The sequence below is a fragment of the Lytechinus variegatus genome, chromosome 1 (genome assembly GCF_018143015.1).
Source record: "Lytechinus variegatus isolate NC3 chromosome 1, Lvar_3.0, whole genome shotgun sequence".
NCBI classification, from domain to species: domain Eukaryota; kingdom Metazoa; phylum Echinodermata; class Echinoidea; order Temnopleuroida; family Toxopneustidae; genus Lytechinus; species Lytechinus variegatus.
The window spans coordinates 95767942-95840030 of NC_054740.1; the positions used below are offsets into that span (position 1 = coordinate 95767942).

A 72089-nucleotide genomic window follows, 5' to 3' on the forward strand; every position below is an offset into this window, starting at 1 on the left:
TATATGTCACCCCTTTTCCTGTCATTTTTCTTTCTTTTTTCTCCCTTTGTTTCTTGGTCATTAAAATTTGTTTGGGGTCCATGGCCCCAAGCGCCCATCCCGATATTTTTGTTAGCCTTTGTTTTCCAGTGTTTCTATAATCCGGAATAGAATATGGCACAAAATACAATTTTGTGGGCCAAATTTTGGGTTACGTTCGTGTTTCCGAAGATTCGTTATTCCGAAAGTTCGAATATTCCGAAGGTTCGTTCTTCCGAAGGTTCGTAGTTCCAATGGTTCGTAATTTCGATGGTTCGCTAATCTGAAAACAAAATAATGTACGTTATTAAGAAGGTTCGTTAATCCGGAAGTGAAATAAGGTTCGTTAATCAGAAAAATGAAATAATCTGTGACGAAGCCGAGAAAACATGAAGGAATAGCGTGATGGAGTAGAAAATACCATTGCTGTTCAACTGTTATGAGAATGGGAAGTGAAATAAGGTTCGTTAATCAGAAAAATGAAATAATCTGTGACGAAGCCGAGAAAACATGAAGGAATAGCGTGGTGGAGTAGAAAATATCGTTGCTGTTCAACTGTTATGAGAATGGGAAGGCAGTGGCGGCGGAACATATTTTTGTTTGGAGGCAAGGCCAAAAAGGGCACTTACATGTACATGTCAAAATAAACATTTTGGTGCAAACGGATATTTGCGTCATGAGATTGTCATATCTGTGTGAAGTAATTAAGTTGAGTGAAGCTGGTGGCTGTTTTGCCTAGGCCCCCAGCCAAAAAAAGGGGGGATCGATGTCCCTGTTTGAGGTCTTAATCGCTCCTATTGAGGTCCAAACAATTTAGGTTTGTAAGTGGTACACATTTAATCAAGAATGGATCTATTAGTAGATTTTAACTTGCAAAAAACAATTTCAAAATACATCAATACTCCCCTATAGCGAAATTGAAAGGTCTGGTAATGAGAGATAAACATTATGAACTATAGCATCATAAAACTTAGGATCACCCCTCTGAGAGAATTCTATGTACGTAAACGCTCCTGGTAACGATAGATCAGCCCCTTCCCACAGGGGCGGTGGAACCGGGGACAGGGGGCTCATGCCCCTCCTCAAGAATTCCCTGTAGTAAAAATGCCCTTTTCCCAAAATGGAAAATGCCCTTTTTTCAAAATTGAATTGGCCATTTTTCGAAATGACATACCTTTTTTGAAGTACAACATCATACATTTCAAGTGAAAAAAATTGGCTCGCGCTTCGCGCTCGCATCAGTTAGGCCTATTAAAAGCTACTCACCATATTTCTGGTTATAAACATGCTTAGAATGTCCAGTTTTTAGATTGGAATATAACACATTTTCAGTTTGCGCTTCGCGCTCGCATTATTCGATTGGTGAAACGTATATCCTATTCATGAGTCACTTAATGCAGTCCTTAACAGGTTCCTTTTATTGTAAGTATATAAAAAAAATCAGCTCGCGCTACAGCCCTTCAAAGATTAAAAAAGAACGACAAGTTTTCCCATTTATTCAAGAATATTCTCCTCAAGCATTTTCGCCTAAACATAAAACACCCATTTTGTCGGCTTATAAGGTATTCACCTCACGTTTCTCTATTCATCCTCTCCTCTCCACGAGTGCTCTTGTGCGTAGGTTTGCTTATAAGAACTAAACCTTTGTCGCTCTTCCGTCTTCTGCACTTCCAGAAATAGTTTGACCTTTCATTATTGAAATTTCTACCATGCAAACCAATTCAATATCGAAAGCAAGAATATATTTATTGTCCCTTCCTGTCAATGAAGGGAGAACAATTTGAAGTGTTTCGATTATTTAGTGATTATGATGAGTGATTTCCTTGGCTCTTATTGTAATGTGAAATAGCCGCGTCATGATGACGTATGCGGCCCCTCCTCCACTTCCCGGTCCAATACCCCGCCCTGTGAAATGATATCTTCAAATCAATCTTTTTAGGTAAAGTCAATGCGTTTTTCATGATTAACATCTACTTTTATTCATATAAATATTTCTAAATTCTGCGCAAATCTTTCTTCACGAACTTTTCAAAAGTCAGTGGTGTTCACTCAAGCGGGAAGATTTTTCGACAGTTATATCGCCATTTGATTAAAGAGTTCTGTACTGATGTTTACATCTGGAAAAAGCTTCAGGATATTACAGATATATAATTTTACGGGATTATTTCTAAGTGTATATTTTTTATACGCACTATATAGTCATGTAAGTAGGGTTTGTCATTACCTCCATAATAAACAAATGTTTATGATTTGCAATACAATAAACATTCTGATAAAGGTGTACATCCTTCGCGGGATGCAGAGTGCGCATGCTTTAGATTTCTTTCAGTGATCACTGCATAAAGGGGGAAAATCAATGAATGCATGAATATGTATGAAACTGACAAAGTACAATTATCCCTGGCGACAGTTCCTTAGCGCGGACTTCATTTTACGATCTTTTTGAAGATCTAATAGACGCAATAAATCAGACTGATTATTATTGCTTTCAGTTCTGACGATATATCAATACGACACATTGTTTCTATGGAAACCAATGCACAACTTCGTGTTCTTTCACTTCCAAAACTGAAGAACATAAAAGAAATATTCTTTTATCATTATCTATAACCTAGTTCATTAAAGGAAAGTGATCTTTGAATTCATTTATGTGGGTTAGCGTATTGAGAAGAGGTGAAATAACGTCACAAAAAGGCTTTACGAAATAAAGGGAAGAGGAAAGGGTTTCTCCTTTTCCTAAATTTCTACATCATTTTCCCTGAATTGAGTTCATGTGGAATGATTTATGTTTCTCATTTTATCTTCTTTAATTGTCATATATATGCATTCGCCACATTTCTACCCCACCTCCCCGTCTCTCCATCCCCCTTTATCTGTCTGTCTGTTTGTCTGTCTGTCTCTCTTTCTCTCTCTCTCTTCTCCCTTTTTAAGCTCTTCCCGTCTTTGTATGTCTCTTGAATATTCCTTATCTCCCATCTCTTTCACCCCTTTCCCCACTTTTTACCATTACAAAAATTGTAAAAAATCTAAATCATCATTACCTCTCTAATTTCCAATAATCTAACTATTTTTCCACCAGCAGTTGAATATCAAACTTATATAAAAAATAATACTTCACTTACCCTCATAGGCGGCGGAAGCGGGGGGACGTGTCCCTCCTAAATTTGAGGTGGGGGGACGGTCCCCCCAAAATGTTATAGTTTTAATATCTTACATCTTCAATACCACTTCTAAGTTCGTTCTTTAGTCACCCAAGAGATAAGGGCTATTGGTGTAAAATTTCATTCCTGCTGGCAATAATATGAGCGGCAACCGACAAATTTTTCCCGGGAGGTTGTTGGGGGTGACTTCGAAAGACTTCCGATGGATAAAATGGTCACGCATCCGTGTACGACGAAAATGGACCGTGTTGGATGTCAAATTTTGAGACACGAAACCAGTTGCTGGGAGATACAGGTGCGTGCATGCCAATGATCTCATGATTCTTGCAGGTCAAGGAAAAATACATTCTATGAATTGAATATAAAGCACTTTGAAATTTCAGAATGGCAATTAAGTAGCCACCATGTATTACGATTCTCCTTCTCTCTCTCTCTCTCTCTCTGAATTCCTTTAATTCACATACCATGTCAGGTCTTTCTTAACTGCTATTTGCTTTAAAGAGTCTTCTTAAGTTCTGAGTGGAAAATGTTATATTAAAGACCTTTGAAGGGCATGTCTACGGCTGAAAAAAGATGCACAGTTTTCAATCTTATCCCTAAAAGCCTTATAGAGTTGAGGGGCATGATTGTCAAAAAAGGAATTTAAAAAATATGAAAGTGGTCGTTCTCACATCTTATTTTAACTTTTTTATCTTCAGTAGATATGAACTCTCTTACCATTAAAAATCGGATTAGACATCGTGATACGAAAAAAATGTCACATTAGATAATGAGAGGCATTCAAGAGTGTGCCTTACATCATGTACATGGGGCATTTTTTCATAAGGCGACCACTCCTCATGATGATAATAAGAGATAAGAAAGCATGACACAGAGCTGAAATGAGTGCGTTGGGTAATGTAACTAATTAATAAACAATCATACGTTGTACCTTCATATTTTGCTTCGGTAACGTTTCTACTATTAGAAAAGCCTGGCACCAACCCTGGAGGCAGTATACTGAGCCAGAAAATTGAGACAGACATGGTATATGACGATGTTTTTAATAAAAACAGCTTCTAGCGAGCGAAGCAAGCAAGAAAAAAGTAATTTGATCTTCAATATAAAACTATTATTTTTTGATAGATTTTGACTTTGACAAAGTATTTAATGAAATAATATCACCTTTAATTCATTGCATTTCCTTTGCTTCCCTTTTCTCCTTTTATCTCTGTCGTGAAATTTTTTTGATCCATAGCCCCAGAAAGTGGAGGTTTATTATAACGGTACAATTATTGATACATGATTGAGAGCTAGAGGTCAAAACTTCTCTTGTTTTTTAATTGCGGTAATGCGGTTCCTTAAATCAATAACAAATCAAATAATGATTTGCAAGACTTGACAGTCATATTATTCACTTAAGTGCATCGATGAATGGCGATGAATATAGCTTTCGTCGAATCGTTTTTCGTTTTTCATTGTCCCAATCAGACACTGACATGAAAGATGTCGTAGATGGCGACAGACATTGACTCGGATTCCCTAGGGGATGTTGGCTCTCAAACAGAAAGCAATGGTAACATCCTAATTAAGGAGAATGATTGACAGTATAAAGATTGAAGATAAACAAATCATATTCTGCCGTGGGATGAAGGAAATTACACCAAGTCTGTGATCCGATGCAGGATGAAAAGAAAACGGAATCATAAACTTTGAAATATTTTTCAATGTAATCGTTTATTTCTCATCAAATGAAAAAATATGAATTCATTTCCGATTTAAAATCAAGGGTGATGCACTTTTACATTTAGATGCGCATGCAAGGATTTTGACCTTCCATACATGCAGGAGGAATTTGACAAAACATGAAAAGAAAAAAAAGGTATTTGCAAAACCATTTCCCAGAGAAAACACGCCAGCCGATTCTTTTGCAATTAAAAATTAAAACTTAGAAGCATTAGACCGGTAGGAAGTAATTCCTTAACAAGCTGTGTGCACTCTAAACGCTTAGCTTGGTCGGGTAATATAGGAGCACCTTGAGCACCTGACAATGTGGATATGTGCGCAATATAAATACCCTATGTTATTGTTAATATTAATTAATTAGTTAATCTATTTATTTATTTATTCATTTATTTATTTATTCATTTATTTATTTATTCATGCATGTTCACAATGTACAATGCAAAAGAATACACAGATAATATATAAATTTATACATGAAACACAAGTAACTAATGAACATACAAAGGTGTTGCAACATATGCTAAAAGCTTGATTGGTTGAAGCACCTTTAAACTGGTTTTGCATCCAAGAAAACAAAATAAAAATGCACGAATAAGAAAGAGAAGAATACAAAAGTGATTGACTGCCAAGATATAACAATTAAGGTTCAAGTTGTTATTAATATATGGTAATTATATTTCTTAATCTTCAGTTACGAAGAAAAGTAAGAAAGAAAACAATTACTTGTCATGTATACGTTACTAGCACTTGACAAATTCTGTAATTTTGAAAGGAAATTGTGCTTTACAGCCAATTTAAAAGAATGTGAGGTTTTCAAATTTCGAATATTAGACGATGCATATTAATGGAATGAAGCGGACACTGAGCTAAATTGGAATGTAAAAACATTATTAGCAGACTGCAAAAATGACAATTGTTTCAAAAATTGCATATTGAAATTATACATTAGTTGAGAAATAATATAGATTTCAAACATGAAAAAAGAATATGGTTCCATTAATTATGATAGAAATGTAAGATTACAGATTAGACTGAAGAAGCTTAAGCCTTCACTTTAAAAATCGAGGTAAAATCATAATCAGTTTCTCATAAAACATCAAAAGTGGATATATTTATATTCCATAAGGGATAATAATATATAATATAACATGGACATGCTAAACATATACTAAGAGAAAGAAAACAATTACGACCCCAAAAGATAAAATGAAATAAATAAATAAATGAATGAATAAATAAATAAATAAATAAATTAGTTAATTAATTAATAGATAAATAAATAAATGAATATAAAGCACAGGAAGTACCAAACCCCTCTTACGACTATTTTTGTCCAAGTTCACAACTATCAAGAATGACAATCTACATCAGCTCGCTTATAGACAAGAGTGTGAATACGAGAAAAACGAAACAATACAGAGAATACAAATACAATTTTGTTACAAATCCGGCATTATTCCAAAAATCTTTCTCATTCTCGAAACTATATAGATCATCTTGTTACAAGAATAAAATATAAGGTTTAATATCACCTGTCCTGGATGAAGATAGCTCGGGTGAAGGATTAAAGTCAAGAATTTGGATGAGCAGGTGATAGCGGTCGGTAGAAGGTATGATAACTTAGAAGACGATTACAAGCTTATACCTATATACTCTCCATTTGATTTTTAGTAGGAAGATATGATAATTTGAGAAATATAAAATCCGAAATTACATCTGTATATACATGATCTGTTTATTAGAATATCTGGAAATCTCAATCGATACGTGAAGAAATAAATCTAAAGTTTATACCTGCTGACAAAGTAATATGATCATTATTGTTATGTATATATTAAATATGAAATCTGAAAATTTTCTAAAGCTGATATAGAAGCAAAATGAATCTTATGACTATCATCATCATGAGACTGTGTATGATATTATGATAAGCATGGTAAGATCAAACGTTTTAAATTATACTATCGGCAAACCAAGAACAAAGATATGCTTTCCGTTGAAGTCATAACGAATACAGTCATGGGGAAAATATAGACTCATGCATAAAAGGGATTTTTGTACCTTTAAAGAGGAGGCAGCCAAGCCAGCCAACAGGTGCCTGTAAATGATCACCTATGAGATATACAAAAATATACCACGCTCTCCCTGCTATACTTATTGAACTTCTTTCTAATGCCCCATTTCTGTGCACGAATAAAACTGATTTCTAGTTTACTATCCCACCCGTTGTAAACCAACTTGTATTATAAAGAAGATCACTGGTTAATGAATCTTTTCAGCGCCACCATGAACATCTTACCTCTATTGTGGGATTGGCTCGACATGTATAATGTAAATTTTCTGGAAGCAATCAGGATGGCTGATTGAGGCTTATCGTTGCATAGCCAAAATAAATAAATACATAAAAATAAAGTAATCAATTCAGTGAGAAATAATGTTTATTATAAAGAAATGGGGCTTTGCATGCCACTCCTATGGCCCGAAAAATCACATTGGAGAGGCGATGTGACATTTACTGATTTTCAATGCTGTATAAGGGCATATTCAGTAAGAGTGTTACAATACTATTTCTTTCGGGGGAGGGGGCGGGGTCATTAATTCATCTATAATTATGTTCATTATTTTCTCTTAATTCATTTATACCTATTTTAAACATCTTAAGGTATTATTACTATAGTCAGGCTCAAAATCGATCTTTATGTATTTATTTTCTGCGGGGAGGGGGGGGGGCATATTACCCCCGAATGCCCCGAAAAGCTTTAAAAGTACACTTAACCTGCAATTGAACATGTTAAATGTAACATAATCTGCAGTTCTCTTTTCCAATCAAGTCCATTACAAAATGAGAAAAGATAGCGAATGGACAGAGTTTGCGATACGAGCAGCAGTGTGTGTGATTTTTATAAAGAAAGAACCTATCTGTCTCCGTACCTGTTCTTCAGCGAGCCGTGTCATTTCTCAAAAGCCCACGAATAGAAAAGGAAAAGATAGAGGAAATTAAACCATGAACAGTTTCCGATGTTCCGATCGAAAGTGTTTCTACACGAAATCAATCGGATAGATGTGAGCAGAAATAACTAATCGAAATCAATGATAGTGTGAGTTGCCAACTGAAAAGGATGGAGAGAATATGATTAACCTCTACGGGAGAACTAATCCCTTTTGTTAGCGGCAGAAATTTTATTTCCCATTTTGAAATTTTTCATATTATTTTTGGACAGAATATGTATTCATTTCCTATCTCCTTCCGTCTATTCATCCCTGATGTGTTTCTCCCCCTTCCAATTTCCTCTCCATCGAAGCGTGTTTTGCATGAATATTTCAAATCACATTGCACTTGCTTGGTCAAAATGAGAATTACACGATAATGCATCTGTAATTTCTCACTGTCTCTTCACTACATATTTCCTGTTAATTATAACACTATACCACTCATGATTGTGATTAAAAAAAACACGCAACACAATATCGTTACACTACAGAGTCTATGATATCATGGATATTGGTTTTATAGCTTCTCGCTCGCAATGTTACCTGTTGAGAGAGATGATAAGGCTAAGTTGTACATCAGTATTTAGTTAGGATTGTCCCCTCAAATCAGCTTTTATCGGCCAACCCATGAAAAGGCGGACCATGATTTTGGAGAAATATGGATAACAATATTGACAGACTCTTCAAGGTGTAATTTTGGTTTAAGAGAACGTGTCAAATGTAAAATTAGGCAAAATCAATCTCCTAGATAGTTGACCTGACCGAGTTAGGGCAATGAAACCCCCAATACAATTTAAGAAACTCCACCTCAATCGAATCAACAAAAATCCAAAGGAACAACTAAAAAGTTTGCAGTCATGATGAACTGGATGTCATGAAAAACCGGATGATCAGTTTGATGATGTAATATGTTAATTGAATACAACGGTTGATAGGGGAAATAGAAAGCAAAATAACAAATGAGGAACAATCGCTGAAATGCAGTGTTTCAACAACATGTCGATTAAAAAGTGAATTATAATGCAAACACTCACACGAATAAAGGAAATAAACCTCATCGCTGGCCGAAAAGATATTCAGTCAATTAATGCCTGGATTTACCCTATTGGAGACATTATAAAATCAGCAAGACGGTTGTTCGCTTCTAAATTCAGTGTACTTTTGAAGATGGGTCAAAAAGGTGGATAAAGAAAGAAAGAAAGACAGAAAGAAAGAATGAGAAAGAAAGAAAGAATGAAAGAAAGAATGAAAGAAAGGAAGGAAGGAAGGAAGGAAGAAAGAAAGAAAGAAAGAAAGAAAGAAAGAAAGAAGAAAGAAAGAGGGAGAAAGGGAGGTAGAATGTAAGATAGAAAAAGAGATAGAAAGATATAGATGGGGTTGGGACCGTTTGAACTGAAAATGTCATCCTATATCGATCGCCAGCGCTAAATGCTGGTATGCAAACAACTAGTTTGAGAAATTAATTAAGTTATTCGAAACTGAGAGAATACCTTATCATCTTATTATTTCTATCGAAGACTAAAAAGGAGTGTAGTGCCAAATTAAACTCCAATTATCTCAAGACTATGTTTGCATGACTTATTAGTTCTCATTTGTACTATTCCAAACCGCAACCGAATGGTGCATTATGTTAAAACTGGAAAGAATTCGATGTAAGTATGGGATCGAGTTTTCAATTTGCATAATTCAGTTGGCGGTTGAAGTCACAAATTGATGCTAAGGTCCGAGGGTCGAACCCCGAGCCCCAAGTCATTTATTTCGAATGATGACGTTCCTCGATCAGACCAATAAGTAATGTAAAAACCAAACCACTTATACACACACGGCTTAACCCTAAAAGGACTGGGCTATTTGAGATGTGTTGAGGACGGAGGGGGGGGGGGGGAAGATGGTCCCCTTCTGATCTCTCCAGTCGTTCGCGCGATCGCGCCGAAATTCGGCACGCACATTCTTTACCACATTAACTACAAGCCAGTATATTAAAAAACTGAAAATGATTATTTCTTATCTATTATGAATAAAATATGCCATTTTATTCGTGAAAAACACAATATGCCTTTATAACACCCAATTTCACTTCAATTTTTTTTTTTTCAGGTGTAACTTTTGTTATCTTATTTAAAGGTTTCCACAAAGAAAAATTTCAAAAGCCAATTTTTTTTTTATTTTTACAATGGACAAGATACAATCAACAATTAAACAACTTGTTTAAAACTTTAAACAACAGATGTTAGAGTGACGAGTTTAAACAACTTGCTTCAAATTTAAACAAAGTTTTTAGAGTATACCTTAAGTAAAGACGGTGGAAATTCTAAAATTGTCATGGCATGGCATTCAACATGACGTTTCGAATTAAACTTCAGTCATCACGGAAAATCGAAGGAGTGTCTTGATCTATTTGCATATAGATAAAAAGAGCTTCATCCTTTATCTAAACAACCGTTTCCGGAAAAAAAAATACCCGGAGGACATTTGCAAGTTGTAACCCTATATACGCTCTCGAATATTCTAAAGGCAAAAATTTGGTATTATTATGCATGAAATCAGTTAATTGTCAAATGTTGATAGGCTTGATCATTATAGTATAACTATGTCTAATTTATGTCTTGTTTTATTATCACCATCATAATCATGACCATCATATTCCTTCTTTTACAACATATTCCATTCTTCTTATTCGTTTCTTTATACTGCATGTATATAGTATTTCCAAAATTCAGATATAGAGTTTTCGACAGTTTAATGATTAATTAAATGTTTCAATAGGCCTATCTTTCAAACACAGACTTTTCTCATCATATTGCCCAAGGTTTCTCATTATTGCATGCAGCAACTAGCATCAATGAATTTGTATAGCAGCGAATATATAGTTTTACTGAAAAATGTACATCGTTGTATTTAGAATAAATTCAAAATGATTTAGTATGATTATCTTAGATCACAAATTTGAACTAAAAATATCCTTATCACTATTCTAGTTCAATGAAATACCCAAATCACATCTGATGAGCTCATTTCTTCTACGAGAAACAGAAAATAATCACCGATCAACAGCAGTTCAGAGATCATAGCGGACTAGATTATTATTAGTGGGGATCTATCTCATGAGTATTAACACCGCTAAAATATAAATGAAATAGACTTATGATTACACGATTATATTTGAATTAGTGGTGAATAATAGAAGAATGCTGAAATATTGTCATGGACAATATTATAATCATGATCGTCAGTATAGAAGGTATTCGGTTGGATTCTCACCATGCATCTGTGATTGATTCACTGTGATGGATATTGGCGATGAAAATTTAATTGATCTTTGTTGTTAATTTGAGTATTTTTGGTTTTCTTGAATCAGGGTCTCCTCGATTAACTTCCAAAAAGTTCTTAGAAAAAAATCTTTTATCTCGATTGTTAAAACCTGACACAATGGTGTAATGACCCCCCCCCAAACAAAAAATGAAGGGGGCTAGATATGGCGTATCGGGCAAAGTAAATCATTTTTTTTTATTTAATATCAAATTTTATAACTCATTTGGACATAATGTTAACCCCCAAAAAATCATACTTCCTCTTTCCTCTTCTTTCTTTTTCTCTTTTTTTTTCTTGGTCGTGAATATATATATTTTTTGTAGGTCGGGGGGGGGGGGGTGTTGGGGTAAGCGCTCCAAGGCCACCATCTACGCCACTGCCTGACAGTATAGGGGTAGACAATCTTACATAAAACAGACGGGTAGTGTAGGCCCCAACAGATATTCAAACACATGAACTCCTAAGACCATTCTGATGATACTGCGTACCTGTGACAGCATCCCATGCATATCAGGTTAATTAATATGCTTAATTATTGTACAAAATATCATCTTCATTTCGGAGGAGCGAAAACTCTTTTTTTTTGGAGGGGGGGGGGTGGTCATTTAAGAGTGTAAACCTTTTTCCCCCCAAACCAGCATGTCCCCGAACACGGATGGTAGAGCTGATGATCATTGGTGCACACGCAAACTATCTGTATGATCTCGAATCTATTTCCTCGGCCATGATATTCGAAACCACAATTCAGAATTACTACCTTTTCTCCCGTGTTACAAAGAATGATTTTTTTTTCTATTTTACCCTACTGGCCTAATGATCACGCCTTATCCATTACATTTTCACAAGCAAGCATTAATGACACGAAACAAAGAAATACATGCTTCATAACCTTGACTATTTTCCTCCTTCGTTTCACTTCCTTTTACAGATGTCTTTTGGCCCATACCCTATACAATTTTAGGATCTTATTTGGTTTATTTCCAATTCGTCCAATTGCCAACTCGTCTACTATCATTTGGTCTACCATCAGTTCGTCCACTCATCACATGGTCTACTTTCATTAAGTCTAATGCCATTCCGTCTAATAACCAGTCGGTCAGATTGTCATTTTGTCCATTCACCAGTTGGTCTAATTGGACTATGTGTTAAATTGCGCAAAATGAATGAAAATGAAATGGACATTAGATCAATTGGTTATTAGACGAAATGGTCATGGACGAAATGATGATTAGACGTAGTGATAATTGGACCAAATGGTTGATATACGAAATATTGATAGACGGAATGGCATTAGACTAAATGAAAGTAGACCACACGGTGTGTGGACGAGTTGGCAATAGACTAATTTGCAATTTACCTCTTATTCAAAGACGGTAATATTCCATGGACAAAGTCGCTTCCCCGAAGATGCAATGGTGTTTTTTATTTTAAAGCAATCATAGTCATTTCAAAATTGGACATGCGGCAGTTTTCTTGAATACCTTTTTATGGTAAGGGACTTTTTGTTGCAATCTGGAAACGAAACGTAACAAAATATATTATTTTCCAATCTCGATCGTCACTAATGGAGCATCAAGAAAAATAGGAGGAGTAGATGACATGTGCATTGGAATGTTTTAAAAATGTAGCATGTATTTCAGACGGTCATTGGACATTATTGGTTTCGTTCCACATGAGATACGATGCGATCGACTTACATAATTAAACCCCATGAATTAATCTTGGAGAAAGAAGAGAAAATGAATCACATCTGGTTGAATAGTTTCGTACATTATGTTTCTCCCGATTTCTATGAGAATTGTGACGTGGACTCGCTATGGTATTTGGAGAATAGGTATAGGTACTATTGGCTGGAAAGTGATTAGGTTAACGAAATAGCTATGACCGGATAAATGTAACGTGATATTGTTAAAAAAAAATCAGGATGAAAATAGGCATATCTGCATAATTTTGACAAGACGATTTATTATTGATAAACAACACTTCATTTTAGTGTCGCGTCGATTATCGCCCTTTTTCGATGAAGTAAACACATCTAAACCTTGAATATTTATTTCAAGATATTCAGGATTTTAAAAATGTATTTTACTTCCAAACCAAATTTGAAAGCAAAGAGATATATCCAATTTCCAGGTTTTAGAGATATGCTCTATACCATCTCAAACATTCATCTTTTGAATTCTAAATATCAAATCTTTCCAATAGCAATTCTGTCCACCTTTCCTTGTTTAAAATAAAATATGAAAATTTTAAGTTATTACAATTAATCACTTTGCTCATCATCTGGTCGAATCCCATTTTTTTGGACAGTGCATGTGCACCACTATGTTAATGACATTCACACTGGGTTGTAAGAATGCCCAGTGAACTCGCTTATGACGACAGGCGCGATGAGAGATAGGGGGGGCCATGTGAACACTCCTCACTACGGCGTCTGATTCTTCTTCCATGGTATGTATATAAACCGCCAAAGTTGTCCGGTGTTCGGTCATTCAAACATCACGAACAAGAAGCAACGCCTCGACACAGCGACTTAGAACCAACAGACCAACACAGAGTCAACACAACACATTGGAAAAAGGCCAGACGTTTTTATTTCTACAACTTCTTGATTTAACCCATCCTTTTTTTAAGTGAGTACATCAAAATTATATTTTCTCCAAATTTTTAACTATCAGGAAAATTGAATTTGAACAATGATTTTGAATTTGGCAATTTCTTGCATTACGACTTCACTCTGTTTCAATAGTTGATAAAACTTTATTTTATTGTTGGCTATTCGGGATTGATGATCTCTTTCATATTAAATGACACCAGATACACTTCAACTACCTAACTATAATTACAAAAGGAAGACGAATTAGTTGGAAAGCTGCTTTGAATAGATTGGATGAAAATGATTTGTGATGATTGAAGTAGGTTTCTTAGTGTTGTCAAGTGGCGACGTGTCGTATAATGTTGGTGGATATGATATTTATTTGTGGTGCCGAGTGGTAATGGGGTGTATTGTGTTGGTGATGATGATGTTAAAGAAGGTTTATTGGTGGTGCCGAGTGGTAGTGGGTTGTACATTGTTGGTGGTGGCGATGAGTGGAGATGGGGGTGTTGGTGGTGCTGAAAAAGAAGGTTTATAGCCCGGGTTTATAGGTGGTGTCAGGCGGTTATGTGTTGTACTGTGTTGGTGGTTGTGATGTCGAATTACGTTTATTGGTGGCGTCGAGTGGTAATGGGTGTACCGTGGTGTTGGTGATGATCTTAAAGAAAGTTTATTGGTGGTGTCGAGTGGAGATTATGGTGTGCCGCTTTTGTGGTGATGATGGAGTGGATGAAGGGATGATAGTGTTGATGTATTGCATACTGTTCTAAGGTGCTTACTATTTCAGTCTCTATATAATAATAGTAATATATGTGATGAAGGTGTTGATAGTGCTGGTGACATAAGTGCTGATGATTTTTATGTTCAATGGCAGTTATAAATAATATAGCTAGTTTTGTGATAGTGATGATATTCGTTATGGTTTTGTTGTGTTTAGTAGTCTAAACTGGTATACAATTTCACATGTTTTATAAATACACGCAATTAGTAGCAGTAATTCATGGTAACATAAATAGTTGTTACAAAATTACTCGATGATTAATATAGTAATCATGAATTTGAAAGAGGGAAATATGAAAACATATTCTTATCGCACACTTTACTGGATAATTATCAAGGTGAATGAGCACATGTTTCTTCTTGCACATATTTTCAAGAAGAATATTCTTTCTTTCCATTTTAAATGTGTTTATTTTCGATCCTCTCTGAATGATTTGACTTGTCCGGGGTGAATAGCATGTTTGAGAGAGTGCAGTCATTTCTTTCACTTGATGGATTTACTGCCTGGTTGATCAATATTTCACAATAATTATGGACCCTCCCTTTTCACTGAGAACGTAAATCGTGCTCTAAAGCATCGATTAAGATTGTAACGCTGAATGCGTATCCGACAAGAAAAGGGATTGGTAAAACAATCTGTTGGTAAATAATGGTGGAAATTGAACAAATTTCTGGTAAATTCCAAACAATAATTTGATTGTATAGGACTATTTTTCTTTGAACGACAAAATTCAGCAGCACACTTGTTATTTTGTAAGACCATTGTTGAGTTGAGTTGAGTCATCATGACAATCACAGCGATATGCCACGGTGGACGGATGTATCCGGTAACACTGAGGTAGTTACATTAACTAAACCGACTCCGAACCAGAGATGTCGTTCGAAATAACGTAATCATTTTGATTGTTCTGGGGCAGGTTTTGACTGTGGTATTATCTTTGTCCCTTTCGAAGAGTTTTTTTAATAGATGATTGATTCAGACAATCTGATTGCACGAAAATACTACTCATGGGGAAATGATCGGCCGTATGTGAATTCCCAGAATGTATTATTGTCATTATAAAATATAATTGGCATTACTTAATTCCATAATTATAATCCTCCTCTGAGACATGCGTGGTCTAGATTGCCAATTTTGTATTTGAAACAAGAGAGTATGATGAGGGTCAAATAAGAATGTTTGGGGATGTAAGAGAGAGAGAGAAAAAGAGTGAAAGAGACTGATATCGTTTTCTGAACATTATGTTTAAATTTATCTATCTCAAAATTAGATCTTTTTATTACGAAGGTCAAATTTTGTTCCATATTCCATGTCTTGACCAGCTAATTTTATTTGCTCATTACGCTACTGAGAGAGAGGGGGGAGGGGGGTGTTTGTTCAGTACTTTGACACAATTTTAAGTATTATAGAAAAATAGAAAAATGCTTATAACAATTTGCTATTTGAATTTTGTACGTACCTCATAGTATTCTGTTAATCATCTATGTACGTTTCATCAATGTTCACGATTTGAGAATAAAGGCGCTGCTTGTTGAGATTCTACTCTTAAAAGTACTTTATTTAAATATTAAAATGTAATAATTGCACCCTAGAGATATGATAAACAAAATGGTAGTGTCTTTTTCGCTTTCCTTTATTGAAATCAAGGACGCATTTATCTTTTACTAACGACAGCACCATTGGCGCCACCGGTACCCCGTGGCTCAACGGTTATAGTAGTTTAGTCCATGAAAAAAGTAATGTTACGCGCAAATATGGTTTTTCGAAAGTATCACTTTGAAATATCACTTAACCTTTCATGTGTGCTTAGTTCTATATAAAATCAACTGGACAAGTCTATAAACTTGGCCATAAAAACATTTTGTATATACATACAACATTTTCTTCTGAAGGTTAATAGAAATTAGACGGTCATTTACATAATATTCTCACTCTCGTTAAGAAAAGAATGCCTTTGATTTAATACTTGAGACAAACAACTATTATGAAATTAATTGGCAATTTTATGACTATTAAGCGATTTTTTTCTGTCGTTAAGATTGAAGGGGAAAGTTTATATGTGTGTTTGGATGGGGTGCGAGATGGAATAATGATATTGTCTATACGGATTAGGGCATATGTGTGTGCGTGAGGGCAATTAGGGTAATTAAGATTTTTGGTAAATAATGACATGATGGTGGGATTGATTTATAAAATACACCGATAAAATTCAAATTGAAATAAAACATTGAATGAAAAATATTTCTGATAATACAATGATTGGTGTGAAGCAAGTAGGTTTAAGTGTAGACTTTACAAAAAGTTTGGCCCATAAATATCGTGTTTATATGAAATACGTACGTTTCGTGATAGAAAGGATATGAAATAGATTTACAAAAAAAAAATCAGTGATGAAAATATTCTTAAGTAGTTTATTCCAGTTTTTGAAGCATTCCTTATTCAATATTAATGAGAGAGAAAATTTATAATGGAACTCGTTTAAAAGAATATTATTCTTACATCGCCCTTCTCTCATGATTTATTGCTAAAATTTTGTGGCATAATTTACAAAAACAAAAGTGAACTAACTTTAATTAAAAATAGGTTTACTTTGATATTGATATGAGGATGCCAATAACTTGGTAACAGTAAAGTAAAAATGAAAATTGGAATGAAATTTTTGCATAAGATCATCAAAATCTCTTTCTCTATTTCATCGTTATTTGTTCCTCACATTTTTCGATAAATCAAAATACACTTCAATGCCATATTATGAAATCTCGCTTTCCTTAAGCAACAAGTTTTCCATGATTTCTTTTTTATGTCATTGCAATTTTGCTACTGATTGTGGATGACAAATCATCTTTGATCCCTTTTTTCTTTTACCCTTATACGCGAAACAAATTAATTGAAGAATCTGGATAAATGAAATGTACTTGTGTATATATTTTGTGATAGAAATGGATGAAGAGAACAATGGTAGGCGTAGCTTAAATCAAGGATCCTCAGAGCTATCTGCCCTTTGAAAAAATAGGTGATGCCGAAAATATGTCTCTGCCGGGAATCGAACCCGGGCCTCCAACTTTGAACGCCGGTGCCTTAACCACTAGACCATAGAGACGGGGCTAGGGCGACCCCGATCCGATTGACCGTCAGATAAACAGATTTTCGACACTATACCAATTATAATTTCCTTTGTCGGGTGAAGGTGGGTTTTGAACATTGACAAGCCGCCATGCCTCAGCTGGATCAAAGCTATTGCTTTGATACAGTACACGTATAGGAGAAAGTATACAAATGTGTGAAGTTACACATGTACAACAGCTTTGGCAACTCTTTTATTTAAATATTTTGTGAAAGAAATGGATGAAGAGAACAATGGTAGGCATAGCTTAAATCAAGGTTCCCCAGAGCTATCTACCCTTTGGAAAAATTGGTGATGCCGGGAATCGAACCCGGGCCCCCAGCTTTGAACGCCGGTGCCTTAACCACTAGACCACAGAGACGGGTTAGTGGCTAGGGCGACCCCAATCCGATTGACCGTCAGATAGACAGATAGATAGATGCATATATATATATAAATATTCTGCTTCGGCATATGAGAGCTATGCTCCTTTTAAAATCTATGATTTTATTTCTACGGCATTTACTATACCATTTATGATATATATATATATATATATATGTGTGTGTGTGTGTGTGTGTTGTGTGTGTGTGAGGTGTATCTGTGTGTGTTATACATTATACATGAGCAACAGCTTTGTCAACCCTTTAATCAAATGTTCTGAAAGAAATGGGGCAAGGGAAAATGGAAGATTAAATTAAAGTTCCCCAGAAATATATTCCCTTTGGAAAAATATGTGAGACCCAAATAATGTCTATGCCGTAAATGGAACCCGGGGCCCCAGCTAAGAACGCCGCGGTGTTCCATTTACGGCGCCGGTGCCTTAACGACTAGACCACAGAGGCGGGTAAGTGGCTAGGGCGAGTCCGATCCGATTGATCGATAGATAAACAGATTTTCGACACCACCAATAGTATTTCCTTTGTTGGGTGTAGATGAGTTTTGACCAATAACAAGCCGCCATGCCTCAGCTGGATCAAAGTTGTTGCTTAGATACAGTACATGTATTGGACAAAATTATACAAGTGTGATAAATTATGTATGTACAACAGCTTTGACATCTCTGCTATTTAAATGTGCAAGAAATGGGTAATGGAATAATATATATACATCTATTTCGGAAATTGCCAAAGTCAAAGAACTTTTTCTTCCGTTTCCAAATGCAATATGAGAGCTGTAAAGAATCCAATTTTTTCCTTGAGCGTTTCGAATAGCCAATCGTACGTGCTCACATGACAGGCCGGGTTTAATGTTAGAAATTGGATCTTCTTAAAATTGGCGGTGATCTGTGCTAACGTCGAACATACCTTAGACAAAATTTAACGAAAATGAATGGTGTCAATGTCCTTTTGATAGAAAGAGCTTTGAAAGAGGTAATATTTTCCTGTTAAGCTTCATCTCTATATAATCGATGTACTATATAGCATTACTTTTCAATAATCGTTCAAGCGCAAGTCTTTTTACCTAAAAAAGGTGAATGAAAAGATATAAATAAATAAGCCTACATCAGACTGCAATCATATTCATAATTATGTCTGTTATTTTTAAGTTGAGATCAAAATATTAATCCTTGCAAAATGGATTACATTGAATTATAATTTAAATTCTTCCTTTATCCGTATGTATCAACTGAAATTGTGATTTCAATTCTAAGTTTGGTCATACACAAACTTCCTTTCTAATGGGTGGGTTGATGATGCTTTATTTTTTCTTCCGTCATTCACAAAATAACAAAACGATTAAAGTAATATTGAAAATATGAATATATACATAAATGTATTTTTATATTCAGGATGAAAAATGTAGAACAATTTGTTACAGCAAGAAACTTCGTAAATTACCTTCCCCCAGTCAACAAAAAGTTTGAAATGAATTTGATTCATGTTTGCTGCAATTTGGAAGTATTTTGGTACCTATCTGTACTTTCTTATTTCTTATTCTTGGAAATCTTATTTCCTTTGACGAGAGCCATGTTTTGTTTCCTAATATGCGTTCTAACTATAGTGATTAATGCATACTTTATTACATTGACTTCACTTTGGGGCATTTTAATGATATTTCCTTTTCTTTCTTCCCAATATGTTCAATGAAATCCCCCAAATCAATATTGTTTGCTTTTTTCCTTTTAGACAAAATGACCAATGAATAGAGAAAAAAGAGAAAAACTTGGAACCAGAAAAGTAGATGCAAAGGGCAAACAAAAAATGAGGGGAAAATTGACAAACACAAAGTCTTAGAAATGCCCGAAGGAAATGCAACTTCCATGTTGGCCCTCTTACATCGTTAAGTTCACAGAAAAGGTGACTATTATTCAATATTTACGCCCGGTGTGAAAGAGGTACACCACTGAATTGTACTAGTTTGGGCCTCCAGAAAGGAATCGAACGTAGATCTTGGCGAAATATGTCACGTGATCTCTTAAATCAAGATGATTGATCCGACCGTTTTGTTTCAAGTATGGTAGCTTGGTTGAAGAACCCGAACGGGAACAGACGATTTTCGCCTCGGGAAAACCTGCGCAGCGTGGGACAATATCCTTTTGATTTTTAGCAGATTTTTTTTTCTTCTTCGTGTGTGAGAGCAGTAGATAAATCAATATGAGAGGAAATTTTGCTTGGAACATATTTGTCCATTAAGCCTCTGGCAGGCTCATTTCGTGTCATTTGCTCTTCAAATAGCATCCGAGTTTACATAATTGATCGAACGATATGGGATAGGAAAAAGAAGGATCCCCGAAGTGAAACGGTCAAAATAGGATCAGGGCGAAAGATTTGTGATTTTTTCCTCTTTGTTTGCCTTGAGGGGATCTCTAGTGAGTATTGATCCAATCTGAAAGGAAGCTAGATTATGGTAATAATGATGACCGTTAGTTGGGGGAACTATATAGGGGTAACATTGAGTAGGAGATTCAATAAGAAAGTTCCTATATCCTACATACAAATCTGACAGATAATCCATAGAGTATACCTTATCCAACCACTTATAAACACAATTCTAAGGACAAAGTTATAAAAAGCTTATCATTGGCAAAGAAATACCCAAATCACTTACTATAGAAGCATTGATATAAAGAATCCCTGTCCCGAAATAGATTATCCAACTTCAATCAGAATGAAATGTTTTTATATTTCCAATTTACGAATCTATAAACATGTTTTTTATTTTACATGTTTAAAAATAAACTTCCTGGGGATCAGACAAAACCATTAACCATGTTCACAGGAAAATAAGGAGGTTAAACGGAAAAATAAGTTTCCATCTTGAATGAGAGAGGATTGCGAGCTTTAGTCATTTCAGTTAGAATATCGAACACCAGGTTGAAGAAAATGAATTTTACATAAAGGAAAAACTAATCCAACAAAGTGAGTTAAGTGTAAACCCATGTTCATACTGTATTTTTTTTACCCAAAAGAGTTATAATACGAATCTGCTTATTTTATATATATATATATATATATATATATATATATATATATACAGTGCGTCCCAGAAAAAACGAAACCGAGATTTAGCGATGATTTATCATAACTTAATCATAAATAAAATAGACAAATGACCTATCAATGTAAAGCTTAGAATCTCCCCTTTCATCTGGTGCTACTTAGATTATTCCTCATTCACGCATGAGTGAGTAAAAACAATTCGAAGAGAGGACGCTAAAACTCACTTGGCGGGGGTATCTGAATTTCAAAAAGAAAATCACATGACTAAAAAGTTCAATATCTGCTCTTTTCTTTGATACCTTAATCACAGAAAATGGTCGAGAATTAAAAAAGTTATGATCCCTCGAAACAATGCTTGTATTTCCCTAATTTCATTAAATAAACTTGTTTTCACCGGTTTCCCACAGAAGCTATCGCACGGCAACAAAAGACTTATGCATGGCTGATCGTCAACAAAAAGGAGTGTCGAGTGAGTTTGAACCCTAGCCTCTAAAAACTCTTCATTTTCTGAAATTATTGAAATTCAAGCCTTATTTCAAATAACCAGAACTTTGTTATTTCTTTACCATTTTCTGTAATTGAGGTATCAAATTAAAGAGCAGATATTGAACTTTTTAAAAATGTGGTTTTCTTTTCAAAACACAGATACGGCCCGCCAAGTGACTTTTTGGTATCCCCTTTTCAAATTATTTTTGCTCACTCATGCGTGAATGAGAAATAATCTAAGTAATACCAGATGAAAGAAGAGATTCTAAGCTTTACATTGATAGGTCATTTGTCTATTTTATTTATGATTAAGTCATGATAAATCATCGCTAAATCTCGGTTTCGTTTTTTCTGGGACGCACTGTATAATCATATTCAATAAGTTCTGTATTCTTCCCATTTATGTATTGTATCATTTTGCTATAATATTCTTCCTTTACATTTTTAGAATCTTTACTTTCTCGTATATGTGAAAAATAATGGAAAAAGTACAAAAACTAACGTTGATGGAAGTTTGTACGTAATTTCACGAGCCCATGCTTAAAGACAGATGACGGATATAAGTCAATTTGGGGACTTTATACTGACTTAATTCAGGCATGAAGTAAGATCATGAATGGAATATGAAGTATTGCTATCATACAGAGGGCGCCTTTATTGAAACCCAAAGAGAAGATAAAGGATGTTGGAGGCATCTCTGCCGGCGGATGGTGATAGGGTAATAATGCATAGAGCATGTAGAGGAAAAGAAGGCTTGAAAGATCGTGGCCTGGTATAATCATTCCATGTTCGGACATGATGGAGACATAGAGACTATGTTAGTGAGAGATAAAATGAATCTTCTAGGAGGGAGAAAGCCACTGGGAATGCTCATAGCTGAATGCATGGGGTTCTGCCTTTGCATTCTTCACTATCGAAGTTGCACGAGCGTAAACTTTTCCCATGTGTGTTAAAATCCCACTTTTAAAATATCATAATAAGGTTCAAATAAGAGGGACTATTGTTGACTACCAGTTGATAGGAAATATACATGTATCTGACAAAAAAGAGAAAGTCGACCGGCTCATTTAGGAAAAAAGAAATCGACATTTATGAAAACATCTCAGAATGAGATCTCATACATCCCCTTCCTCCAATGAAATAATTTCAAAAGCTAAGTGATATTTCTTACCTTTTTGGACAAAGGGAGTTCAGTGATTGGCCTTCGATCAGTGTTGGATGGCGAATCATAGGCAATACAGTTTTGTCACTCAGCTATATCATTTTAAAAAGCAGAGAGAGATAGAAAGATGAAATATCATGGTTTGTGTGTTTGACGTGATTGACGGTATTCGCCTAAAATTGCAAGGAATGAAAGACATTGGAAAAAAGTAAAAACGAAAAAAAACCATGATGAATGAAAGAGGTAAAAAGGGACAAGATATAAGATATCATGAGGTGATTAACAATTCACTTAATTTTTTGAAGGAGAGTTGTATCATCAAGATTTTTGTTTTATTTTATTTTATCTAGACCCTTTAAAAGCAAACTTGGCTTAACCTGAGTATAAAGTGCAATGTAAAATTGTTCAATGTGTCTCACCCTCTGCCTCTATCTCTTTCTTGCCTTTTTTTCCATTTCCTCTGTCCCTTCTTCTTCTTCTTTTCTCTCTTTCTCTCTATCCACCATGTTTTATCGTTATCCCTTTATGGAGACAAATCAATATTAAGCTTGATAGTAGACAGGTGAGCAAACTCATCAAGGGTTATTAAATGAGGGATTATTATAGTCACCGCTAAGTTACTATTGCTTTCAATTGCTGCCTGATTCAATAACTCCACGTGGTGAAATACCCACTGAAATAATTATCAACAGAATGTAATTAACGATTTTCGCTTATTGTTGATAAATTATGTCGGCAAAATAAGGTACAATATGAGATTTTTTAAGATTTAATTTGAGCAATTTTGAGGGGCCATGAAAATTTAATTGCTATGTTTTATTGCAAAGTATATTTGAAAAAATATTCCTCGATTGAACATAATTTTAATGGTAAAATTACTTCAATCTGATTCGATCTATGTGATTATAAAGGACATTATTATAGCATATAAAAGAGAGAGACCATTAATTTCTGACGTTCTGAGATCTATATTTGCTGGCAAATTAGTATTTTCACCTACCTGGAAAAGGTGAGTGACCAGTTCAAAGTGATATTGTTCGTCAGCCTGTTGAAGATTTATGTCGTTATCCAAGCAAACATCATTATTTCAGATTTTCTTTCCTTTTATCATGGACCTATTAAGGAATAGGTCCATGCTTTTATAAAGGGTGAATGCGCTGTCAGAGGAGGTAATATGGATTATAGATTATCATGAGAATATGAATGAGAAGCAATAGTTACTTGATAGGAATTCTGATGAATCGAGGAAACATGTAAACATAAGAAAAGGATGACCTTCAGATTCAATTTCAGTTCATTGTTAAACAAGAGTAATCTCGAAATTAACTGACGGTTCACTTTTCGCCTTTATAATGAGCGAACTATTCCCACTTTATTTATTTTTTCTTTAATCAATATATCCATTTCGAAATTGCAAGGCAGATTTAATCTCTAATAAAACTTGCTTATAATAGATGTCCGGAGTTTCTAACCGTTGATCAGTTGCACTAAATTTTGCAGAGAAAGTAGCAAAATGATGATATCGTAAGGCACTCCGATTTCATGTGGTTGAGGCACCAGCAGTATGACGGGCCGTTCATGCCATAAACCGTCATTCATTTACTCACTCGAGTGAGTGTGTGAGTGAGTGAAATGTACGTATTTTACAATCACTCACTCGGGAGAGTGAGTGATTGAACATTTTTATCCAATCATAGAGCTAGAATCGTTATCGATTCCCCTCACTGAAGTGGTTGTATATCCACACGAATGGATGTACAACCACTTCAGTAAGGCGTCTCGATAATAGTTACGTAACATTTCAATTTAAAATTTCAAATCATATATAATACTTTACACTTCATATTTTCACTTTTTTTCCACTAACTTAACAAAATCATGAGTCATATATATCTTAAAAAAAAAACAACAATGAAATCAGTTATTATAAAAATGCTTAAAAACCAAACTTCCCCCTCCCCCCCCACCACAAACACACCCAAACACACACACACACATAAATAAATCATGTTTAAAAGTACAAAACAATTCGATGAACAATTTTGAATATAACAAGCTCACGGGAGAAGCATTACATATATTGAAAGTAAATAAAGACTTACAACTTAACCTTGTCACAATTTTACTGTTTCCCATTTTTGCAAGTGCTGCCCTAATTTCCCCATTTTAACAGCTATTTTCTTTTCTTGATCCTTATATTCTAAAATAAGTTTATGTATATCGTCAATGGTTGGTAAAACCCCCTCCTTTCTAAATATAAATAATATATATTTTACCATAAAGATAATAGTATTACAACTTTTTATTCTATTTGTATTGCCTGACAAACCAACCAATATATAACGCCAATTCAAGTCCTTTATTTCATCTAATTCAAATCGCTGTATCAAAGTTTCCCATATCAGTTTGACCTTTAAGCAAGACAAAAATATATGTGAATATGTTTCCGTTTCCAGTTTACAGTACGAACAGAGATTATCTTCAACAAATCCAAATCTAAACAAATTAACTTTAGTGTAAATTGCCCCATGCAGAAGCTTAAATTGAAATTCCCTCTGTCTTCCAATTAATAATGTTATTCTTGGTCTAAAAAAACATTCACTAATTTCTTTCTCTGTATAATTATAATTATTTTGTCCATCACTTATCTGTAAATCATATGACTTTTGCAATTCTTTAATAAAATATTCATATATTTTTCTTGATAATACCTCCTTAAAGCTAATTTCCCTCCCCAACAGAAGCAAGTTTATATTATAATTAATTAAGTCTATCTCACAAAATTGTATCGAACCTAAATCATTTCTCCAATCACTTGGAATTGCATGATATATTTCACCTATTATAAACAAAAGATCAAAGATCATTTTAACTTCCCTAACATATTTGCCAAATACATATACAGGGTCATTTGTTTTTCCATTTTCCTTACCCATGTACATAAAATGTGTCTTGTCCATATTTACCTTTAAGCCACTGACTTTTTCAAATTCTTCAAAAATATAATGCATCCTTTTTATTGAATCCATGTCTTTCAAAAAAATTGTCATATCATCGGCATACAAGACCTGTCTTATTTCATGCTCCCCCAAACTTATCCCTTTAATAATTTCATGTGCCAGTAATTCTATTGTAATAAAAAACAAATAGGGCGAAAGTGGGTCACCTTGTCTGACCCCCCTTTCTACGTTAAAGTAACCGGTGGAATACCCACCATTCATAACACAACTACTTATATCCTTATATAGTATTTTCACCCAAGAACAGAATGACTCCCCAAAGCCAAAAAAATTGAGTGCTTTCAATAAGTATTGATGAGAAACAGAGTCAAACGCTTTTTCAAAATCTGCCGCAATCAAAAATCCTTGTCCTTGTTCCAAGTAATGTCTAGAGTAAAATAATATATCTTCCATTAGTCGAACTGCTTCCCCAATATTTCTATCTTTTATGTATCCCACCTGATCATAATGAATTATTTCGTTTAAAACCTGTTTGATCCTTGCTGCCAAAACCTTGGATAATATTTTGTAGTCTACATTTAATAACGTAATGGGTCTGTAATTTTTAATATATAAAGCATCTTTTCCTTCTTTCTCTATCAATGTGATAGTCCCTTGTTTTTGAGAAATTGTTGATTCCCCTCTTATATATATTTCGTTTAATACTTCTACCAACAAATCCCCTAACACTGGCCAAAGTGTATCATAAAATTCTACGGTAAAACCGTCATTTCCAGGTGACTTATTCCATTTCATTTCTTTTAACACCTTAAAACATTCTTCTTTTGTTATTTTACCTTCACATAATTCTCTGTTCTGTTCACTTAACTTTAAGACTTCGTTAAAAAATAAACTGTTATCATAATAACTTTCATTTTTCAAAGAATATAATTTTTCATAGAAAATCTTTATTTCTTTTAAAATATTATTTTTGTCCCTAATAATTTCTCCATTTTCAATGACTAATTCTTTAATAACACTTTTCCTCTTATTTATTTTTAACAGTTGTTCGAAGTACTTCAAATTATTTTCCCCCTCCTCAAACCAATCTGCTCTAGAGCGAACTTTAATTCCTTGCCGAGAAAAATTATATAATTCATTTAACTTATCTTTTTTTCAATTTAATTGTATCAATCACAGATCTCGATGACCCTTCGAGTATCTGCTTTTCTAAAGTCTTGATTTCAGCCTCTACTGTTTCTATTTCGCGTTTTCGTAATTTTACTTTTTCCCGAGAGTATTTCATAGCGGAATCCTCACACACACACACATACGCACATCATTCGCACGTATGTCAAAGTCACTCACACATTCACCCAACGCACCTAAGAAAATGCTACATGCACATAGAAAATGATTCAGCAGATACTACTCATTGTTCTTGTCTTTAAAAACGGGGGCGAGGGCAGGGTACCAAATTTGTACTCCTAAGAAGCGAGACACATTAGAAGAGCTTCCCCAATGGTGTTAACAGGGAAAACTATCAATTTTATATAATTGGCGTCATTGGCGGCGATCCCCGGGGGACCGGACTCCCAGAACTTTTTATTTTGTACAACAACAACTCCGAAAATTTCAAGAAGTCGCCGCAAATGAGAGCTGAAAATATCAAAATCAACCAATCCCGTATTAATTCGTAATGGACAACGGTGAAGTTGTACACACCACTGCATTTAGATGTACTCTATCTTACCTTCTTCGTGAAACCTCTGTGTTTTATAATGCACATCCTCGCCAGGGTCTGATTAAATAATGTTTTTATTAACGTCAAAAATACTTTGAAGAAGTGTTAGCAAACCTGCACTATTAAATGGCGTGATATGAAATAATCAAGTTTGCACGTAAAGCTAGTCCAAAGTGTTATATGCACTAAATGACGTCGACGTTGGCAGCTGCAAACGATCTTTTCGACGTCTTTTCGGGTGACCGACTGTGGCAGATATTTCAGTAGAGTGGAGAGCCACCAAAAGGTTTCCCTTTTGTCTGATTTCAGATAATATTATAGGGCACCCAGCCTCGCGTTTTTTTTTCATTATCCCCTGATGTCCACGATTAACCTCTAACAACAAAAATGAAAATAAAACATAACGACGCAATGGCGGCGCTATGTTGACTTCAAAAGATAAATTAGCCGAGAGTCGGTTGCAAATCTCACTACATTTATCAATTTATTTTATTTTCATAGGCAAGTCCTGTAAGAAATCATTTCCCTTCTGTATTCCCCAACGCTTTCACTTTATGTCTTTCTCTTAGGAATAAATCGCTTTTAATTGCCAAAGACCGGATGGTGTTAACCGAACATTTTATTCAACAATGACTGCTAATACCAATAAATCAATACACGCATTGGGGACGCTCGCACTTGCCGTCACGGGTTTGTATTCGAAACGCCACACACTTCATGCTCGCCCGTGACTGAGTAGGGGTATATGCCAATTTCCACCAATCCTCCCAATGGAACCTGGTCCCCCAGCCGTGAACTAGGATACTCAAGTACACTGTATGCATTGTCGCTAGTCGTCTTGGGATGGTTCTCATGGCGTCTTAGGGTATCGGTTTACATCACGCTCTTCCACTCACTCTAAGAAGCCATAATGAGGTGGCGAACATCGTAAAGAATCAACAACATTTGCTGAAGAATATAAGTACCCGTTCCAGCGGGATACTGACATGAATGATGAAAAAATATGATTTTCGGTGGTGAAATTAACAAAAAGATAAGTCCAATTGGGTCTCCAATTGTTTATATACAAGACCCTTTCTCCCACAAGGGATTGGACCATTGATCTTCTAATCAGACGTTAATTGCTGCCGTTTGCCTAAATATATGCCCCCGTTTAATTTAATTTCATTTTAAAAGTTATTTGTTTTATAGTATATATAGAGCCCATTTGAAAAAAAATCAAATTCAAATTCTGAGTTGGTGATGGAAATTTTCTATGAACTTATCATGGAACATTGTCCAATTGCAATGTTAGATTCAGGGGCGGCACCGCCGCACGGGGAAACTTTGACAAAGGGGTGAAGAAGACTTAAAGATGACATAACTTTTTTTAATGAGGATTTGCATGACAACGAACCCTCTGTTTAAGCTCTTTCTTGCTCTTTTACTTCACTTTCTCTTTCTTCTTTCCCATCTCATTTTTCATTCTTCATAAAAATCATTGAGCTGACTGCATGCCCATATGCCCCATGTAGCACCCACTGGTTAGAGACATTGGATATACGGCCTGTAGTTCACTCTTTGCTTTATAATGCATGTATTCTTCTGGAGGTAAACGACTATATTGATAGGTCTCCTTAGAATACAATTATTTGCTTGATGAAAAAGATGTAGGTGTCCAATCACTTCACACCGTATGTTATACGCTCTGTCTTGTCTACATTATGTTTTGTCCTACCTGGTAAAGATAATTCAAGTGTCTGGTAATGATGGCGATCCGTCAAAGACTCCTGCGACCACGAGATGAGTATTGAGATCACTCTATCAATTCTTGGTAGATTAAAACGTAAAGGGGCCCCGCCAGGAGGACGCACTCTCTCAAAGCTAGTATTAAAGACTTGTGATATCGGATGAGTGAAATAAGACGGAAATTGCTTGAACATATGATTTTGGCTTGTCCTGGGGGCCGTTTCATAAAGCTGTTCGTAAGTTAAGAGCGACTTTAAGAACGATTTGTGAACCTTTCTTACGCGCTTCATTTTCCACAAGAAAGGATCACCAGTCGTTCTTAAAGTCGGTTTAACTGCCTGACGTGTATTAAGTAGTTCATCGATACATGCAATTCAGAATGTATTTACCTGTCTATATTTTTTTTGTTTAAGTCCTTATTGTGATTATCATCGTTATTGTCACTACCGGTATTGTTTTTTCTCTGGTGATTTTAAGTCATCCTGATAGTAACAATGTGTATGATTGTGTAATATGATTTTGTGGTTGCTACACTGTAAAAACTGTGGTGTTAAAAATGACACCAGTAGGTTTTAATAGAGGACCACCCTGAGGTGTTAAAACTACACCCTAGAGATTGAACATAACACCAAAGAGTGTAAATGTAACAACAAAAGGTGTTGTAATAACACCTATGGGTGTAAAACTAACACCACCAATATACATACATACACCGTTTAACACCAGAGTTTTTGCTGTGTATCATCATTAATAACTGACTGTTCCCTCTCAGTTGATCTCTCTAATGCAAGGTAGAGAGAGGGAGAGAAGGGGAGGGGAAGGATGTGTGAGTGCGTGTGTACTTGTACGTGACGTGAGTTTGTGAAAGTATTTGGAGATTGAGACTCTCGGAAGGATCACTCTTGATGACTAATGTTACGTGATGTTTTGCATTATAGCTCATGAGAACGATTTGTCATCAGGCTATATTGATCACTGTTTAGGTCCACTGTGCATTCTAATGCTACGAGTAGGGGTGCAGAAACTTGGTTTAAGAGAGCATTTTAGCAATCCCTTCACAGACGCTTTCTATAACGCTAATTATCTTTTGTCAAAAGCCCTTCGTAACAAAGCAGTCTTTGTCGAATCGTCGATGACTCCAAACAGTAATGTCGTACCGGAGTCTGGACAAACGACATGTTTTTATCAGGTCCGAATTTTAAGACGATGTGCTATCCCGGTCCACCAACTTTCGACAATGACCTGTTATCTGTCCATTGTAATTTGGCGGGAATTTTCATTAGATTCTGAATGTTGTAGAAAGCAACGTTAAAAGCAACATGTATTGTGCTTGACGGCTTTACTTAGTCAAACAGTTTGTCGAAATGGTTTGGGAATTGCTTTGAGAAACATAACTTTAATCAACTTGAGAAGTCATAAATGACATGAGGCATTGTAACCAGGGGAAATGAACGTACGCACGAATGTCAGCTTAATGATGATAACTTATGAATCCTGAGAGACTCAATAGATCAAACTTGAGTTACGAATAATATTAACCAAACGTACTTTGCATTTTTCCGCCCCAAATCAGGGCGGAGATTAACCCTATCCATCCCGAGGGAGGGGGGGGGGCAAAACTGCCCCTCGACATTTTTTACTATAAATCTGTAACGCGAAAAGATCGCGCCGCGACGTTTCAAGACTTTTTTTTCTCGCGCAACTCTTAAGACCTAACTTGCGACGCTGGATAACGCGGTTTTGAAGTTACGTAACATTTTGTAAATGCATGTCAGAAAACGTTCGAAAACGTGATTTCATGAACAAATACAGTGCAAATTCTGTATGTAGCCAAAATTCATAAATGTGTCATTATTTTTATTTTCACTTTTTAAAAGCAATTTATTTCATGTTATTTATGACTAATAAGGTGTTTCCGACGATTTCCTTCGGAAAACAATGAAAAACATAAAGTCGAAAGAGAACAAAATACATAAAAAATAAAAAAAAACAATGAAATACATCAGAAAAATGAAATTGCCATTAAGAAATATATACATGATAATAATCCTAAACAGAGTGTCCAGGCCAAAATCGAGCAGATTTCGGGCTGTAAAAAGATTTACAGTAAAATCATGACTTTATACATTAATTAGCATAATTGATTAATTAGAAATTCATTTTAATTTTTAATTGAACTGTGGAGATTAAGTCACGGGTGACGTGCGTGCCAATTTTCGTCTCGATCACGCGATCAACGGCTGAGATCTGAGGGGGGGGGGGGCTGCCCCCCCACGGGCTATATAGGGTTAAGTCACGGTGCGCATGTTGGACGGGGGGGGGGGGAGGATGTGGCATAACTGCTTGCACGAACATGAGTAAATTGATCGGATAATTTATATCGAATTTGTTCTCTTCATCTTTACTCTTCATGTATTAGTTAAGGAAAGACTTTTAAAAACCCCAGGGCAAAATCTCACCGGGAAATATTCATGCGATATGAATACGTAACAAAAGTGACCTTATTGGCGGGAAAAGTTTTAATCCGGTTGCTCGGCTGTGATGCATTTCTTCGTCTGCCCCCGTGCTATCCCTTGAGCTTTGTCTTGTAAAGCCTCTCTCAGCCCTATGAGTTAAGAGCCCTTGAATTTTAGCCGTCGACTTCTCATCTTACCGTTTGAATATTCAAAGCTAAGACCCATAGGAAATGCTAACAAAACTGGATAAACACCTTCTTGAGAATAATATCTAAGAGGACACACAACACCCTTGACCATGTTGACTTTAGAAAACTGCCTTGGTGGGAAAAAAAATGATTACGTCTCACATTCGAGGTCTCAAACTTTACTGTCGGGAAATCCACTTTTCATGTCTGACTAACTCTTGAAGCAGCTTGCATGCTGGAACTATCTCTAAACTTTTATTAGTACATGGTAGAAATGATATCATATCAGAAACCCAGTCGTAATCATGATTATTCCCTCAACAAATTAGATCAAATAGTCCAAAAAAGAAAGGGTTTGATCTTATTACCGACATTTTTTTTAAATGATATGAATGAAGAATAGGAATTAAACGCCACTGCACAAATAACCGAGTTTTGGAACACTCGTAGGTCTGATAAATACTTAGTATAAACCGCCTGTATTAGATTTCATTTGCCCACTATGTAACTAGAGAAGCTGTGTTTAAGTCACTTTGTGTGGTAGAATACTGGTGTAATCTTTATCAGTGTGGACTGTCTTAAGGAAATGAAGTAGGGATGAGAGATGGGATAGAATGGTACATGCATTGAGTGACATTAGAGACTTCCTATTTTCTCCCCGTATAATAAGAGGAGTTTCTGAACTCTCCATTCACAGTGGGAGATGGGTTGTGAATTTTTCGCCAAATAAGGTTGCTGAAGAGCTGAAAAGGATTTTTTTTCTTCAGTTTTTCGTTTTGTTTGTAATAATTTTGCAGACAATATCATTCATATATAAGTCGTATACATTCACTCTCACTTTCAAAACAAACTTCCGTCCACTCTTTCCCTTTCAATAACGTCAGACTGGACGATTTATTCTTTAATTCGTTAATTATCTTGGAGCCCAACAAGGACCGATTCCCACCAAATTTCGGTTGTGACGGTTTTCCATCATGCTCTACCAAAATATGGTATTAACAACGCTGATTTGCTAGAAGTAAAAATTGATGACGTCACACTCCGGTACTCTTTGGTGCTTTATATTAGGTTTAGAGTATGGTTTAGGGTAGGGTATAGTGTTAAATCCAGGGTTGAAGAAAGTAATTTTTTCGGATTCAGATTTTATTACCGACAGAACGTAAAGAGTATATACTACAAATTATTTTCATACATTTAAACAAACATTTACAATACGAATCATTGTTATTTGAATTATTCAATAACATCAATTTGATTATTGCGTGGAAGTCGATTTGTGTGTGGAATTTACAGAGGAGCAATTGTCATCAGAACAACTGGAACCAGATATTCAAAATCTCACTTAAAAATATGAAACATTACAGTTCAAACTAATTTCAATAAGTCAGTATCATTTTTTAAACACTATGATGTCATGAAGATAACATAAGTAGTCTAATTCTATGAAACACGGTTATTCTTCATTAATTCAATGATTGAGTAATCCATTCACCGCTTTCTCATTTCTGCATTGTTGATGGTCCCTCAGCCTTCGCCACTGCTGGCATTCTTACGAAATATGACGTCACTTTCCCTGCATCATGCATGGAACACATGCCTATCGATTGAATTGATGACGTCATGTGACTTTTGTTGGGCCAGAAAGACAAGTACCGCTGAGACATTTTCTTTTTTCTTCCTTGTCTTGTCTTCGATTGTTGAGAGTGGACTTTACAATTGCGCTCGTTAAGCGCTCGATAATCCGATTGTAAAATATAAAAAGAGTAAAAATAATGTCATTTGATACAGAAGATATTCTTTATTTTACTAAACATAGCGACATTCATTATTCGTTTTTGATGGACAAGTGAAACGATCATCATAGAAAATAAAAGCTGTGGGTTTCTGAAGGAAAGAAATTGCGGTATTCCCCTTAATACTCTGAGTTTTAAATTTGATTGGAGCGCTTGCTGTCTATCTTTGACACACTTTCTTGTCTTTTCATGAAAATACTGCCACACTAATTAAATCCACATCATTTTTTGTTATCTTATGCGGGAAATTTAACAATGGCGGTTATTGTTCATCACACTTTACTGCAGGATGAAACAAACCTCAATAGAAACAAAAGTGCATTGCCTTTACTTCTGTGTCACATCAGTTGGTATCTTTTTAATATCTTGTTAAATATTATTATATTATAAAACTATTATTTTCTTATCAATTAAGCCTTAAACCCGAACAGAACTTTCCAGCGAAGGAATTCATTAGCTAATTTCCTGAATGAATAACCCAATTATCTTTTCAAAATGAAAAAAAAATTCTCCAAATTTTCATGGTAATAACTTAGTAATATGGTAATATGGAATAGACAGGGTAATCATCTGAAAATTGCCACTCGGTGAAACCCCTCTTCTAAGAAATCTAGTAGATAATTATATTCAAGTATGATCATACTGATTGGATGGGGAACTCTGAATCTATATATCCAAAATAGCAATTAAGCAGGTTTTATGGAGTCTCATCTCAGCATAAGCATTTCCCCTGTGTTTTCACTTACTGCAAACAATTTCACTTTTCTGAGATAAACAACGTTATGGTTAATGCGATTACGCTCCAACATCATTTATTCATAATGAGATATGGAAGAAAATGTATTCCTATAATTGGCTTGCTTACTGTCAAGGCAATACTAGATTTATCCCCCATTAACTTTCTGAAACGTGGACTGAATTCTAATCTCGGGAAGTACTTGTAATATTCATCAATTTGGATTTTTATTGTACAAAGGAATATAAGAAACCACCCATGGAGGCTATTAGTAGCAACATTATTTCAATATTTAGATTTACTTTTTAAAACAATAATAATATACAAAAAAAGGATTTATATCATAGCAAGTTTCAATTACAGTGAAATATATCTTTTTAAGAGTTGGATCCAATGTGTTAGAAAGAAAATGCTTCTTTCTGCAGACCAAGGATTGATAACAAAGTAAATTTGTTCGGGTGTAGAATATTCTAGAGTAATAGGTTTACCTTTTTAGCGTCAAACTTAAATTGTCGCTGATTTTGATTTGAAAAAGAAAGACAACGAAGTTGTGTGTTTTTCTGAGAACTGGGCAGGCACATTGACCGTTCGGGAGGCGATTTAAGATGTCCTATCATAATGTGACATAAAATATCACCGATATTATACCTTTACAGTTTGTTACAGTTGTTTGCAGTCGTTGGCTTTGAATTGAGTTTTTTTAAGAAAATAAAATTAAATCGCTTGATTTCGTTACTCCTTTGTATACATTTTCTTCTTTGCAAGGGCAATGAGAAAACCTTGAGAGTTGCATTTAGTGTGGTTTATAATTATGCACAGCATATTTTGCATAAAGTTGCACGGCGTACATTAAGACCATTCACTTGGAACTGGATGGAGGGCAAGAAAAGGAAACAAAATCGCATTTTGCCCTTTTCTTCCGGTATTTTTGTATATCGTGACAGGAAGATATGCATTCACCCCGAGATATATCTCTTAAGCCGTGGAACTTAAGAGGTATTCTGCTGGAATCAACACTTTCTAGATGAATTAGGATGTATATTCCAAGGAAAATGACACGTTATTCATCTTTTCTCTTTATACCACCGTGTAGGATATTGAAACCATAAACAGTTCAACAACCTGAACAAAGTTCTTTGTCGTTGACAGGCCAATGACAGGGACCAGGAGAGCTTATATGGCTTCATTAATGGAAAGTAGGTGGTAATATTTGAGGATACATCCATGGGCATTATTCTTTTGAAAGTCATGAGGCGGTACCGAAAGGGCATCAATCTCCATCCAAAAAAAAAAAAAAATATCCGGGTTTGGCGCGCATCGTAACGCAAGAATTTCATAAACGATTCCCATGCATGACGTGATCTTTTGGAGAAAGTAGGAAGGGTGGAGAGAAGAAGGAGATGTGAGGAATAAAGATCTCAGCGATGGTGAAAGAGGGAAGAGATGAAGAGAAGATTATTGGAGGAATGGAGTCACGGAAGACCATACGAAATTGAAAGCACGAACAGAATATCGACAGATAATAAATTTGTTAGAATATTAATTACAAGGATTTAAGATAAAGGAGAGAACAAAGAGATAGAGAGAAAGAGAAGATGAGAGATGGAGAGAGGGAGGGATAGAGAAGATGAGAGGGGGGGTATGGGAGGAGGAGTAGATTAGGGAAAGTGGTACAGAGAGAGGGGGAGAGAAACAAGTGGGTGTGGGTGGAGAGCATATCGGTTAATAAAGCAAATTATTTGATCTGGATTCAACCGAATTTCCGGCCAGGTCAGACGGAAACGAAAGCGACGCCCAGTTATAATGCCGTCAAAATATACGTCCCTTCCAAGGAGGAAGCTCCTTGCTTTAGTCAATTCATTTCCCTCTACGCCTGTACCATTGCAGCTCTCTCGATGACCACCGACCGGTCCTTTATTTACAAAGGATTTGACGGTTTAATGAAACGGTTGGTGACAGAAGTCGAAAAGTCTTGGGCGTCTCTAGGCATCCGAACCAGGACTTAGCCACAAAACGCCCCTTTGTGTCTTTTCAGGGAAATACGAGTTCATTTGACATCTTGGATCTTGAAGAGGCAGATTGGGAATGATTCGTTAAAGCTTTATGAACAATATTGAAAAAAAAAACACAGACAGGGTGTTATTTATTTTAATGAATGGTTGGTATATGCTTGACGTGATTTGATTAATTTAACACTGATGGTCAAGTGGTCATTCATAAAACAGTCCGAATTCCTTTGTTGTCAACATCTACTGTGCTACAAACAGGAGTAAATCCTCCCCAAGGAAATTAAAAATACTGATATAGCTCTGTATTAAAAATGTGTTTCAATTCGGTACACAATATTCAATCGACGATCATTTTGTATGTTTATAGGATTACAGCCAACAAAAATAAACTGAGGTACATTTGTTTAGTTTTTGAAATTTGAGCAAACTATGAATGCAGTTTCGAAACCAAGTCAATCTTATGATGAGATGATTGAATCAAGAAGAATAAAAATCATTGATATATGTTGCTTGTTTTCAAGAATACATGTGCTCTTTAAAGGAAAAAAAAGCTTGAATAAACATATAAAAAGAGAAAGACAAATATATTGTTGGTATTAATTTACAAGCATATGGGATTCTGAATTGGAGCAATCCTGATGAAATTGTCTATGAGCATGATCTTTGTTAGATATGAAATTATTAATGTCAGTCACATTTGCTGTAGGTCTTTAAAGAATTCCATTTTCTTGGTGGAAAATTGTTCGAGTTTGCTTAAGACATGAAAAGCTTGATGTTGGAGAGTATAACTTTCATACCATTTATAAATTCTCGGTGACATTCCATAATGCTGATAAACCTAACATCGTTATGAATACTTTACGTGGTTGATAAATGAATTATACCTTGGTAAAGACAGAACACTGACATTATCAAACATTGTTCGCCTCCAGTTATTGATTAACAAGTGTCGTAACTAATACACCCCAATATTCCTTTTTTTATTGTAAATATATGCTTTAAAGATTATTCATAAAAGGTTGATACCCTAACTACCGAGTAACGTGACCTTTTGTATAATTTTCATTAGGCAAAATATTTATTATGTTTACTCTCAATCGTACCTACCGCGATATGTCCTTATGTATGAATGTCTACTTTTTATGTTGTATTCTGCCCTCTTTTCAACATTCTAAATTATTTTTGAAAATTGGTTTATTGTTATTCTCTCCTCTTCTCGTTACCCTGCCCCTCTCTTTAAAGCTCTTGATGTTTTCTGAAATGTAGACGTTAAATGTGTACCTTTACAAACGATGACTTGGTACAATTCGACCAAGGTGGTTAACAAAATCAACACGTGTCTTCTTGAGGGGTATAGTATAGACCTGCAGTTTGGTGAAGAAAGTATTACATTACATTGATTTATTTAGAAGTGACAGTGTGAAAGCTGAGTGTTTTCTTGTAAAACATCCTTTGGGGGAAAATTCTGTTTATTTATTTTAAACATAAAGCAGTTCATTCGATTTCACTCTTCTTTTCATTTTTTACCTCTCCCAAAGCAATCTTTCTCCCCTTTTTTTCATTTCATTTTCTTACCAAAGCGAGCTGGTTTGAAAAAAGACTTTGCCACCTTTTCCAAAGGTACCTTAACTTTCTGATGATGCTATTATTGGCAATAAATACGAATAGCGAACAGTACAATCAAAACAGAGTTATGAAACTATACTTGGAGACTTTTTTAAAAACGTTTATTCATTCCTCTTTTTTGTATTCGAGATTTCGCAATTTTCACTCTATGTTATTTTCAACTCCGGAGAAATGATGGTATTTGCTGCATGCCATCGAAACTACTTGTATGTCACATGATCTCTCGTGTAACGTTGTAGACTTTACTTGACAGCGAATGTCTCTAGTAGCCCAGTTTTCACAGACGACAAAATGGTTTTCTTGACGTTAGGTTTGAGTTCAGATTCAAAATTATCATCAAGCTTAAAGGAGCAAATGGACAAGAATGGGGTGGGGATGAAAAAAAAGGCTAAAGTTGGATATTCATCCGGAGAAATCAAATTACGATTTTTTAAAACCATTGTTAAATGACAAGAGATTTAGAGTTTTTATCTTCCTCTCTCGACTTTTCAAGAGTATGCCCACATACGTCTTTTTAAAGTCTCCATCTTATACGATCTTTTTCATTGTGGGTCTAGCTTCAAATTATCTATTATTTTTATCTTGATATCGTTTGCATTTGCATCAATTTCAATTTGTGAAGACGGGGTGATTTGGCGCTCCCTGTGAATGGGATAACTAGTCAATTACGAGCCCACACTCACTACCAGTCTTGTTTACACTGCTATCCACAGCCTTAACAATTTATTTTACCTTCAATAACGAACTCCGTATGGTAGCTTGAGCGCGCCCACACGAAATGAAATTTGTTCCTAACACACACACAAATCCGTCATAAATCATGGCAAACAAGGCATCGTTATGGAGACACATGAGGACTTATATTGGTACTTGCAGAAGGTGATGAAAGACCATATTTCTCTGCTTTTTATCTTTATTTTTTCTAGGATTCCTGTGTGTGATTGAAGATAAGTCACGATTTGTTTGAGCTCTCTTTTCTCAGGCTGTTAATTGGGGTGTCTAGAGGATTGTTCGTAGTATTTGGTCAAGCTCATTTTCATTACATTCGAGTGCTCACTTGTCTTAGCTTACTTTCTTGAAGATATCAGTCGTATATTATTTCTCCTAATCCATACGCTCTTGCTTTTTTTCTCCCAAAACTTTCGTCAATTTATGCAACATTCCGTGTCGAGTTTCATTATCTTGTTTACATCCGAAGTATGCAATTGCATTATATATAAAAAAAAGTTACAATGTAGTTTCTTCTTTCTATTGTGCTCTCATCTGTATCAGAAGAGTCCTACTATTATTTTTTTAATGAAACTTATCAAGTTTTCCCATAGATATGCTTGCTCATTGGTTTACTGTTTACTCAGCAGAAAAAGGTTTTATATTATCAAATTCCCTATAACGAATACATATTTCGTCACAATCGGCCTTTAGGAAATCTCAATATTGAGTCTTTGTAGCCAGAGGATGATGTAGTGACCCAACACTATTGTTATTTATTAATTTGTTATTAAACAGTTTATTTCAAATTTACACTGAAAATAGCAGCCAAAAGGCTGAATTGTATTCAGTTTCCAACATGGTATATACACACATATAAAAAATATAATTTACAATAAAAAAGGCAAAGAAAAAATGAATTGGTTATATATAATAATTATATAAAACGGAAAGCTCAGAGGTTTTACAAAGTAGCTAGAACACGGTAAAAAGAAAAACAAAGTGAAATAGGGAAAGGAGGGAGACAAGAACAAAGTCAAAGAGGTTGGGAATTTAGACAAGATGAAAAACAATTATCGGAAAAAGTAATTATATAGTGTAACAAAATAGACTTGAAATATAAATATATTGCAATGAAACATTCTAACCACGTGTTAAGCACATCTAATCACCTTGAACATACATTGCTGACTATTTTCTGACCATTTTCTAAGGGTTAGTGGCCAGAAAAGATTGTTCTCCTCGCTCTCATTGAGTTTGAACGGCGATCCAATCATGGCCACTTTGCAGAGCTGTTTTTCAAGGACTCTTTCATCCCTCAAAGTGCCACTAGAGAAGTGCCCCCCTTCCCCTAGGGGAAGACCCCAAAATCTTTAGTCGTTTGTCCCCTAGCCGTAATTTCCCCCCACTCAAGTCTTCGCGGAAGTTTATCCCTTGGGCATTTATGGTAGCGAACCTGAGAAAAGTTCGCTGATAAGAGAAAGATACGTGCTACATATTTTGGGTGTACTTTGGTTTCATGCATGGGCTAACCTATTCATTTTTAAAGAGGCAGACTTCAAAGCGGGCTTCAAAGGCTCTAGCAGAGTTTAACAAAGTTTAAGGAAGGGGATCACCATAGAAAGAACGATTGAAGAGTTTAAATATGTCTAATAAAAGTGAGCAAAGATGCAAAAATATCCAAATTTATCCATCCGATTCTAATTCCATCAATATAAAAATTGACTTGAAATGTGGCGTGGTGTCACACGAAATCATTAAAATACAAGCCAATGTGACGTTAACTTTGCGACTTAAAAGTTCGTCTACTGGTGTCCAAACACCATGAAACTCATTCTAAATTGTCAAAATTTTAAATCATCGACTGACATGACAATATGAGGATTATGAATAAGTTAGTAATATTTGATTATCTTCCATTCTACTTCTTCTCCTTTCTTTCTCTCTCCTCATTTTCTTCCTATTTCTCATTCTTCTCCTTATTCTTTCCGTCATTCCTCTTTTGTTCTTCTCCTATCCGTCTTCAGGTCACTATGGCAAATAGACAACTCGTCGCCATCGCCGTCATCGTGTCCCTCGCCCTCACTGTCGTCGACGCAAGGAACTTCCATGCGATCGGTGGTCCTCGACCATGGGCTGCTGGAGGAGCCAAGCAGCAATTAAGCGCTCTTCCCGGTGGTAAAGATGGCAACCCATTCATCAAGAGACTGAGGCAGCTTGTCTTCCAACCAGAAGCATTCTACGATCCTGGAATGGACCAGTTCGCCTTTGGAGAGGGTTTCAACGCCGATGAGTATGTACCAATTTGCCCCTTAAAACACGATATAACATTGTTAGCATAATATTATCATGATTAAAAGGATCAAAGTTAATATGATATAATAAGAGATATTTTGATCATTACACAGAAATATCTGAAAATGTAAATTGAGACTGATAGCAATCAGAAATTTTGAACATATACTCTCGTCTGGAGAACCACGTTTTGGCAATCATTTCAAAAAAATGTCTAAGTTATTACTATCAACAACAGTCCACCCCAACATAAAGTTGGTTTGAATAAAAAGATAAATATCAAAGAAGCATAACACTGAAAAATTTCATCAATATCGGATGTAAAATAAGCAAGTTTGAAGTTTTGCTTGATTTCTCAAAATAATTATATTTACATCCACATTAGTATGCAATGGAGTATAGACTGATGACATATTATCATTCACTCACATGGAATATGAAATATTCTAAATATTTCCCCTCATTGTCCTGTGAAACGAAATTTTGTTCCTTCCAAAACATGTGTATATACGTATATATCATTGTCTTAAGATGTTGTGGTTAAAACTAGGGGATTCTTCTTGCCAAATCTGTAAAAATGGAAATATTGTATAATTCAAACTATGAGAAACAAAAAAATATTGAGGACATAATCAGTTCAGTTCGTATTTATTTCATCTCTAAAAACAATGAGTACACATTTGCATCAAACATACACACCAAGTATACAGATCAACAACAGAGCGAACAAATAATACAAAAACAACTTAGGATAGGTACAATGATATAATTTGGCCTGTTTGGTCATAGAAGAAATGAAATAGGAAGACTTAAAATAAAGCCAGCAATGGCCTTGTGAGATAAAGTCTCCTTAACTATCAAATGCTTATGTGGAGGCTATACTTTGCATATTATAATAAAAACAACTATATATACATAAAAAAAACATAGGTGACATAAAGGTTGAAGGATACATGTATATACAAAAAATGATAAGTAACACGTGTTTGAGAAAATCCATATTGTGGATATAAAAATGTAGCAAAGCTGCTAAATTAGACATATTTTGAAGTAAAGTATTGTTTTAATCTTCTTTTAAAGAGGGAGAGAGATTTGCATGACCGAACAAAATTAGGTACAGAGTTCCAGATTAAGGGGAAATTAAAACGTATAGCTTTTTGTACAAAGGTTTTTCCTACTTTCCATAAATGAAATAAACTACTCATACGTGTGTTGTGATAGTGTATACAGTATTATTAATACAAAACATTTTACTGATCTTGTTTGGCAACTTTTTTGTGAAGTAGAAAAACCCTAATATTGCTACTTGATATTGATAAAGATGGAAAATATTCAAAGTATTCATTTTATGAAATAAAGGTGCAGAGGGTGAAAGATAATGACTGCTGGTACATATACGAATTGCTCTTTTTTGTAATTTATAGAGTCTATCTAACTTGGTCTTACTACAGTTACCCCAAACAGCAATACAATAAATAATATGTGATAATATCAAAGAATTATAAATATAGAATAAGGCAGATTTAGGAAGGCAACTTCTTAACTTGTACATAATTGCAGTACATTTTGATACTTTCTTATTTATGTAGTTTACATGAGAATCCCAATTCATATTTTCATCGACCTGAACCCCTAAAAAGCAAACAACTTGTGATTTAGGTAGCTGATTGCAATCTATACTTAGAGCGAGATCATTACATATATTACTAGCATTAAATTTGTTATGAAAACAGATGAATGAGGATTTATTTATGTTTACTACCAGTTTGTTTGCTTTAAACCATCGGGATACATGTTCTAATTCAGAATTAATGTTTTCATTTATATTTTCAAAATCAGGTTGAGTGTAGAAAAGTGTTGTATCATCTGCATACATAATAAACTCGAGTTTACTGGATGACATTACAATATCATTAGAATAAATAAGAAAAAGTAAGGGACCGAGGATTGAACCTTGTGGAACTCCATGTTTAACTAAGCTATAAGTAGATGATGTATTCTGAAAATGTGTAAATTGGTAACGATTATATAAGTAATCTTTAAACCATAAATATGGAAGCCCACGTACACCATAATATTGCAATTTGGATAATAAAATGTTGTGATTTACTATATCGAATGCCTTAGAAAGGTCAATGAATATTCCTACTCCAAAGTTATTAGTGTTCAATGCTGATACTACTTTATCCTGAAAATCTATTAAAGCATGACATGTGGAATGGTTACTTCTAAATCCGTACTTAAAATATTGGTACAACAATTTACAAAATAACAATTGAATTCATTGGCGATATGCTGTGGATTATCAATTTTGTTATCATTACATGTAATATATTTTGGTAGAGTATGTTTGCGCTTACAGATAATCGACTCTTTCATTTGCATATCACTGCGTTGTGGATATAAATGTGTTTTTTTTAATGAGTGAAATTCTCAAATGTCATAATTTTCTTATTTTACTGCCGATTTTTAGGAGATTTTCAATGTTGTGATTGATTTTTCTCTTTTTATTCAAATCAACCTTTTTTCTAGGGTGGACTTGACATTTAACTTATTTCCGTAAGAAATCTTGTGTTCTGTATTTTTAATAATAAAGAAATCATCATATATTCAATCTGTGAACTGGATGAGCAAAGTGAAACCATATTTCATAGTGCTTTGATGATGAATAAATGAGAAGAAAAAGACAGAACATTATATGTATTTATAAATATTATAATCTCTGACCTAATAATCATAAGTGACAACTCTGTGATGAATCATGCTTGAAAAACATAAATAAATGAATTCTCGTTTGTACATGGAAAGTAAAGACTACGCTTTCCGATTCCTGTCGGAGTTTTGTTAATTTTTTACTTTTTTACTTACATTATTTAATAAAACTGAAAACTATTGAGTAGTTTCACCATGGACACACAACTTCCATACTTTAGCTCTTCTGTACTATGTTGAGTTATTTGTAATTACTTAAGTATCATATCAATGCCAACCAAACATGGCGTGGATAACCGAAAAGATACTAGATTTGTATTCCAACATCGTATTATGATATGTGCGAATGAATTACCAAACCCATAATATTGTAACACTATATTTACATTTCACTAATTATATTGTTCGCGCTGTTTTTTAATTATTATTTTACAACAAAAAGGCGCTTTATGAAATGAGTATCGGGGAATATAAAGGGACGAAAAGAGACCATTCTCCATAGTGCCAATCGGATGGTGCTCCTCAAGTTTCTACTTCCTACTCTCCATTCATTTCCTGCACATGCTTATGAAGTGTCAGCTTTTCTGTATACACACATATATATATGCTTATAATGTATAATATAGCTTATGCTGCATTGCTCTCTTTCACTTTCAACTTCACAATATCACTTTCTCGCATTTATTAACAAACCATACAGTGTAACATGGGGTAACAATCCTAAATCCTTTTCTATGCCGTATTTTACTGTAATTCACTTTAGATTATTACTGATGCAACAGGTATCTGTATTTCAACTTTTTTTCTAGTCTGCTGGGCAAACCCTTCACTCGAAATACGGGTCTAAATGTGCAGCCTACTCATGCCTTGTGTACTGAAGGCTCTCGAACAGCAAGTTTTGTATGTGCTAGTCTTTGCGTGGAGGCACACTTGTTGATCAAAGTTCCAATGAGGGTCTGTGCCTGCAGACTATTATTTTTCCGTGGAGAAAAGTCACTAAATTGCAGACATGCTAGAATTAAAATTGTATTAATGGAAGGAGAGAAACGAGAAAATACCTAAAATAGACATGGTAACAATGCAAAAAGCGTTGTCTTGATCTGTTTCTGGTATTGTTCATTGACTCTGAGATATGATGACAAATTGCAGCATAATTTTTTTTAAGTGAATTTAGCTGTAGCCAGTGAAAATGTTCCAGAGCGATAAGTTACAATATGCTTGCACACGATGATACTTATATCACAGAAGATGTAACATTTCATGCAATTTAACAATTTATAATGATCATCATAATGATAGAAAGCTAAAACTATTAAGTATATCTTTTTGCGACGCGTATCTCTTAATCAAAGCAACCATCTTTAATTCATTTTCTTTTCTTGATAATTTTCAGATAGAGAACTCATCAACGACACAGACGATACTGAGTAAACATTTATTTTTTCAGGTAAGTGTTTTTGCTTGAATAAGCGAAACAAACTCGAATAGAAACATGTCATACCATTTTCAATACCTATAACTGTTGTAGTCCTCAGATTCGTTTAATTTTACGTAAATTTATGTATGATTTAGTGTTTAACTTCATGCATGTTGGGGGAAATGGAGAGGGGAGTGATAACTCAAAATATGATATACACACATGTACATGCTAAAGAAGCATTTAAAGAGAAATTCTAGTAGTTGCAGTAAACACTGATTTCATGAGAAAGTCTGTAAAACCAAGCTTAATTGTCAGTATATCATCGAGGATGAAGATCTGGTACAGTTACATAAACTGAACTTTGTGAAATCTTGAAATCTACGCTGAAAAACGTTCACACTAAAGATCACCAACACAGATAGGCACACGTGGGACAGTGTATTATTATTGCTGGAATAAAGACCCGACGGAAGTGACCGAATCCGCGCTTATTTTGCTTATTTCTCAGCAATTACACAGTTTCTCCCAGAATCCTTTGGCACATATTTTTTATTCATACAAACAGACACTTGGGTGGTCATTATATTAGATTCTGTAAAAAGTCATTTTGAGATCGTTACCAAAACTGGAATTTATCTTTAATTCGAAAACATTCAAGTAATATTTACCTGTACTTACTACACGGATGATACCGTGTTTCTTACTTGGTGTTTGGACTACCAGATTTCTCCAGATCAGGGGCCCGTTGCAGAAAGAGTTGCGTTTAAAACAAAAGCCAAAAAATCAATCGAAAGTCCCAAATGCGCGCTATTGATTGGTTGAAAATCAAGTTGAGCATTATTTTTAGAATTGCGTTTCATCTCTTTTGCAACGGGCCCCAGATTAAGAACTTTAGGGTGAACCAAATACTTCACCAGGCACTACATTGAACCAATATATACTGCATCATGATTGCTTAAACATATATTTCGTAATTTATTAATCAAACTTCTCTCTCACTTTGACACAGGAAATTACCCCCACCAGCCTAGCATTGCAGTTAGAATCCTGCAGACTCTAGCTTATGATGACGCCCTCTGTTGATTACCTCAGCACCGGAATGTGCACCAACCCTACCCATGAATCCAGAGTTCTGCTCCCACCCGATTGCCTGTTTTAGTTGCAAACCACTATTTTGTTCCATCTCATAATACGTTCGTTATGGAGACCAACTTGCAAGCACTTTCGTGTGGCAAACCATACTGCTTTCGTATTGAAGCAATACGACAAAATGGTGAACTAACAGCTGTCATCCAAATAAACGGAGATATTTTACAGTAACTCATTCGTGAAAGGGAAATGGTACTTCGACATATAAAAGAAGGTGACAACACTCTTTTCCAGTAGTAATGTGCATCATGCAAATTTCGAGAGGTGGAGGAGAGAAAAGGGTGTGTGTATGTGTGTGTGTGAGAGAGAGAGAGAGAGAGAGAGAGAGAGAGAAAGAAAAAGAAAAAGGGGGAGAGAGATCTCAAACATAGTATTTTCCGGTTGGCCACTTCGAATATGCATAAACTGCAAACAAATTGGCAAGATACATTGCATTGCTTTCAAATTAGATACTATAGAAATAATCTCATATGATGGAATGAAATAATTACAAAACCGTGGACCAAATCAAAAGATGACGACGATCATTCATTATAAACAACCATAAAACCACTATTCATTTTACGTGCAATCTTTATTTGTCCTCTAATGTGCAATGTTATTTGAAGTTTAAAATTATTGTTATACTCCTACACAAAGATGATGACTGCAATTTGTCATACCTGTAGATGAAAGTAATTTATTTTCTTGTAAATACTAATAGTTTACCTGTGGCTTATTTTCTACATTCTGTAAAAAAATATTAATTTTATGAATTCGCACGCAATCCGCCATGTGTAATTATGTAAGCACATAATTTAGATGTGTGTTATTGCTTAAGTTTGTATAGGAAGAGATATAGCGCCAATTGCGGCATTTATTGTTTGATGAGTAAGTGTATTTTAGAAACACCAGCCATCCATACTAAATCCGCAGTGATACTAGAAAACCTACATAATACCAGATTGATCAGAGAACATTCTGAGCCCAACAATTTTCTATCTCACCTAGCCTTGTCTTATCACAATGACAATAACCAAGTGTCATGTATATAATTCGTTACGAAGATTTTATCAATTTGTTGGTCCAAATTGTTTTCTCATTGTATTTATTTATTCAGTTATATATGAAATAAATTAGTTCACAGCCCACACTGTGCTTACACCCCTAAATTCAATGACAAACTTTCCTTTTTTTCTCACAGTAAAGAGAGTTGTGTATGGAGAAGTGGGAAGAATGAAGTGTACTCAAATGAAAACAAAATCGGAAAACGATGGTTGAGAAGAATATACATATATACATGTATATATATATATATATATTGTTAAAGAAATGGATGAAGAGAACAATGGTAGGCGTAGTTTAAGTCAAGGTTCCCCAGAGCTATCTACCCTTTGGAAAAATTGGTGATGCTTTTGCTTTGATCCAGCTGAGGCATGGCGGCTTGTCATAGTTCAAAATCCACCTACAACAAATTATAATTGGTATAGTGTCGAAAATCTGTCTAACTAACGGTCAATCGGATCAGGGTCGCCCTAGCCGCTAACCCGTCTCTGTGGTCTCGTGGTTAAGGCACCGGCGTTCAAAGCTGCGGGCCTGGTTTCGATTTTTTCAAAGGGTAGATAATTCTGGGGAACCTTGATTTAAATTACGCCTACCATTGTTCTCTTCATCCATTTCTTTCACACAATATTTAAATAAAAGAGTTGCCAAAGCTGTTTTACATTTTTTTGTTTTGAATAATGTTTTTATTCTGATTTCATGAACATAACATTTCAATTTAACATTTCAAATCATATATAATACTTTACACTTCATATTTTCACTTTTTTCCACTAACTTAACAAAATCATGAGTCATATATATCTTTAAAAAAAAATCAACAATGAAATCAGTTATTATAAAAATGCTTAAAGACCAAACTTTCCCCCCCCCCCCCACCACAAACACACCCAAACACACACACACACCCAACACACCACTGCCCAGAAGATCTGTTCACACTCATTATAAATAAATCATGTTTAAAAGTACAAAACAATTCGATGAAAATTTTTTGAATATAACAAGCTCACGGGAGAAGCATTACATATATTGAAAGTAAATAAAGACTTACAACTTAACCTTGTCACAATTTTACTGTTTCCCATTTTTTTTGCAAGTGCCGCCCTAATTTCCCCATTTTAATAGCTATTTTCTTTTCTTGATCCTTATATTCTAAAATAAGTTTATGTATATCGTCAATGGTTGGTAAAAAATGTATAATTTCACACACACACGCACACCCTCACACACACACACACACACACACACACACACACACACACACATATATATATATATATATATATATATATATATATATATATATATATACGCATAAACCTAGATTCCCTGAATCAAAATGGCTTAGCTTTTTAACGACAAGGCTTTGAGCTAAATTACTTGATAAGTGTGTCTCTAAATTTGTTGCACAATATCCTTGTACAAAATCAAATTGATTTGCCAAGTCGTGTTTGAGTAACCACTTATGAAGGCGAAATAGTATTTTTTTCAAGATTCACAAAGGAAAAAAAGGGTAAAGCAATGGCAGTAATCTCTAACATTTCTAGTTTATTTTATCACGTTTCATGCAGTGCTTACTAATTTGACCAAGCTATTTTCGACTACCTCTTTTGTTTCTGCAATACATTATAGGTATCGGCATAAATGTGACGAGGTCTAACGATGGTTGATGATTAACTGAACAAATCACTATTTCAGCATTCATGAGAAAAAAAAAATCATAATAAAAAACTACATGAAATTAAAAGCGAAAATGGGAATATTGAATTTAAATGATGTAGTTATGCAAAAAGTGAAGGGTCTTAAAACCTTTTCCCAAAGCCTTTTTTAAGTCAACCGAAGCTGGCTCATTTTCATCAAGGAGACTACTGTTGTGATACAGGCGGAAGTCTGGTGTCAGGATTTTGAAATTGTGAGTTAACGTGTGGTGCTTCGTGGTCTGGTGTGAGTGGATATGGATCCGAGTATTTGGTAGGTGTCTGGTGTAAGGTGGTGAGTTCGTGTGTTGGTAGGTGTCTGGTGTAAGGTGGTGAGTTCGTGTGGTGGTAGGTGTCTGGTGTAAGGTGGTGAGTTCGTGTGTTGTTAGGTGTCTGGTGTAAGGTAGTGAGTTTGTGTGTTGGTAGGTGTCTGGTGTAAGTTGGTGAGTTCGTGTGGTGGTAGGTGTCTGGTGTAAGGTGGTGAGTTCGTGTGGTGGTAGGTGTCTGGTGTAAGGTGGTGAGTTCGTGTGGTGGTAGGTGTCTGGTGTAAGGTGGTGAGTTCGTGTGTTTGTAGGTGTCTGGTGTAAGGTAGTGAGTTTGTGTGGTGGTAGGTGTCTGGTGTAAGTTGGTGAGTTCGTGTGGTGGTAGGTGTCTGATGTAAGGTGGTGAGTTCGTGTGTTGGAAGGTGTCTGGTGTAAGTTGGTGAGTTCATGTGGTGGTAGGTGTCTGGTGTAAGGTGGTGACTTCGTGTGTTGGAAGGTGTCTGGTGTAAGGTGGTGAGTTCGTATGGTGGTAGGTGTCTGGTGTAAGTTGGTGAGTTCGTGTGGTGGTAGGTGTCTGGTGTAAGGTGGTGAGTTCGTGTGGTGGTAGGTGTCTGGTGTAAGGTGGTGAGTTCGTGTGGTGGTAGGTGTCTGGTGTAAGGTGGTGAGTTCGTGTGTTTGTAGGTGTCTGGTGTAAGGTAGTGAGTTTGTGTGTTGATAGGTGTCTGGTGTAAGGTGGTGAGTTCGTGTGGTGGTAGGTGTATGGTGAAAGTTGGTAGGTTCGTGTGGTGGTAGGTGACTGGTGTAAGGTGGTGAGTTCGTGTGTTGGAAGGTGTCTGGTGTAAGTTGGTGAGTTCGTGTGGTGGAAGGTGTCTGGTGTAAGGTGGTGAGTTCGTGTGTTGGTAGGTGTCTGGTGTAAGGTGGTGATTTCGTGCATTGGAAGGTGTCTGGTGTAAGGTGGTGACTTCGTGTGGTGACTTCGTGTGGTGGTAGGTGGTGAGTTCGTGTGTTGGAAGGTGTCTGGTGTAAGGTGGTGAGTTCGTATGGTGGTAGGTGTCTGGTGTAAGTTGGTGAGTTCGTGTGGTGGTAGGTGTCTGGTGTAAGGTGGTGAGTTCGTGTGGTGGTAGGTGTCTGGTGTAAGGTGGTGAGTTCGTGTGGTGGTAGGTGTCTGGTGTAAGGTGGTGAGTTCGTGTGTTTGTAGGTGTCTGGTGTAAGGTAGTGAGTTTGTGTGTTGATAGGTGTCTGGTGTAAGGTGGTGAGTTCGTGTGGTGGTAGGTGTATGGTGAAAGTTGGTAGGTTCGTGTGGTGGTAGGTGACTGGTGTAAGGTGGTGAGTTCGTGTGTTGGAAGGTGTCTGGTGTAAGTTGGTGAGTTCGTGTGTTGGTTGATGTCTGGTGAGGGTGAGTGGATGAGACGGTGCATACGGCGGCGTATCCCGGGTTGCTTTGGGTAATCTGTTGTGAATTAGGAGGAAGTTGGTGTATATTACATGATGTGGGTGGGTGGATGGGGGTGTATGTAGGGTGTGTGTGAGTGGGTAGATGAGGTAGTGTGTATTGGGTAGATGGATGAGGGTGTGCGTATTGCGTTGGTGTCTTTTGTGCGTGAGTGTTGAGGATGTTCATGCATTGTTTATCGGGGAGGGGTGGCTGTGGGTTCTTTGTTATAAGTTTGGTGGGCGTGGCCTGTATCGGGTGGGTGTATCATATGAGTGGGTTGATGAGGGTGTGTGTGTGTTGAGTGGGTGTATGGTGTGAGTGGGCTATTTGGTGTGCGTGTGGTGTTTATCTGTGGTTGACTGGGGGGTTGTCTGTTGTGAGTTTGGTGAACGTGGGTGTGTGGGTGTCTTGTGTGTAAGGGTGGGAGTGTATGTGCATTGGGTGGGCGTCGGTTGTAAGCGGGTGGATGATAGTGTTTATTGGGTGGCGTCTGGTGTGAGTGCGTGGATGAGGATATGAGTGAGGGTTTTATCTTGAGTTGGTAGGATTAGATGTAGGTGTATATTGGGTTAATGTCGGGTGTGAGTTGAAAGATGAGATGCACATTTTGGTGAGTGACTTCCGTTGAATTATGTTGACTGATGTGAATTGGGTGGATTTGAGGGTGTGTGTGTGTCGTTTATCTGTGGTTGGCTTGTGGTTGTCTGTTGTGAGTTTGATGGATGTGAGTTAGACGTGGCAGTGCGTGTGATAGTTTTACTGTTTTCACGTCTGTTGTGTGATAGGTGTCTATGAATTAAGTAAATATTTGTGCCCAATTTAAGCATGCATTGCAAAAACACAGGTGTAGATTTAACACCAGCCCGGAATCTATATCTGCCAACACCAGAGAAGTGTTACCTTTCAACAACACCAGTTTGGTTTTGGTCTAACACCAGATGTGTGTTTATACAACGCAAATTATCGGTTTGATTCCAAACTGGTGATATTTCAATACTTCTCTGATGTGGACAGATATAGATTCTGTTGTTAAATCAACACCGGAGTTTTTGCAGTGTGCTGATTCGGTATCTTTGGACTTGGTGAAAAGTGCGTGGGGGTGTGTGCGCGCGCGCGTGTGTGTGTGCGAATGAAGGAAGAGAATAGGAAATAGTAAAATAAGTGGATGGTGAGAGGGGAATAATATGAAAGAGGCGGGAGAGGCTGGAAAACGTATTAGAGGAAGTTTGCATACTGAAATGGTATCAGACCATAATATAACCGTATGTCTATTTCTATTTCCATTTTTTATGAGAACATAACCCAATAAGAAAGCTTGAAATTGATTTCATATCAAAGGATAGTGGGTTATTATCTGCATCCTTGATTGATTTAATTGACACCCTTTTGTGGTCCTCCAATTTTTATCATCTGGGGAGAGGTGTTTCAGAAAAAAATTTAGGGTTAAATGTAACATATCACTATTTGCCATATCGTCTCAACGGTGTCATGGGCAAACAGGTAAACACCAAAAAATGATGTTGAAACTGATGTTGCTTAACTCTTCTCTGGTGTGGACATGTATAGATTCCGGGCTGGTGTTAAATCAACACCAGAGTTTTTGCAGTGTGCGTTTGCACTTTGAGTGTACAAATAAGGGCATTATAAGACGCTCTCACCAGTCGCGATCGCTAAATTATCAGTATCCAGTGGTGATCAGTAACATACCGCTCAATCACACGGTAAAACAATCGTAATTTGAATCATAATTCCAGTTAAAAATTAGGCTAATGTTGAATATTTAGCACGTGTGAAACCAAACTAGAACATGATTAGAATCACGAACGCTAATCATAATCACGAATTCAAATTCTACTCCGGAGGTGAATTCCAGTTAAGTTTCGATCAATTTACGGTACGAATTTTGCGTGTGAAAGGCTTGACCTCCAAAACATATTTTAGGGGCGGAGCTTACGTGACCTTTCAAGCACTTCCGAAGATAACATATTTGTCATGCACTCATCGTAGTTTGTTTTTGCGAAGCAGTGTCTTGATTGACAAGTCACCAAGGACACATACCGCCTTTGCTCGGGAATGAATTTGAATTAAAATTAATTAATTAATCAATTAATTAATAACGTTTTATTTACCCAGGGTAGCCACTTTAGTTAGGAAACTGCTCTACTATCGGGTCCTGCATAACATAATAATGTTATTACTATCCTTCTCCAATCCAAGTCTTTGGTATGACTCGGCCGAGGATCGAACCCACGACCCCCCGTTCATGAGGCAGACGCTCTACCACTGGACCACCATGACCAGATTTCGAGTAAGGAAAGTGAAAGTTTTGCAATCAAAATTACAATGATCATTCAAAACTCACATGTGAAAAGCCCCATAAATACATGCGATCAATGACTGCTGATGTTAGCTACCACGGTCAATCATGAGTGGCAATAACGTCAAAATGGGGGTAACTCATCCTTAACTAATTTTGGCAAAACAGAGAGTTCTTCACGACCTTTTGTCATTCGAGGATGAATTACCGATAAATTTCATACCAAAGTTCTTGATCGTTATTTTGACAACTCTACAAGGGCATGCCTTAATTTATCCTTTCCTTGCGCTCTGATTACACCCAACTGCATTTCATTCAAGATAGTGCGTATCAAAAAAAAGTTTACACTTTGAAAAAATCCTGTAAAATTATACATTTGTAATTTCCTGAAGATTTTCCCACACTTTAACATTGGTACAGATCCATTTGAGCAAATGACGGTATAACTGTCAAAAATACATTCCGCTTGAGTGAGCACCACTCACTTTTGAAAAGTTAGTGAAAAATGATTTGCGCAGAACTTTGAAATAGTTATGCGGATAAAAGTAGACCTTAATCATGAAGAACATGTGGAATTTAGCTAGGAAAATCGATTTGAAGATATCTTTTACCTTTTTAAACTTGTTTCCTTGCCAAAAACACTTCGAAGAGTGCATTGCGTCCCATCCCACTTCCCCACACACCGAGGCCATCGTGACGATATTTGCTTTACACTGAGCTGTAATTTACATGAAATGGCTAAGACTTAATTTTCATTTTGATAATTATTGTCAAGCTTGGGAAAAGTGTGGAGGAACAAGTATTAAATGAAAATGAAATGTAAACCAACTTTAAATGATAAAAACTTAGTGAAAAATGCTGGAGATGTCTGATATAAACTTTTGTTCAGATTGAGTAATGTTCTCAGATCCAGCTGGCACAAAAAGGGTACAGGTTGTGCTTACTAAGTGTTGAAATTTCAAATTTGGGCGGCAAAATTGTTACAAAATGCTTGAATGTATCCGTTTTATTTCAATTGGCTAAAAGTGCAAGGGATATGTATGAGAAATGCTTCACAGGGTAAGTTTGATTTCGCCCTTTCCACTTGACACAGCGTGAAAACAAGCATTTCTGCGCAAACACATTTCTGCGAGCTTTACAAAAATGGACAGTGCTCACTCAAGTGTAACATTCTGTCAAAACTTTTACTTTCATTGGATAGATGAGACCCAAATCTAAGATTATATGTGAAAAAAATACCCACATGTTGTATATTTTTTTAATTCTCAGGTCTTTTTCAAAGTGTAAACTTTTTTTTGATACGCACTGTATAATACCTTGTTGAATCGTTTCATTAGAGTTCATATATTTCCTTTCACATTTTATTCCTTTTTGTCGTCCCTTTCAAGCTAATATAACTCGCTAGGCAGCCTAAAAAGCTTGTTCGCGAAAATAGAATTGTTCATTAAGCTGGAAATTGGTGGCTCTTACGAGCGCTGGTTGGTCGTAACAAAGATTGGATGACAGTGTCAGTGTTGGCTTTGCAATCAAGCAGTTTTCACCCGAAGCTATCCTCTTCACACATGTAGGATAACCTTTAAAAATGTAGCAGTGCATTGTTATTCAACAGCGTCGTTGCAAATCAAAGCCTCTTTTAGAACATCCACATGGTAGATGATGTGCTTCTGAAAAAGGTGGAGGATATAGGCCTACTCGGCATCGCATTCACGCGAAGAAAATTGTGCTACCCACTTAATACAGACGGCATTGATCGTTTTGGGCAAATAATAACAATTTTCCCTGTGTTTTGAATTCTCACTGTTCATTTTTTCCATGGAACTCTCATGTATACGTAACCACCAAGTTTATTAAACGCATATATTAAACAATTTATGTAATAAGGCGAAAGGCGTGAGGATAGAGACAGCTCTCTCAGGTCAGTCACATTCAACAACAAAGTAAATTCCATGATAAGCAGAGGGATACATCTGTGTGTAACTTTGAATTATCCTCGACCTCTTAATTTATCTTTGTAAATAAGAAACAACTTGTTACCTAACAATTTTTTTATTAATGGTTAGGAAAATGGAATTTAACATGGTAATTTTGTGCCAAATACTTTTGAGCATGTTCAGCGGCTTTAATTTCTGTTCCTATATCTTCATTATCGTGTGCATAATACGACATCCTAATCTTCAAACAATCACCAATTACAGTCTGTTCTCGACGGGTATGGCTCATATTTTATTTCAGTTTATGTGCATCATCTTCATCTTTAAAACGGATAACCTTTGTTCCATTGATAGCCCTGGTATTTTTCTTGCAGTCATCTTCATCGGGATGATCGCTGTCTTTTATAACACTGTTTTAGTTACGATAGAAACTTATCTCAAGGTATGCTATCCCTTCTTCTATGCCCGCTTCATAACTGACCGGAAGTGTTTTGCTTCGTTGATATTGATCTGGATAGTGAGCATTTGCTCGGGAGCTATGGCCGGAACTTTCTTAGAACAAGATAACGATGATCCATACCATCCATGCCTGTTTTATTACATCATGAGCAAAAGCGGTGATAACGTGGCTTGGACAATGAACGCATCACTTATACCATCTTTGTTAATCATCACTGTCTTAAAGATTCTGGTAATCCTTACTGCGAGAAAACAGGCCATGAGAATAGAACCGATTAAACCAAGAGGGATTCAAGATCAGGAACAGAAAGGTTACATTGTCGAACAACTACAAATTAAATTCAAGAATATTCGCAAAAGCACATTCAATCTCGCGATCTTTGTAGGGACATACATGTGTGGTTGGGTACCTATTCTCATCACCATAAATGTCTGTTTGTTTGGACAATGTATAGTGTCTGATGAGGCTTCGGTAATTGTTTTCCTAATTGTGGCAAACCTGACATCAGTAGGACCATTGGTATATACTTTAAGACAAACAGAATTCTCTCGCCTGCAAAAGCTGTACCGCCAACAACTAAAAGATTTTGTGTGTCGACACGGAAAAATATGCGAAAGGGCCCGAAGGGTTCGGGTTAACATCGTCATGTCCAAAGAAACCAAAAACACTGAGTTTGGCTAAACTGAAACTCGGTAATACTCACGGAACATGCATCATAGTCAATCAATTAATCAATGAATAAGTCAAGTCGTTTGTATTTCGAAGATCTACGGATAAACTTTTGAATCGTTTTTATCTCTCATTGATCGATGTATTAGTGAATTCAGAATTTAATTACGTCTATAGCCCAATAAGGCGGTGGTAGATCATGTCATCAAGGAATTACTTGGCAGTGATGACTTTGAAGAAACTCTAAAAACTGCAACACGGAAAGGAGACCGATCAGTTATGATTAAGCTCCAGTCATTTGCAACACAACAGAAGAAAGTGAAAACAGTACAGGTATAACCATTCAAGAAGATCTAACAGAAAAGAACAGGGAATTGCTTCAAAAGCATACAAACTCTTGAAAAAAGGAAGAGTCAGTGGTGCTTGGTTTTCATAAGGAAAAATATTTGTGTCGATCATTCCAAAAAGAACTGGAAATCCCAGGTATAGGTGAAAGCAAATCCCGCAAAGAAATTCTGACAAAAATCTATCGAAAAATTGATCAACCTGTTTAAAATACTTTAGAAAATGGTAGGAACAATTTCTTTTTCTTCTGATGATTGCTTGATGCACATTTCAAGTTTTATTCTGCACCATGTCTAGACTGGTTACACTTCGTAATTCCGAAGGCTTTTTATTCCGAAACACGTAAATTGCCTATACCTCGATGTTCGTTAATCCGAAAACGTAAAAGGTTCGTTAATCCGAACATTTGTGGCGTTATTCCGAAGGTTCGTTATTCAAAAGGTTCGATAATCCGAAAACGAAATAAGGTTCGATGTTCCGAAGGTTCGTTAATCTGAAAACGGAATAAGGTTTGTTGTTTCGAAGGTTCGTTATTCCGAAAACGAAATCTGGTTTGTTAATCATTTCGTTTTCGGACTAACGAACCTTCGGAATTACGAACTTTCGGAAATACGAACCTTCTGAATAACGAACCTTCGGAATATCCGAACGTTCGGAATGACAAAGCTTCGGAAATGCGAATGTATGCGGTCTAGACTATATTACATCACTTTATAGGCCTACATCTACTAGTATTTTACTTGAATTTCTAATAATATTCTTCTGATCACTTTCTTGTCCTTCTGATGAGACTATATTAAATGTATGTCTTTTATTATGGGTGTATAGTACCTGGGTAGTTTGAACTTTCAAAAGATAGTTTAGAACATTGTTTGAGTACTCAGTCAACATTTCACGATGATGAAATTATCGCATACATTCGTAATTCCGAAGCTTCGTTATTCCGAAGGTTCGTTATTCCGAAGGTTCGTATTTCCGAAGGTTCGTAATTCCGAAGGTTCGTTAGTCCAAAAACGAAATGAGGTTCGTAATTCCTCAGGTTCGTTAGTCCGAAAACTACAATATTTCGTTTTCGGATTAACGAACCTTCGGAACAACGAACCTTATTTCGCTTTCGGATTAACGAACCTTCGGAACATCGACTTTATTTCATTTTCGGATTATCAAACCTTCGGAATAACGCCACAAATGTTCGGATGAACGAACACTTTTACGTTTTCGGATTATCGAACATCGAGGTATAGGCAATTTACGTGTTTCGGAATTACGAACCTTTGGAATAAAGAACCTTCGGAATTACGAACCTTTGGAATTACGAAGTGTAACCGAAATTATTGATTGAGTGTATGATAATAATTCTTAATTTATATTACTCCCCAGACAGTCTCAATGATATGGTCAGTAAATGCAATATTCAAAATTCGAGAAACCTCTCATGAACTGCCGTAGCTCGAATAAAAAACTGGAGCTGTATCAAACTTTTTTACAATAATTTGTTAAAAATTTGATGTTATTGCTTTTAGTGAAAAAAAAATGGTGTTATTGCTTTAAGTGAAAAAAAAATGATGTCATTTCTTTAGGTGAAAAATAGCTCACTGATGGGCTGAATTCTATATTAACATTACCTATCTGCATTTTATGGGAACACACGGAGAAACTCGTGGTGGTATTTGATTTAAAACAATAAATAAAAATACCGTAAAGGATCGACAGAATTTAAATGTTTGCCATGATAATACAAAGCTTCACTGTGGTGAAATGGTGCAAAAGGTAAAAATTTTTGTTGTTGATGTTGTGTACAAACCAACAAAAAAAAAAGGGTAGGGATGCTTAATTTCAGAATGCTATTCAAATTGTGAGATGAAAATAAACGAATGTACTTTGAGATTTTAATTTGAATGTACTGTATGAATATAAAATCGAAATATAAATTTACTAATAAATGCACATTCTTTTAATCCTATTCTAACAAACCTACAAGTAGTCTTGTTCCACATTAATTGATTTTCACAAATGAAAAGGGTTGGATTGACAAAAAGTGGTATATTCTTGCAGATATCAGTCCATCTACCTATATTTGTACTAACTTTATGAATAGGTTCATGTGACTCTGTTTTTCATGTTTTGTCTGAAAAGAAAGATTATTCGGAGTTTCGACATCACATAAGTAAAATATCCTGGAGGGAGTCATAGAAAGTGTAACGGCAGAATATGACAGGTTTATGATTATTTTGAATGACATCTTTAATATCTCTTTTCCAATAGTTAAAAGAAAAATTTATAAACACAAAGACCTGGCTTACGCCTGGTGTATTAAAATCATGCAAGAAAAGGCTATGTGTGTATAGAAAGATTTTGAAGAAGCTAACTGAAATTAAACACAAAAAATTATAAAAGGTATCCAAATATTCTTATATAAAACCATTCGAATTGCCAAACATGAATATTATACAAAGAAAATTTATGATGATAAAACAAATGAAATTTTAGGAAGAACGAAGAAGAAAACCACGCCTCTAAACTTCATTACTAATGACGGTTGATTATCGATGAACGTATTGTATAATAAGAAATAGATTTAATCAATACTTTGTAAGTATTGGAACTGACTCTACTGATGCATCAAATACTAATATTTCTCCCCGCTTGGGTTGCTTTTCATGTGTCGCAATCTATGTATTCAAAACCAATAGAGGAATATAAGATTTTATAGGTATCTAACAAGTTTAAGCAGAAGGAAAGTCTTGGTCATGATAATATTAGTACCAGGGTTGTAATATATATATATATATATGTAAAGTTATACATGTACAACAGCTTTTGGCAACTCTTTTTTATTTAAATATTGTAAAGAAATGGATGAAGAGAACAATGGTAGGCGTTGCTTAAATCAAGGTTCCCCAGAGCTATCTACCCTTTGGAAAAATTGGTGATGCCGAAAAAATGTCTCTGCCGGGAATCGAACCCGGGCCCGCAGCTTTGAACGCCGGTGCCTTAACCACTAGACCACAGATACGGTTAGTACCTAGGGCGAGCCCGATCCGATTGACCGTCAGATAGACAGATTTTCGACACTATACCAATTACATATTCCTTTGTCGGGTGAAGGTAAGTATATATATATATATATATATATATATATATATATATATATATATATATATATGTGTGTGTGTGTGTGTGTGTGTATGTGTGTGTAAAGTTATACATGTACAACAGCTTTTGGCAACTCTTTTTTTATTTAAATATTGTAAAGAAATGGATGAAGAGAACAATGGTAGGCGTTGCTTAAATCAAGGTTCCCCAGAGCTATCTACCCTTTGGAAAAATTGGTGATGCCGAAAAAATGTCTCTGCCGGGAATCGAACCCGGGCCCGCAGCTTTGAACGCCGGTGCCTTAACCACTAGACCACAGATACGGTTAGTACCTAGGGCGAGCCCGATCCGATTGACCGTCAGATAGACAGATTTTCGACACTATACCAATTACATATTCCTTTGTCGGGTGAAGGTAAGTATATATATATATATATATATATATATATATATATATATATATATATATATATGTGTGTGTGTGTGTGTGTGTGTATGTGTGTGTAAAGTTATACATGTACAACAGCTTTTGGCAACTCTTTTTTTATTTAAATATTGTAAAGAAATATAAATATTGTAAATATATATATATATATATATATATATGTTAACCACTTCATCATATATTCAACTTGTCATTTGAATCTAGTCTGGTACCACAGAGTCTTAAATTAGCAAAAGTATCATATTTAAAAAATGCCATGAAGATCTTTTCGAAAATTGCCGCCCATTTTCAGTGTTAGCTATATTTTCAAAAATGCTCTGACTTATAAGCGTTTGCTTTCATTTCTAGAGAAAAATAACATTTTATTAAATTTTCAATATAGATTTAAATCTGGTCATTCAACCATATTAGCAGTCACCGACTTCTTAGATCAGTTTGCCAATGCTAATGACAATACGAAACATAACATTAAATTTAACTAGATATTTCAAAGGCCTTCCATTGTATCAATCATCAATTACCATTAAACAAATTAAAATATCATGAAATTCGAGGGATACTGTCTTACTGCATTGAGGATTACTTAAAAAAACACAAGACAATTTGTAAATCATAATGGTGTTCATTTCAGTGAACTTAAAATTTCATGTCGAATTCCACACAGTTCGATTCTCGGGCCCCTATTTCTTCTAATATGTACAGTATCCATGACCTTCCTTATGTCTCTGAAGTACTCTCATATAACATAATTGCAGATTATACAGTTATTTTAATTAACCAGATTAGATGTTACTAATGCGTAAAAATGAATGCAGAAATTAGTAAGAACTTTGATTGGTTAATGGTTTTCGGGTTTACTTAGATAAAATGAAATAATGCATTTCACTCTTCAAAATACAACATATGATAATGATTTATTGAGAACATGAAAATAAATAATGCCCCTATATGTAAAGGTATTACAAGGATAAATAGCATACAGTTTTTAGGTCTAATCCGTGATGAAAAACTAATGTGGTCTAACCTTATTGATAGTGTATGTTCTAAGATTGCTATAGAGTCATTGTCATTATGAGCAGAATTAAATCTTTTATACCCCCAAATACATACTTGTAACTTATTAATAATGCCATACTTATCATATGGTAACATAACTAGGGTCAGTTGTTCAAATAATCTATCAAATAAAATATTTTTTATTACAGAAACATGCCACGGGAGTTCTTGACAAAGTGGATCATAGATTTTTTTTTCCAAAGTATAATGTATTAACGATAATATCAACTATGTGACCAACAACTTGTAGAATATAGATATGAATATACTAATAGTCTATTACCACAAAAATCTTTGATTGGTACACTTTGAATAAATCCATTCATAATTATGATACCAGAAACTAATGATGTATAATAGTATTTATTTCAAAGAGTGTTAGATACAGAGCTCACCCTCTCTCTGCCTTATAAAGATTTGATGATGCAGGGGGGGGGGTAACCCACACAAACAATATTCTGCTTTTGTTATTCCTCTCCATGTACTTGCTACTTCTCATATTCTTTTGTGCATACAATGCAATTTTATTTGTATTTGCATGCTTTTACCATTACTGGAAAATAAATTGGATTGAATTGAACATTAACCCTTGACCTAATTGCACCAGGTAGGGTTTGTACAAGGATTTAAAACTTACAGGAGAGTTGATTCGACGGGTAAACTAAGAAATGTGTAGTATTTAGAGAACGTCATTCGTATTGAGTTTTAATAACGTATGCTTTTCTTTAGTTTTAAGTTTTTTTCCCATTCAAATGGAGGGGGAGGGGGCGAGGCTAAACACAATTTGACAACGTATGAAATGTATAACGTCTTTGGTATAAACTCACAATTAGTTATTGCCGTGGTACGATCGTTATTATTATTATTATCATTATGATAATTTTTCTTAATCACCACCTGCAGAACTAAGGAACAAAAATATAATTTGTAAAGTGCGAGTACAAAGCTAATTACATAATTATTTTTCATCATATGTCACTATGGTTATGGAGGTACTCTATTCATTACGACCTATTATCTCTCACGGCATGATTTTTACGGAATACACCTAATACTGATAATTTATTAGGTGTAAGAGGTGGATGGGTACATGTAAAACATGCAAATAGAATACGAAATGTATAACGTATTTGCACTTAGCCTTCTTAGTTTAACCGAGAATGCAAAATGAGAGAGAGAGAAACGGAGAATGGAAAGGCAATGAGTAGGAAGATTTTAACTATTGGGAGGGGGTATGAATATAAAACGTGTTTTATTTGATTAATTCTCACATTTTACATAAATTTTATTATTTTTTCGGTTGCCCGATTGAAATGAAAAAAATGTGATTTTTTTATATGTACGATGTCTTCCCAAGCACGAAAACGGCTTGACATGTTAAGATATATATTCGTCCGTATCATCTATCTGCTATCCAATGCACTAAACATGTAAAATGGATGCTCAAATTGGATTTTCTAAAGAAAATAAAAACTTCAGAGGGCGCTAGATATCCCGAAATTTAATTCAAATTTCCACACATGTAGTCGTTGGATTGTTTCATCAAATATCATTTGCATTTAGGCAGGCTTTAAAGTGCTCGTTTCTCAAGGGCCGGCGAAATATCTGTGCCGTGTCTCTCTTATATAAAATAAAAATGCAGCGATAACAGATAAATAAACTCTCAAACATTTTTTAATTCTTGAAGGACAAAATTTGAATAAACAAAATTTCAGACAATTACATAAAATAGCAAGTGCGGATATTACATTACTATTTTTTTCATCGAATATTCATGAAGATATGCATAGAACGTTTTCAACGAAACAGTGCAAATCTTTAAAATATCATAATTTTGTTTTTCCTTGTCGGAATTCGATCACAATCTTTAGTCTGATTTTTCGTTGTCTGTCTAAATCATAATAATACCCCATAAAGATGGAAAATTATGAAAGGTGTAAGAAAGTCGAAAGAGAAAGTAAAGAATTAGAATTTAAAAAAGAATAATTATTAACTGTTACCCTTCCTATTAAGTTTAACATTTATTCATTTTTCTTTTGACCTTTTTCTTCCATCGTCCTCGAAGTAGGGGAGGGAACTATACCTCTCGATATCCTTGATTTTTATATGACTTGTATTTCATGAAATCGAAATAACTAATTAACTTGACTTCAACTATGGTTGTTAGTCCTTGATGTGTGGGGCAATAGAGCAATAATAGAGCACTTAAGGGATAATGAATATGGTATTTACTGCTATTACGCTGATATTGTGTCCGCCTTCAATCACGGACGATCAACCATGGTCTGTCAATATGCGATGTTAAGAATAATAGGAAATTAAGTTTCCCATCTCGTCATGTTCATTATGTGATTTTGAAGCACGATCGCGTGATGAATCCGTTGAATAAAATACATTTGCACATCCATGGTAACAAACAATCACACTCATAATTATGTTTCACAGGTTTGAGATGATACCATTTTCCCATGTTAAAGTTAATTCACAAAAAAATAAAGTTAAGTCTTGCTTTAAATATTGATGAAGGAAACTTGTTATGTAATGTTTGCCACGGTGAATTATTAGTTAAATCTAAAAATAGGTATTGATTAAACGAACATGATGATGTAATTCGTTCCTACTAACACGAACATGACACTTGGCAATTAATAGAGATCAAGAAGATTTACCTATTGATTATCAAAGTAGACGGCTGAGATATAGCGTAATATTTCCAAATAGGTTTCAATTATAAGACATCACGTTTACATCTATTGAAAGTACTTATCCAATAGTCGATTTGACATTTTCCGAACCTAGAAATGTTCTTTCCGATGAAGTTTTTTTCTTGATTCGTGTTCCTATGGGGTCCTAGAACAAATTCAGCTTGGTTGCCAAAAGTTGCCGTTTGGGCAATTTTGCTAATTTGCATAAATCCAAAATGGCCGCCAGATGCCATCTTGAAAACCTAACTTTTGAACCCCTGTCCACAAAATGATGAGTAATGACTCGTTTTAGGGGTTTAGAGATGTGCAGAACTGATTTCTGTAATCATTTTTGCAATATAAGGTCATCTTTAGGTCAAATCCAAGATGGCCGCCATATGCAATCTTGAAAAATTGACTTGTGTTCCCCTTGCCCCAGAATGACGAGTAATACCTCTATTAGGGGTTTTGGGGTGTGCAGAATCCATTTCTGCTTTCTATTTTGCAATATAATGTCATCTTCAGGTCAAATCCAAGATGGCCGCCATATGACGCCATCTTGAAATATCAATTTTTGAACCCTTTGCCCCAGAATCATGAATAATAACTCTATTCATGAGTCATTAGGTATGTTGATTCAATTCATGTAGTTATTTTGCACAAAAGATAATCTTCAGATCAAATCCAAGATGGCCACCAACCGCCATCTTGAAAAATTACTGTCTGAGGCTTTTACGTGTTAGAACTAATATAAAGGGATTTCAGTAAGAATGCTCATTTCTTTTATTAATTCTCAAGTTCATTTCAACATTAATTGCTCAACTTAGAATGAATCCTCTTTAGGTTTGGGCTATCCATTTCGAGTGTATTTTTTTAAGGTCCATTCATACCTTTGTACTGAAGAGGCTTTTAGGGTCTTATTTCAATTTGAAAGTGTTTTATCAATATTATTTTTCTAAATCAATGTGTCCAATGATTGGTAGGCATCAGTTCGCCTTAAAAGACGATGGTGTAGCGCTAGGCCTTACATTTTCGAGAGTGACTATAGAGCTCCACTCTAGAGTGGCAGTCTCTAGAGCAAATTTTTACAGATGAAGGAGGATGGCGCTGAGACACGTTTATATAGAGATGCTGCCCTAGCCTTCCTCCTATGCCTTTGGTCTGCCAATTTAGCATTCCGATTATTTTCTGACGTCTTGACCCCTTTACTTAGTAGCTCTCCATAGAATGGACGGCGACTATCATCTACACCTTCATAAGTGTTAGTGTCTATGCCGGCAAGTGTTATGTTATACTTGCATGTGTCTTTAAAACGGAGGTGTGATCTATCGATGGGGTGAGACCAATCACACAGCTTACCTTAACTTGGCGAATCCAAGAAGGGATTCGCCAAGGTTTCATGGGGCAAACATGCCCCAACCACCTGAGGTGCCTTTGACTAAGGAGCGAGAAGAAGCTTTTGATGCTAGCACGTACGCTGAACGGCCTCTGTATTTTTCACTTTGTCCTGCCATTTAACGTGCATGATACGTCCGAGGCAGCTGACATGGAAGGTGTTTAGCCACTTTTCTTGGTCGGCGTACGTTTTCCAGGACTTACTTCCGTGCAGGAGCTTGGCCATGACTGTGACAGATTTTACAATCCTGATGCTTATATGCTTGTCCTGTGAAAGGGGACAAGAGACATATAGTCGGTCCAAGGTAGGTGAGGAGTCCACTATAACCAGACGAGTGTGTGCTATTGATATACATATCTGGAGGACAGTCGGTGTCTTGAGTCTATCAGGATTTCTGACTGTCTCAAAGTCTGATGGATGGTCCAAACCCCTTACATGCACAAGACAGGCAGCTGTTATGTATGACTAGGTCTTGTACTCCCACTTCTTGAGAGGCAGGGGCGACATCGTTTCCGTAAAACATTTCACGAATGAGAACAATCCTGACCGTGGAACAGTCTTGGGAGCCTATCTTCTGCAGGAGGCTAAAGAGTGCACTCCTGCTGACCAAGTCAATGGCTCTTGTCAGGAGGAAAAGTCCAATAATACTTATAAAGGAAGTTAATAATTAAATTAATTTTTTTGAAAAAAAAATACGGAGAAATCACTTTTTAATTCAAATAATACTTTAAAGTCATTTCACTGGAAAAGTATGGTTGCACAGAAATAAAAAAGGGATCAAAACTCCCGAAATCATAGCCCAAACCTTGAATGGTTTAATTCTAAAGTAATTGGTTAATGACGAAATCTATCAACCATCTGACCATCTTAGACATGACTTGACCTCGAACTAAAAATGGAGTGGTTAAAAGAAATGAATCATTCTCACTGAAATCCCCTTACATGAGCTCCAATACATAACAACAACCTTATTAGGGACAGCACTTCTTCAAGGTTCAATAGTCTCGGAAGTAATTTTTTTTATTTCTTAATATGGCGTTTAGTGGTCATGTTGGATTATTTTGACCTGGAGATGATCCTACATTGCAAAATTATGAACAGAAATTGAATAAACATACCAAATGATAACTCACGAAAAGAGGGATATTATTCATGATTCTGGGACAAAAACTTGAGAATTAATAAAAGAAATGAGTATCTTACTGAAATCCCTTTACATTAGTTCTAACACGTATAAGCCTCAGACAGTAATTTTTCAAGATGGCGGTTGGCGGCCATCTTGGATTTTATCTGAAGATTATCCTTTGTGCAAAATAACTACATGAATATAATCAACATACCTAATGACTCATGAATAGAGTTATTATGCATGATTCTGGGGCAAAGGGTTCAAAAATTGATATTTCAAGATGGTGTCATATGGCGGCCATCTTGGATTTGACCTGAAGATGACATTATATTGCAAAATAGAAAGCAGAAATGGATTCTGCACACCCCAAAACCCCTAAGTAGAGGTATTACTCGTCATTCTTGGGCAAGGGGAACAAAAGTCAATTTTTCAAGATTGCATATGGCGGCCATATTGGATTTGACCTAAAGATGACCTTATATTGCAAAAATGATTACAGAATTCAGTTCTACACATCTCATAAACCCCTAAAACGAGTCATTACTCATCATTTTGTGGACAGGGGTTCAAAAGTTAGGTTTTCAAGATGGCATCTGGCGGCCATTTTGGATTTATGCAAATTAGCAAAATTGCCCAAACGGCAACTTTTGGCAACCAAGCTGAATTTGTTCTAGGACCCCTTAGGAACACGAATCAAGAAAAAAACTTCATCGGAAAAAACATTTCTAGGTTGGTGTATTGAGCCAATGAGACTGTCAAATCGACTACAAACAAGTTACATAGAAATGACGATCTATAGACGAGGGAATAATGGATAAGTCTCAGACTTCTTGATGGTTGATGGTCAATGGAGCCATCCATTATCTCAAGGGGCAAAATGCAGATACAGAGGGACTGAAACTTTGGGATTCTTCAACACAGTAGGCTGGCTGTTTTCATATTAACACTGTAGACCCCTTCTTATACATAAAAAAAATCAGTTCTGTCATTACACCGTTTGGAAAGAACTGAGAGGTGTTGTAACTCAGTAGATAAAGCTCCGGACTTTGAACCACTAGATCCGGGGTTCAAATCCCAACGCAGCACTAGTGTCCTTTGGCAAGGCGTTTATCTGGTTACACTTCGTAATTCTGAAGGTTCTTTATTCCGAAGGTTTATAATTCCGAAACACGTAAATTGCCTATACCTCGATGTTCGTTAATCCGAAAACGTAAAAGGGTTCGTCAATCCGAACATTTGTGGCGCTATTCCGAAGGTTCGATAATCCGAAAACAAAATAAGGTTCGATGTTCCGAAGGTTCGTTCGTCCGAAAATGAAATAAGGTTCGTTAATCATTACGTTTTCGGACTAACGAACCTTCGAAATTACGAACCTTACTTCGTTTTCGGACTTACGAACCTTCGGAATTACGAACACTCTGAAAACAAGAAATTTTAAATTAACATTTGAAAGGTTGGAGGAGTGACATCATTTTCTAAATGTTACATTTACCACTTTAAATGGTTCTACCCAACACTTAAAATGTTTGGATTCAGCTTTATACAAGGTTGGATGTAACATTTGGAAAAGGTTGTCACTCCTCCAACCTTTCAAATGTTGATTTAACATTCGATTTTTTAGAGTGAACCTTCGGAAATACGAACCTTCGGAATAACGAACCTTCGGAATATCCGAACATTCGGAATAACGAACCTTCGGAATATCCGAACATTCGGAATAACGTAGATTCGGAATTACGAATGTATGCGGTTTATCTACATTTGCCACTCTACCCACCCGGTAGGAAGTAATTCCTTGAATGCTCGAGCATCCGATCAGGACAGCCTTTTACTGAAGTCGGGGTATAAATAGTATGCAGCACTTAGAAACATAATTGTATTAAGCGCTATATCAATGTTATTGCATAAAAGGAGGAGCAAAGATTGTCGAAACTACACCATATTCGGCTCACTCTACTGATGGGAAGTTGAATTATAGTATGCATACTGCTCACCTAAGCCCTTAAGTTTGATTAATTGTCTTTTGATGATTGTGATACCCTGACAGGTGACTGAAATTAGTTGATGGAGATGATCACTTTCCAATAGATTGGGAGGGGCTTGGTGGCTGTAATAATTTTCACCCCGAAGTCTCTCGAACAAGAACAAAAAAAGAGAAAAGGAAATGAAATGAAAGGGAAAATGGTGAATCATATCGTTTTCGGAATAGTATGTCAAAATCTATTAAAAAACCAGACTTTCCACATTTTAAATGGTTTGTTCGTTTCCAAATTTTCAGAGGTTTTGCCCCATTTGCCAGGTTTGGCCCCTTAATATTTTTGGCTCATAACCCCACAGACAACATTGATGAAGATGATGGTGGTGGCGGTGGTGAAAGTGGTGGTGATGATGATGATGATGATGACAATTTTGATGATTATCATTACGATGGTGATGCGGGTGATTGTGGTGATCTCTAGGTGGTTTGTGTTGTAATATCTGCTACAAATTGAAAGGCACAAACTTTTGCATATTCTAACAAAGTTGCTCCACTTAGATTCTTATACTTATGGGGGTTTTTTTTCTCTCATTTTTTTGTATGTTTTTTCCCTAGTTCTAATTACTTTCTCTACGGCGCGCTGCGGAGGTCGTACGTCGAGCATACTGGGCCGCGCCACTGTTCTGAGGTCTAAGTTTTCCCTCCATTCCCCTTCTTCTTTGGTGTCCTCTCCTTGGAAGGCATGGTGGGACACTTTGGAAACTTTCTGAAGTGAAATATCTATTGTAAAATATCATGATGAGTGTGACAAGCCGCTCATTGCATAGCCCCCCACCCCCTGTGGCGCGCCGTGAGAGCGCCTTGCAAAGCAACCTTGCGTCTGCCGTATATTATTTTCCCGAAAACCTACGCCTGATACGCTGCATAGTCGCCTTTTTCGGTGACCGAAAATTTTATAATCTACGGCGGCCGCAGCAAGTGTTACTGAAGTATTAATGTGTTCTCATTTTTTTGAATTACATTTTCCATATTGAATCTGACGATGAACTATAAAATAGCCTTCATGTAGTTCAATCCTTACGAACATGAAAAGTCCCAAATAAAACATCGAAAGTCAGGGTATGATTGATATGTCTCTGGTCGATCAGCCTTCCAATCATTTCTCTAATTACACAATAACAATTATTCTTTGTTGTTTGCCCAAGCCTTGTCCGGAGTTCAAATTATTGTTTACACTGCTGTTATTCATTGAAAGTTTTGTCACGCGATTGAGTTTCAACCTCCAAACTTAATTTAACTGACAGAAATACTGACGATGAATACTTGACGATCAACTCTGGTATTGCTTGGTGTGGCAATTTACCGTAGACATTTTTTTTCCTCATTTTCATATTGGGCATGGCTTATTGATGAAATGCCATTTCTCAAGCAGAGCTGATGAAGAATGAAGCTGAATAACTAAACTATAATAACTTTCCAAATAATTATGTTACCGTCAACTCCAAACTTTCATAAAAGTGGTATGACTGTATCATCGAATACAGACCTTCTTTGGCCAAGTTTTCAGGACAATGTTTCAGACGATACGACACAAGTTCCCGAGATCCACGAAAACCTGCCGATGTGGTTACAGGCCATTATTTACATCCTGTTTGGCGTCCTTTTAACCCTCAGTTTCATCGGTTTAACTGCCCTCATCTTCGCCTCGTACAAAATGAAAGACTCATGGACCCCGACACACAGTATTGTTTTATCAGCGGCTTTAAGCCAGCTTTGCATGGACATTACAGTTATGGCTACTCTTCCATTTCTCACTGATGTCTGTGAATTCAAAACGCAAATTGGAATCAAGGCATTCATAGTGGTGATGATTTTCAATGCATGTAATACACTTTCTCATACAACAATTTTCTCGACCGACACGTTTCTTAAAATCCGTTGTCCATTTTCGTATAACCGGATGGCACGATCATGGAAAGCGAATGGTGCACTGGCAGCCACTTGGATCGTTAGTGCTATAATCAGCTGGTGTATGTTATTCTGGATTACTTTCCCACAAGGTGATGATACACATTGTCTTCTATACAGCGGCAACTTTATCTTGAATAAAGAAGGTGTCATCATCAGTACGAATGTGCCATGCATTGCTATGGTCATCATTGTAGTGGTGGAAGAGGTCATTATTATGAGGATAGCGAGAAAGCAAGCTATGCAGATCCAAAACCAAACCCGTTCGTTGGAACGACCCCAAGAAGACACGGCAGGATCTAATGAAGATGTGGAACAACCTCGTATAGCTTCGCGAATACGAAGACGTATACAGAAACAAGTGGGGCCATTATCTCGCCGAACCATCATTTCCTTTCTCGCATTCTTGTGGTCTATAATCTTTTGTTGGATTACCTTAATCCTCACATTCGATCTATATATTATGAAAGGCCCTGATTACATTTATTATTTGGTCTTTGCTTTCATACTTACACTCAATGTTACCGGATTTGGTTTGATTGCTTATTCTAACAAAATATCGGATTACAGAGTAGTCTTACTAAAGCTGAGGACTGGTTTTTTGATTGCCATGAAGAGCCACGGATTACTCTTTTGGTCAAGTAAAGAAAATATGTAATTTTTTTAATTTTGGGTTGGTTTGGCAAGTTGGTGGAATATGGACTAACGATAATGCAAAACCAATACAAAGATGTAAATATGTCCCATGAGAGTGTCATGTAAATGCACGTCTAATGCTCATTGTAAAATCTGAAAAAAAAACTTTTCTATCAATTTCTCCGATTCTCAGATCAACAAAAGTTTGAGGAAAATCGAACAAATAATGAGAAAGTTATGAGCATTTGAATATTGCGATCACTAATGCTATGGAGATACTCACATTGGCAATACAACAAATATATGTGTGCTGTCACTTGTGAACAACTCTCCCCATTACTTTAGTATATATTTCACTTAAACTGCCTATTTTATCGCATCTATCATTAGATCATGTGTTCTTTCTATAGGAGGGCCTGTAATACAGATTTTCAAAGAATACATCATGGATAAAGAGTTTGTATCACCATAAGAAAAAGCAAAAAGAGACATTTTGGGGCTACTTTTATAGTCCATTAAAGAGAAAGTTGTTCACCTGTGACATCACACATCCTTGTCGCATTACAAATTGGAGGATCTCCATGGCATTAGTGATTGCAATATTGAAATGCTCATAACTTTCTGATTATTTATCCGATTTTTCTCAAACTTTCTTTGTTCTTATTCTTTGATTTTTCTATATTGACACAATCCTACTTGTTCCAAAGGTTTCATTCCCCTTTAACTTACAACGCAATCGTTACATTCTATTGAAATGTCAAGTTGGTTCACATGATACCATTTCTTATTGCTTCAGACAAAATTGCCGTTTTAAATAGTTTTTAAACAGTTTTGGTTAGTAGATTCATACAATTAGTTTGTCAAGAGGGTTTGCTCCATTAAAAGAGAAGTCGGAAAGATAGAGGTCCTTTGTAAAGTATTCTTATCTTGAGATGAGGCTATTGGTGCGGTAATCAACACGGAAATATGAATAGTAACGTTACAGTGTAACTATCAATTGTTGCTACTTTAAAATGTTCTTGAAGTCATGTGCTTCTTATTAACCAACGAGTATGGTTTCACAACCAAATTTTACGAGGTCTTTGTATACTGTTACCAACATTGCATAACATGTACTGTGCACTTACATGGTCATTAATATTGTCCCAGTAGGAAGAATATAAATGTGTTGTCCTTTCAAGGATGACAGCCTAAAATTCAAATTCAAATTTTTTTATTCTCTAAGTAAAATCTTACATAAAACAAATATAATACAAAAT

The 72089-nt window shown here is 35.7% G+C and overlaps 1 protein-coding gene and 1 long non-coding RNA gene across 2 annotated transcripts; one reads left to right on the plus strand and one right to left on the minus strand.

The window, feature by feature from the left end:
* Positions 1 to 13670: 13670 nt before the first annotated feature.
* Positions 13671 to 47424, plus strand: LOC121429516. Its single transcript, XR_005971947.1, has 4 exons — positions 13671 to 13840; positions 40733 to 40998; positions 45106 to 45159; positions 46142 to 47424. It is a non-coding gene; the product is annotated as an uncharacterized LOC121429516 (long non-coding RNA).
* Positions 47425 to 49407: 1983 nt separating this feature from the next.
* LOC121405716 (early nodulin-75-like) lies at positions 49408 to 50703 on the minus strand. The gene has a single exon (XM_041596644.1). The coding sequence runs from the start codon at positions 50701 to 50703 to the stop codon at positions 49408 to 49410; it is 1296 nt and encodes a 431-aa protein (XP_041452578.1).
* Positions 50704 to 72089: the final 21386 nt, after the last annotated feature.

Excerpts from the sequence above, each read along its gene's own strand:
- LOC121405716 (XM_041596644.1), bottom strand. The coding sequence starts at position 50,703 with ATGCACCGTCTCATCCACTCACCCTCACCAGACATCAACCAACACACG.